This window comes from Callospermophilus lateralis, chromosome 20, assembly GCF_048772815.1.
Source record: "Callospermophilus lateralis isolate mCalLat2 chromosome 20, mCalLat2.hap1, whole genome shotgun sequence".
Lineage (NCBI taxonomy): Eukaryota > Metazoa > Chordata > Mammalia > Rodentia > Sciuridae > Callospermophilus > Callospermophilus lateralis.
This window is the reverse complement of record NC_135324.1, coordinates 2,330,754-2,402,842: the sequence shown is the minus strand read 5'-3', so window position 1 is coordinate 2,402,842 and position 72,089 is coordinate 2,330,754. Positions and strand designations below refer to the sequence as shown.

General features: G+C 43.0%; 3 protein-coding genes and 1 pseudogene across 3 annotated transcripts; 2 read left to right on the top strand and 2 right to left on the bottom strand.

Moving 5' to 3' along the window:
* Nucleotides 1–7,868: 7,868 nt before the first annotated feature.
* Nucleotides 7,869–8,789, top strand: LOC143385703 (vomeronasal type-1 receptor 90-like). Its single transcript, XM_076841267.1, has one exon. It carries the CDS (start codon nt 7,869–7,871, stop codon nt 8,787–8,789), a length of 921 nt encoding a protein of 306 aa, XP_076697382.1.
* A 6,479-nt stretch (nt 8,790–15,268) lies between these two features.
* LOC143385702 (vomeronasal type-1 receptor 90-like) lies at nt 15,269–16,218 on the bottom strand (annotated as a pseudogene).
* Nucleotides 16,219–28,359: 12,141 nt separating this feature from the next.
* Nucleotides 28,360–29,343, top strand: LOC143385701 (vomeronasal type-1 receptor 90-like). Its single transcript, XM_076841266.1, has one exon. It carries the CDS (start codon nt 28,360–28,362, stop codon nt 29,341–29,343), a length of 984 nt encoding a protein of 327 aa, XP_076697381.1.
* A 16,802-nt stretch (nt 29,344–46,145) lies between these two features.
* LOC143385700 (putative vomeronasal receptor-like protein 4) lies at nt 46,146–47,096 on the bottom strand. Its single transcript, XM_076841264.1, has one exon. It carries the CDS (start codon nt 47,094–47,096, stop codon nt 46,146–46,148), a length of 951 nt encoding a protein of 316 aa, XP_076697379.1.
* Nucleotides 47,097–72,089: the final 24,993 nt, after the last annotated feature.

Sequence of the window (72,089 nt, the reverse complement as noted above, 5' to 3'; positions counted from 1 at the left end):
GTTGTGTACACCACCCTTTGCCGTGCTAATCATCAATGATACTGATGGCATAAATATCAATCATACAGAGATCTCTTGTGCAGTCAGTACATCCTTCTGTCTTACAAATTGTCTAACTCCTGCTATGAAAACTAAAAATTATATTTATCCTTAGAGTGTCCCCAGCCATCTGGCTTCCAGTGAACCTGTCCAGAGAGTGAAGGAGTCCATGGGACATGGACATGAAGAATCCTCAGAAGGAGATCCTGCACTGAACAAGGTTGCAATTAGCCTCCTCATTGCTTGGATTATCGCCCTGGTAGCTACCATTGCCACCAGAGCCACTGTCAACTGCTTTGCTCACTTTGAGTGTCCAGATGGCTCAGACCATGAACAAGGTGTCTACTACCATGGCAGATCCCCTTGCCATTTAAAATAACCTAAATAAACTGTCCTGAGCTGCTATTTTAGTGATTCAGCAAGAACTAGACCTCCACCAGGAACAACTAGATATTCTATTTATGTTGCATATCTCACTTGTGACCCTGAATCCCATAGCATTTGTGTCACCCAATATGCTGTGTCTGAAAATGTAACCTTACACTTCTCCCATTTTTCTCAGGATATTAAGGGGGCTTGGGATGCTGACTACGTTATGACCATGCATAACCTTACCACGGCAATTGTCAAAACCAATGAGATGAAGGTGTCTATCTTGACCACCTCCTCTTTCCTCCAGGGATTGACTGAACATTGGGAAAACCTGATAGCCAAATTAACTAAGCCGTATAATGCTACCACCCTGGCCCTACTGTTTATAATAGTGATAATATTTTCTTGCATTGTGTGACACTTATGTAATCCTGCGAAGGCCGGGGAACGGAAAACAGCAATGCTGGCTAAAATCCTTGCAGCACAGTCAGAGGGGGGAGATGTGGGGACAAGTGCATGGAGTACTGCATACATGGCATGTGAGTGGCAGGCCACTCCCCCATGCTACGCATGTGAGCGGCACAACCCTTACCCCGTAGGCACAGCCCTGGGTGTGAGGGCATATATTACAGCTTTGCACTTGCTCCATGGCCCAATCCTTGATTGGTCTCTGTAAGGACAGTTGGCCAGAAATTGTATTGGCTGCCTATAATCTGCTAAGCTACTGCCTGTATACACACACACACACACACACACACACACACACACACAAACATGGTAAGTGTGCAATAAAATCAGACCTACTTTCTGCTTGGTCTCTGGAGGTCTTGATTAGTGACTCTGCAGCCACACTCTCCTCTACACCATGTTCCGTGGACTTCCTCGGTGGACAAGAGAGCTCATGCATTCAAGGATGTTCCATCTGCTGCTATGACTGCAGCTCACAGCCTCCAGCTCTGTCTCTGTTTTTCTATTTCCTTTCAAGTGCACTTTTGTGTGATGCCACAGCTTGGATCCTGAGATCTTCAGTATGGAAGTCCTGGTGCGCATGAGCAGTAACGTCAAAAACTCAGGTGACCCACGTGAGAATGGAGTGGGGAAGAGGGTGCCTATCAGACATTGTAGACAGAGGACCTTCAGAGCCACAGGAGGCACGAGGAGACTCTGCCCAGAATTCAGGCATCATGACATGTGGAATGGGTATGGGCTAATTTGAACTTTGGATGGAAGTGAGAGAACTTGGTGTTTCCACATGATTGGGACAGACTATTTTTTTTTTTTTGTCAAAGGAACTTGGAGGAAATTTTGAGGACACCTCTCTCCCCAGATGGCTGTTATCCAGAACAGAATCCAATCAAGGGACAAGTAGAACAATCCACCGGGGACTCCATCATCCTGGGCTCCCCAGGGGGATCTGTCATCTAACTATAGACACTAAAATGACAGGCTGCAGAGAGATGAGCTCATCACACCCTTTCCTTAAAAGTGTGCAGGTTATTCTCAGGGCACCAAGTGGCCGGCATCCATCCAGCCAACCTGTTCTCTGTTTCCCTGGATGTAGGCTGTGAGTACACGGGCTTCTGGGAGGAGGGAGGAAGGGGCAAACTGGGTCTCCTAGTGAGGGTTTTGGTAGCTTTAGAAGAGCCATCCAGCATTAACCACAGTGCTCAACCAGACAAGAGTGCTCTGTAAAGTGCAATGAAGGAAATCTTCCTAGGATGTGTCATTCTTTAGTTTTGAGACTTAGAAAATCACGCCTTGTTTTCCTTAAGAAATTTCCACTCTTTCAGGTTCCCATTTAATTTTCTCTGGACAGTTGCATATGCTATCTGTGCCGTCTCCTGTTTTCTATGTTATTTAGTCCTATACAAATAATTAGAGAAGTAATCATGTTCCCTATCTCCTCTTTATTAAGCATGCTCAGCCTGGCTTCTCTCATCTTCCTGAAAAAAAATGGAATGCTTCTTGATATGCATCTTTCTAAATTTTCAGGAATTAAAATGTAATTTTACATAAACCTGAAAGTAACAGGGGTGACCTTATGTTACCACAACCATGTGTTGTAATTTCTCATGAAATCTTCCTTGTCCTACATTAAATCTCACAAATTAAAAATGAATGGTGCCTCTCCCGATTAGGTGTTCTGCTCAGTAGCCAATTCTGAGTGAGAGGGCAGTGGTCCTGTGTCCCCTTCACATGAAAAGACAAGTGACCCTGATAGTGGTTTCCTTTTCCTTGCCCCCCAAAGATCTGGGAATATAATTTTCAATAGTTGAGCAGGAAGAACATATGGTCCATTCATCTGGTCTCTTTTTATTATTCGTTTTAAAATCCTCCTTCCCATTTCCCTCATAAAGGTTGTGTCTGATAGGCATTTTGTTAGGGAGAATATTTGGAAAAGTTGATCCTCCTTCTGTTCAGGTGTCTGGGCTCACGTTTATTTTTTAAGTTCATATTTGCATGCAAATACAGTGACAGAACAAATGTGAACCTATCTCCTCCTCTTCTTCTTTAAGCAAATTGAACTCGATTCCTGTCATTATTGACCTCATCAGGGAAACAGATCTTCCTGCAGGTATGTTTGGGTTTCCCAGTAGGGACAGCTTAGTGTCTGTGATGAAGCTCCTTTGGAGTTTCTTGTTGCTGTTAGAAAAGTAATTTTTTTTTAATACTGAACCTGAAGACAAATTTCAAACTATTGTTATTGTGTAGTCGCAGCTGGGAACCCTGAGCTTTCCTGAAATCTTTCCAATGTATGGAAACAATGGGTGACCGTCAACCAGATTTTATGGGAATAGCCATCACTCGTTTACCCAAATATTCTACAGGCTTTTCTCCTTCATATTCCTGTAGCTTGCACATTTCACAGTGGCTTTTCACACAGCATAGCACCTGGCTGGGTGTGATTGTGCCCTCCCTGATGTGCAAGCTGTTTCTCCCTAGTGTTCTTTATAGTTTCCCAGCTAGAACTGTGATGCAAAGTACAGCTTCCTGCCCAATTTCCCCTCAGTCCCAAAGTGACATGAAGTAGGACCAGCCCCCCTCCCAGAACTCAATTGTTCATCTTTAGTTAACATAGAGTAGGTGATGTGAGTGGGGGGGGGCTTAAGTACATGGAAAAGACAAAACAAATTATGTCCCTCTTTTGCTGTTGTTGTTGTTGTTGTTATTATTATTATTATCATTATTTTGGTACCAAGGTTTGAACCCAGGGGTGCTTAACCACTGAGCCACATCCCTAGTCTTTTTAACATTTTATTTAGAGACAGGGTCTTTCTATAAGTCTTAGGTCCTCACTAAGTTGCTGAGGTTAGTCTCAAAAATGCAATTCTCTTGCCTCAGACTCCCACGCTGTGGGGATTACAGATGTGCACCACCATGCCCAACCCATGTTACTTTCCCTATGACTTATGTCCCCCTCTGTGGATTGTCCAGTATTTTTTTTTTTAGAATAGTTGGCTTTCTCATTTAAAAAAAATGTTTTTGCTTCAAACAGTAGGTTTCCAAGGACCATCACCGAGTTAAGTGCCTTAGTTGAGGAGGCCCCTTGAACACATTGCAGGGGGTAGGAAGTTCTCATCTTGTCCCTGAGCCTCTAGACTTTTCTGTGCTGAATGGAAAGACTCATGGCTGGGAGAGGACATGCCTGGTGATTTATTTTAGCTTGTTTTATGAAGGGCTCCTGATCGCCAGAATGCTTTATAATATAAAGGAGATATTAACACAGACATAGCTATATACTGACCTTTAGAACACTTACATATCTTATAATATTTAAGTGAATAAGGCCTATGTGTCTGATGCATATGATATACGAATACATCAGTATGTGATCTAAACTTTGGACAGAAGCTGGGCACAGTTGTGCATGACTATAATTCCAGGGGCAATGTTGAGGCAGAAGCAGAATTTCAAAGCCAGCCTCAGCAGTCTAGGAAGGCCCTAAGCATCTTAGCACAACTCTGTATGTAAATTTTAAAAAGAGGTGGAGTGGACTGTAAATGTTGGTCAGTGATCAGGTTCCCCTAGGTACAAAACCTGGAATCAAAAAAAAAAAAATATGAACACATCTGGATAACTCTAGAAATACGTGATGTCTCCTTCTTTTGCACAGTTAGTTTTTGCAGTTAGTGTGTTCATGTACTCTCATATGCACTGGAGAAAGGAGGTTTCTTTTTCTTGCTACTATGCTGGAATTTCACTTTCAGAAAAAATAAGAATTTCTGGTCATTTTAAAGCAACAATAAACTGAGGTTATAATTTATGCATGGTACTGGAAATTCATGGCTTCTTCTCATCCCTGCTTTCTTCAAAATGTCTAACTTTGCACGAATAGATTTTTAAGTATCACTGAAAATAATTTTATCTAATTCTCAGATGTACAGGTGATTAAAATGTCACTATAAATTTTATAATGGTAGGTGTTTGAGTGGCCCCATGTTTTCAAATCAATTAAACATAATGAAGTAAAGTCTCCATTTTCCAGAAATGGCATAAAAGAATGCAACTTCAGCACTATCATTTTAAATTTTTTATTTTAGAATGTTGTAAATAAATGATTATATATGTGTAGATATAGACAGGTAGATAGACAGACAGATAGATAGAACCCTAGGAACTCTGAGCTTTACTTAAATCTTTTCAATTCACAGAAACAATGTTTAATATATATATTGTAGAGACATTCTGTAAATCTTCACCAGTACATATATTACCTTAAAATAAAAAGGTATATGAGAAGAGATGTGCATCAGTTTTATGTATAAGGACATCATAGAATAACAGGGCCATGTGCCTGTGTTCATCTGTGATCCATGAAACATCTAACAGATGTGCCCTTATGTAAAATACTTCTAGTGTCTTTCCCAAGCTTGTTTTTGGAGCAGACCAAATATGCAAATGAGTGAAAAAATAAAATTGTCATTTTGCCTGTTCACCCCATTTCTGAAAAAATGAACTTTTTACCCTAATTTTTTTTATAGAATTTTCCTTTCTGTGAAATACTGCATGTCCTCACGCATATAGGGAGTGTAAACATGTTGCCCAAATAGAAGTGCAGCTTAGCAGAATCTGGGAAGGGGCGGGGTAAGGAGGATTCAGAGGAGGGGTGAGGGGTACCTGGGCACAGCTGCAGGGCTGGGGTCAGCAGGTCTCATGCCTATAGCTCAATGTGGCCACCAGAGTCTACATCAGGTGATTACATGTAACCAAATAAGAGTTTTGAGACTTTGCACACTTAGAAATTATACAGTTTGAGAAAATCAAGATGTTAATTCCCCTGTAAAGTGTACAGCAAGCAATGTAAACATGTATTGAACTCTAATACAAGACTCTCTAAGTCCAGATATTATGTCAGCTAAAGGTTAAAATAATAAATAAATAGATCTGCATTTCAGTGTTTAATGGAAACCTGTACATTACACTCTGAATTCTCACGTGGCACCAAAAATGTTCACACATCTTTAAGGTGTCCGCTTTCTTTAGCACTTTTGGTTTTTGTACCAGGGATTGAACCCAGGGCTTTTTACCAATGAGGTACATTCCTAGCCCAATTTTAATTTATTATTTTGAGACAGGGTCTCACCAATTTGCAATCTGGCCTTGACCATGACATCCTCCTGTCTCTGCCTCCTGAGTAGCTGGGATTTCCTTAGTGTCTTTTACATCCATAGTCTCATGAACTAATTTAGCTTTAAGATTTTTGTATTCAGGTGTTATTTTGGTTCAGTATGTGAAAACACAAATTAATCTCATTTATTACTTACAGGAGATGCTTGGGTTAAAGTAAATATATATGTTTTCCAGGAAAATATACTGCCAGTAAGCCATTATAAAATTCTCTAGAATCAGAGACGGAGATGCAGTTCAGTAGTAGAAAATGTATCTGGTATGTGTGAGGCATCAAAATAATAAACTCAAGTATCAATTTTACATGTGGACACCTTGAGTCGGGAGAAATGCCATCTCATTCTTGAAGGATGATGGAAAACTTGGACTCCAAAGAGACTCCTATTTCAAAGTTAGGTTGGATACTTACACTGTAATAAATTCCTCAAGTGGAGTGAATGTGTATCTATTTTAATTGTGGTTCTGTTTACCACAATGATTCTACATATTTAAGGGTTTTTTTTACTGTGGTTGTTTTGTTTTGATTTGGTACTGGGGCTTGAACTCAGGGACACTGAACAAGCAAGTCCCATCCCCAGCTCTATTTTGTGTTTTATTTATAGACAGGGTCTCACTGAGTTGCTAAGTGCATCACAGTTGCTGAGTCTGGCACTGAGCTTGCGATCCTGTAGACTCAGCCTCCCAACCTGCTGGATTACAGGAGTGTGCCATCATGCCTGGCTACACATATTTAAGTAGAAAAATATTGAAATGTATTTCTGCTAGTATTTGATAGTGGATTTGGATCACATAGGTCAAATTTTGATTTGATAGCAAAAATAATTTACACAGGTAGCTGTGTAGAGGAATCAAATCATCCTAAAATCCACTCAGTTTACTCTGAACAGAGATTCCCAACAGATTGTAATTCTGGTAATTTTTTAGCCGCTCTGAGTTGGTGAGAGAGATGATCAACTATTAGGAGATTTCTATGAATGAGGATCTGCAGAAGTCTAAAAAATTGAACAATTCCACAGAGATCCTACTGCACAGCAAGCCTTCCCTGAATGGAAAACGTGCTCCATCCTGTTTCATGCACGGTATCTCATGTACAGACATGATGAGGATTTGTTCAGCTTATAGATGAGACGAGTCCAGAGTCCAGATTCATGGGCTCCTAAAAATTGAATACTTACCCTTACATGAAAGATGATATGGGTATATTCAAGCCATCTGACTTCAGAGGTTGCAATACTTAGCATTTTCTCTGTGAATATATGAACAAAAAATGCATGTGTTCATGAACAAACCAGAATAAAGGTAACAGGAAGCTAACGTAAATATGCATGGCCTAAGACATTGAGAATCTTTGCTTAGGAGGATTGTCTTCTAATTAAACCTCTATAATTTCAATTGACCCAAAAGTACATAGTCCTTACAACAGGAAAGACACATACTTCACCCTTGCAGTCAGCTATCACCAAGAAAGATTCAAGGTTGTGTCAGGGAAAGATTTTCTATAACATTGGAACTTGTGAATGAGAAATATATGACAGATGTGATCATTTTTAATGCTCAGGAAATCCTCTTGTACTTTGCATGAAATGTAATCCAGCCATGATTGGGAAATGATGGGAAAAGAGAGAGAAAAGAATGGTTTCCAGGGTGTGTCAGCAAAACTTCAGTTAGACAGGACAGGGGGCATTGGGATAGGCCAACAAATTTTCCTCCTGGCAACAGCGTTGGCTGAGAGGGTTGAAATTTAATATTTGTGATAATGCATTTTCTTACTTTTCTCCCTAAGACATGTACTTCATTATTCCTTACCCCAAAGGATGATAAAAAACCACATGGTGCATGGCGTTATTAACCTAAGAAGCACCTTTTACTCTCAAGTGGGAATTGGGATCTTGGCCAACATCATCCTCTTTCTGTTCCATGTCATCAAGTTTCTGTGTGACAAGAGGCTCAAGGACACCGACTGGATCATTGGTCTCTTGGCCCTGACCCACCTCCTGATGCTGCTCACCATGGGGTTCTTAGCTGCAGACACTTTTACATCTCAGGCAGGGCTTTGGGGTGATGTCACATGTAAATCAATTGCCTTCTTGTACAGGTTGATGAGGGGCCTGTCCATTTCTGCCACCTGCCTGCTGAGTGTCCTGCAGGCCACCACCCTCAGCCCCAGGAGCTCCTGCTTGGAAAAGTTCAAGCCTAAGTCCCCACAGGACAGCCTGAGGTCCCTTCTCTTCCTGTGGGTCTTCTATATGTCCTTCAGTGCCCACTTCTCCATCTCTGCTGTTGTCAACTCCACTGGGACCTCACAGGGCCTTATATTGCTCAGTGACTCCTGCACTATCTTACCCATGAGCTACGTCCTCAGGAATTTGTTCACCGTCCTGGGTGCCTTACGGGATGTCTTCCTCATAGGGCTCATGGCCCTCTCCAGTGGGTACATGGTGACCCTCTTGCATAGGCATAAGAGGCAGTGCCAGCACCTTCACGGCACCAGCCTGTCTCCAAAAGCCTCCCCAGAACAGAGGGCCACCAGGGCCATCCTGCTGCTCATGGGATGTTTTGTGCTCATGTACTGTTTGGACTGCATCGTCTCCTCCTCAAGAACCATGTGGAACAATGACCCTGTGTGCTTTTCTGTCCAGATCATAGTGTCCAATGGCTATGCCACCATCAGTCCTTTGGTTTTCATCTGCACGGCAAGACACAGCGTTACCTTTTTGAAATGTTTGTGGGGGAAAAACAGTCAATGTTGAATCGTTACATGATGAGTCAGTTCTCGACCTGAGCCACCACACCGCCGTGCATCAACGCATCATGGCATAGTGAGTTTGCTCTCCATGTTGGATGAGTGCATAAAGTAGTTTTTAAAATGATTACATTGAAGCCTGAAAATGAGAAAAACAGGACAGATTATTGTCCATATGGCTCCAACAAATCTAATAACTTTATATTTCTGATTGATGTGTAAAAGGAACCCTAGGTAGTAATTATCACTTTTTTTTTTAATCAGTCCATACATTTATAGGTATGTGATAGATGGGAGCAGATTTAATAAATCAAGAGTCTCAGGGCTGGGGATGTGGCTCAAGTGGTAGTGCACTCGCCTGGCCTGCGTGCGGCCCGGGTTCGATTCTCAGCACCACGTACAAACAAAGATGTTGTGTCCGCCGATAACTAAAAAATAAATATTAAAAAAAATTCTCTCTCTCTCTCTCTCTCTCTCTCCTCTCTCACTCTCTCTTTAAAAAAAAAGAGTCTCAGAAATCTACTTTATGCCTATAGATTGTAAACATCCCTTATTATAAACTGCCATCTCATCTATCAATTGAACTTTTATGAATATAACAAAAAAAACGGATATAGGGACATCAACTGTTATTTAAACACCATTGCTCAGGATACCATATTTATAATAGTCAATGATAGAGACAGTCTGATATTTCCAAGTGTATAAATGTGTGAAGATATAATCTGGATATATCATGGAGTTCCAGTCAACATTAAACAGGAGAAGGATTCTGATGCATAGGAAACCACAGATGAGTCTTGAATTTATTATGTCAAGAGGGTACATGGCGACCCCCTTGCATAGGCATCAGAGTCAACACTGTATACATCTACACACAACGGGTGGAATCTTCAGTAGTACAATATGCAAAGAGCATATATTGCATTAAGTCCTAAACATAGCATAAAATAGGAAGGTGATGCTGATGTATAAGAAGGTGATGCTGATGTATAAGAAACCACAGATGAATCTTGAAATCATTCAGTCAAGTTACCGTCACTCACAAAGGAATAAATAAATTTAAAAAACGTGGTGTAAATCTACCTGTAAAAGATGGAAATTTGGGTTGCATAATTTATATAGACAGAATGTAATATGGCGTTTTCCAGCAGTTGAGGAAGGTGTGCCCTGGGGAATTTTTATTTAATGAATCCAGATGTAAGGAGGATGAAGCACACAAGTCACACAGGGAGAACTTCCTGCATGGGTTATCTTTCCAGGATTGTTCTAATTTTTAAAATGCAGATCCTCATTTATGTCAGTGGGTAGAATTCTTAGGATTGTTTTAATATCTGATCACCTTCTGTCACTAACTCAGAGAGCTGAAAAAAATTACCAGAATAGTACGGTACATTGGAAATCTCTGGAGAAAATTGATGGAGCTTATGACTATTTGAATTTTTCTGTATAGTTACATATATTATATATTTTGATTATCATGTCAGAATCTGGTCTATTCACACAACTGCTATTATAAAATATTAGAAAGAACACATTTTTGCAGTGTTTTCTATTTGTATTTGTGAAATTCTCACAATAAACCAATCCATAAATTAAAATAGATCCAGGTACACTCCATTATAAGGATTTCATTAAAGGATAAGAATCCAGAATAATCTTGAAATATGAGTCTTCTTGGAGTACAGATTTTCTTCCATCTTTCAAGAAAGAAGTGGCATTTCTCCAAACTCAAAGAGGTTTAGATATAAAATTGATCCTCAAGTTTTTATTTTGCAATTCTGGATCTCAAGCCCAGGACCCCATACATGCTAGGTAATTCTCTATTACTGAGCTACATCCATAGCCCCTGTTTCAGAAAAATGTGTAATACCTTACTGTCAGAATATTTTTCTGGAAAACCTGCATTGACTTTCATGCAAGCCTCTCATATATATACTAGTTAAGATTTAATTTGTTTTTGTACATACTGAATCAGAATATCATCTAAAAAGCAAAGTCTTAAAGCTAAATGAGCTCATGGGCATATAGGCGTGAAAGAAAAGATGCTAGGAAATTCCCAGTGACTCAGGAGGCTGATTCAAGAAGACCACAATTTTGAGGCCAGTCTCATAAACTAACATGACCCTAAGTAACTTAGAGAAACTCTGTCTCAAAATGTTAATAAAAGAGCTGAGGACATAGCTCAGTCACATAGTGCCCCTGGGTTAATCCCACGTATGAAAAAGAAAAAAATTGCTAAGGAAATCTGACATGTGAAAGATTTGAGAATATAGGGTAAAACTTTTAAGAATTCAGAACTCAAGTAGATATTTGCTTAAAAGTTTAAATGCAGATTTTTTTTAAAAAAAAATTTAACCTTTAATTGAAGTAACATCTTGACTTGTATCTGGAGTACACTATTATAAATCTATACATGTTTAAATTGTTTTATGATCACATTATGGTAATTAACCTGTTTATTTTCACAAATTGTATCATTTCTAAGTAATAAGGAGGCTCACAACTCTTCCCCTCTACTGAGTTGTTTTTATACATAAAAATGTCATACATCCTTTTGCATATACTTGTTTGAATTACTAATTCAAATGATGCTTTAAAGAATAATGTTGTATCTGTGCATTTATAGCCAACATACAAACATTTATTTATAACATTTTAACGTGAAAATGTACAATGATTGTTGTGAAATTGCTTTCTCTTATGCCATATTTGGAAAGTGGAGAGTTTGCTTTCATTACATTTAATTCATTTTAAAAGTTGAGGTACCAACATTCAGCCTTGTAAAACTCTTACAGCACGAGCTACAATAACCTGTAAATCTGTGCATCAGATGGAATTATATTCATGTTACTTCAAATAATACAGTCATGGAAATATAAAATTTTTGGATAAAGCAGGGATGAGAAGAAGACATGAATTTTTCAACGCTATTCAGAAATTAAGACCTCGGTTCATTGTTGCTTTAAAATGATTGGTAAGTACTGAAAGAATGAACAAGGCTCATTATTGGAGAAAATGCCCATTTATTGAGGAACAGCTCTGCATATTTACAGAGCCAGGGGGTGGTTTGACAGTTATGACAGTTTAATGATTGAAGGCTTTGACAGTTGGTAGGGGTGCTTTCTGATTGGTGAATAAGCATCATGTGAGTCAGCATGGCTAGTCTGATTGGTGGGTAAGGACCATGTGAGTCAGCAGGGCTAGTCTGAGTGGTGTGTAAGGATCATGTGAGCCAGCATGGCTAGTCTGATTGGTGGGTAAGGACCATGTGAGTCAGCATGGCTAGTCTGATTGGTTGGTAAGGATCATGTGAACCAGCAGGTCTAGTCTGATTGGTGGGTAAGGATCATGTGAGCCAGCAGGTCTAGTCTGATTGGTGGGTAAGGACCATGTGAGTCAGCATGGCTAGTCTGATTGGTAAGGATCATGTGAACCAGCAGGTCTGGTCTGATTGGTGGGTAAGGATCATGTGAGTCAGCATGGCTAGTCTGATTGGTAAGGATCATGTGAACCAGCAGGTCTGGTCTGATTGGTGGGTAAGGATCATGTGAACCAGCAGGTCTGGTCTGATTGGTGGGTAAGGATCATGTGAGCCAGCAGGGCTCACCATTGGACTGCTCTTCTCTGGGGATGGGGAAGTTAGTCTTTGGAGCAGGGGCCACTCCCAACAAGTCCTATTTTTATGAAGGTAAAATTCTACAATAGCAGCAAAAAAAATGAGTCACCTTTCTCCAGAGCATAAACAAGAGTGAGAGGACATTTGTAAATACAAAACCTAACTGTGTAGAACGGGCGAGGTCACACACGTCTGGTGTTATCCAGCTGGGTCCAACATTTGTTGGTGGAGGATGTGTACCCAGGGGTGTGTGTCCACGGAACCACATTCTAAGTCACCCCCACCTCTTTTTTAAATTAAGAGACAGGATCGTGCTAAGCTGCTTAGGTCCCTGCTGCTTTGCTGAGGCCGGCTTTGAAATCAGGATCCTCCTGCCTCAGCCTCCCATGCTGCTGGGATTTCAGGCATGCACCACCATACCCAGCTTCTCTCCAAAATTCCTATCATACACTAATGTATCCGTACAAAAAACCCATGAAATACATGCAACTTACTCACTGAACTATTACATGTAATTATTTTAAAGATAGGTATGTAGCTATGTCTGGGTTAATATCTCATTTTTATTAGAAAGCATTCTGGTGAATAGGAGCCTTGAAGAAAATCGAGCTAAAAAAAATTGTCAGGCATGTCACCTCCCAGCCATGACCCTGCCACTCACATTTGTCTACCAAAAAGGAGTCTAGAGCCTCAGGGACAAGATGAAAATCTCCCTTCCCTCACTGCAGAGTGATCAAGGGGCCTCCTTAACTATGGCTCTTAGCCCTGCAATGGTACTTGGAAAATATGCAGTTTCAAAAGCAAAAACTATCACATTTTATAAAATAGAGAAAGCAAACATTCTCAAAAATACTGGACCTTCCACAGAGAGTGACATAAATCATAGGAAAACTAACCTGTGCTGGGCATGGGGGTGTGTACTTGTGATTTCAGCCTTTGGGAGGCTGAGGCTAGAGGATCATAACTGCAAAGCCAGCCTCAGCAACTTAGTGAGGCCTCAAAATTCTTAGCAAGACCTTGTCTCTGAATAAAATACAAAAAAAGGGCTGAGGATGTGTTTCAGTGGCTAAGCACCCAGGGTTCAATCCCTGGTACCAAAAATAATAAGACTTTGCTGTGTCCTTGTCATGTAGTTAAAGCTCACCAGGGCTCCCGTCACCTTCTGTATCCTAAGGTAAAAATGGAAGAAAGAGATCCTGAAGGTGAGATTGGCCCTGCTGTATGAATCTTTGTTCTTAGAATAAATTAGGCAGCAAGCTCTACTTTGTGGCACAGTTCTAGCTGGGGAACTCTGAAGAGCACTAGATGGAGCTTGCACCTCAGGAAGGGCACAACCACCACCCACCAGGTGCCCTGCTATGTTCACAGGCTCTGGGAGATCTACAAGCTCCAGGAATATGGAGGATTAGAAACCTGGAGAAAGTTGGGTGAAGAAGTAGCAGCTATTCCTGAAAAACCTTGCTGACAATCATCCATTGTTTCTGTAAATTGGAAGGTTTTAAGTCCAGCTCAGGGTTCACACTTCTGGCCAGACCCTAAGAATATTTGAAGATCTGTTTTCAGAAGCTGTAGAAGATAAATTATGCTTCTAACAACAAGAAACTGCAAAGGAGCTTCATCAAAAAGCTGTCAGGACTGGGAAATGCAAACATGCCTGCAGGAGGATCTGTTTCCCTGATGAGCTCAATAAAGACATGAGTCAAGTCCAATTTGCTTAAAGGTGAAGAACATAACATGGTGCACATTTTTTTCTCTGTGACTGCATTTGCATGAAAAGATGTCATTAAAAAAATAAGCATGAGCCTACAGACCTGAATGGGATGAGGCTCAACTTCTCTAAATAGTCTTCCTAACAAAATGCCTTTCAGACCATTCATTATTAGGGAAATGGGAAGGAGAATTCTTAAATGACTAATAAAAAGAGACCAGATGAATGGACACCTATGTTCCTCCAGCCCACCTGTTGGAACTTGTATTTCCATGTCTTTGGCAGCAAACCACCAGGCTCACTTGTCCTTTGGTTTGAAGGTGACCCAGGACCAGTGACCTCTCACTTGGTATTTGCATGCAGGCAAACTACAGATGGCACATTATGGGTGGCACCATGCATTTGGAGCCTGTGAAATTAAATGTGGGACGAGAAAGATTTCATGAGAAGTTCGACAGATGCTTGGGGTGTGGGGAGGTGACCCCCTTTATCCATCCGTGTGTTGGTTGGCACCTGGGCTTAGGGACTCTTAGCTGTTTTCAATAGTGATATGAAAAACACAGTCGTGCAGAACCACTCTGGTGCAGATTTTATTTCCTCTGGATGTGGGCTATTTGGATCCTTTGGTGGATCTATTGATGTTTCTTGAGAAGCCTCCAAACTGATCTTTATTATTATAGCACTAATTTCCCTTCCCACAATAAATGAGCTTTTCCCCTCCACATCCTCACCAGCATTTAATTTTGCCTTTTTGTGACTAACTCACTATTCAACTGGGGACCAGGAAACAATGATTTGCATTTCCCCGATTAATAATTTGAACATTTAAAAACTACTTGCTGGCTCTCCTGATCCTGCCCCCCTGGGTCCATCGATTGGAAGAATTACTATTGCTAAGAATCCAACTCCCAAGAAGACCGGGGGACTCCTGTCCCAAAGGCTGTCAACTTGGGTTTTGACACCATGTAAAAATAAAGTCCAGATATTGTGTCCACCTAAAACTAAAAAACTAAATATTTTTTTTTTTAAAAATTTAAAAATAAAATGAAATAAAAAACCCCACTTCCTGTACTCCTTCAACACAGAGAGCACATGCACCAACCACTCCATCGTTCATTGGGACAAAGCTGGGCGGTGGCTCAGGCAGGGGACTGAACAATCATGCAACGATTAAGCATTGACGATTCTTCTGCCACAAGCCTTTCAAAAGGGTGACACTTTGTTTTTTGGTGCAGATGAAAGCCAAAGGACTGACGGTGGCATAGCCGTTGGCCACCGTCATCTGGATACAGTGACAAACAGGGTCGTTTCTCCACATGGTTCTTAAGGAGGAGATGACGCAGTCCAAACAGTACATGAGCACGAAGAAACCCAGGAGCAGCAGGATGGTCCTAGTGGCCCTCTGTTCTGGGGAGGCTTTTGGAGACAGGTTGGTGCCATGAAGGTGCTGGCACTGCCTCTTATGCCTGCACAGGAGGGCCACCATGTACCCACTAGAGAGGGCCATGAGCCCTATAAGGATGACATCCCAAAATGCACCCAGGATGGTGAATAAATGCCTGAGGAAGTGGCTCCTGTGGGTCATACTGCAGGAGTCACTGAGGAACATTAGATTGGGTGACATCCCGTTGGAGTCATCGACCACAGGGACGGAGAAGTGGGCGCTGAAGGACATATAGAAGACCCACAGGAACATAAGGGACCTCAGGCTGTCCTGTGGGGACTTAGGCTTGAACTTTGCCAAAGGGGAGCTTCTGGGGCTGAGGGTGGTGGCCTGCAGGATGCTCAGCAGGCAGGTGGCAGAAATGGACAGGCCCCTCATCAACCTGTACCAGTTGGTGACTGATTTGCATCTGATGTCACCCTCAAAGCCCCTGTCGAGGTGACAAAGTGTCCACAACTAGGAACCCCATGGTGAGCAGCACCAGGAGGTGAGTCAGGGCCAAGAGACCCATGATCCAGTCCGTGTTCTTGAGCCTCTTTGTCACAGAGGAACTTGTTGACATGGAACAGAAAGAGGAGGGTTTTGGCCCCAATCCCAATTCCCACTTCAGAGTAAAAGGGGCCTCTTAGGTTAGCAACGCCATTTAGCTCAGGGTGTATTCCCATCTTTGGGGGCAAGGCTCATGGAGTACATGCCTTAGTAGAAAAGGAGGAAATTCATTATTGTAAGTATTAAAATTCATCCATCTCAGCCAATACTGTTGCTATGAGGAAAATTTCTGGATTCCCAATATCCCTTTCTCCTTCCAATATGCAAATTTCCATGGCAGCCTCTGGAATCTACACCTCCTCTCTCTTTTCCCTTCATTGCCCAACCATGCCTGGATTCTATTTGATGCAAATTACAAAACTTTCCTTTAGACGTTTAAAAAATGACCATATATCCTAGAAATTGTTCCCTGGGACGACCTTGAGTTTTTTAAGGGGATATCTTACTGCAAGGGAGATTTCTTGTTCTCTTTCTATCCATCCTCATCCAGGAACATGGCACATACAATAAACTGTACAATGTTTGGTAAATTAACCTCCAAAGCAAAGAGAGTCAGTCTCTTGGGCGACCCAGATTCACGTTAGCTTTCTGTTGCCTTCATTCTGGTTGGTTTAGGAACACAGGTGATTTTTCTTAACACATTTTTCCTGAAAATATGAAGAATTGCACACTCTGAAGTCAGATGGCTTGCAAGAGTCAATAAGATCTGCCATTTAAAGGGTGAGTATCTGACCTTGAGAAGCCCAGGAGCCTGAGCTCCTGTCACATGTAAACTTCAGCTAGACTCATCATGTGATTCCTGGAGATTGCGTGGCTGCAACAGGGTGAAACACGTGTGCAAATCTAGGAGGGCTTCCTGCCACCAGTGGTCCCTGTGGAATGGCTCTGCTTTTCACAATGGACCCTCATCCATGTCACTTGATAGACTTCACAGAGTTCTCTTAATATCGGATCCCCTCTATCACCCATTCAGAGAGGCTGAAAAATTGCCAGAATATTTGAGTCTGTTGGCCATCTCGGTCCAGAGACAGGTGATGGAATTTTAGATCTATTTGAATCCCCCTCTACAGCTGCATAATTTTTAATATTTTTCTTATCAGAAGTTGGCCCATGGGAGCCAAGTTCAGTTATTAAATATTAAGCAAGAACAGCCTTGGATTTTTTTCTAGTTCAATAGGTGGAATCTCTGTGGTCCACAGAACCATAATTCAAACAATTTCAGGTTTATGCATTTTAAGGTATTCATTAAGGGTAAGGATCCAACCTAACTTTTGAAGTCTGGGTCTTCTCAGGGTCCAGGGTTTCCTCCTTACTTCCAAAGAGCACGGGCATTTCTCAGGACTCAAGAGGCCCATGTATAAAATTGATCCTGAATTTTTTTCTTGCAATGCTGATCAAGCCCAGGACCCCACACATGCTAGGTAAGTTCTCTACCACTGAGCCCCACCCCACCCCACCCCATGTTCTAGAACATTTTGTATTGAATTACTGGCAGAGCATTTTCCTGGACAACCTATGTATGTCCTTTCATCCAAGCTTCTCCCATAGGTAATGACTAAGATGTAATGTGTTTTTACGTTTGGGACCACAATATCCCCTGAAAAACAAGTCTTAAGTTTAAAGCAGCTCATGAGCTTATACCTGTGAATGGTAGATACTAAGGAATCCCCACCAGCTCGCGAGGCTCGGACAGAAGGGTCCCGAATTCAAGGCCAGACTCAGCAACTCAATGAGTCCCTATGCAACTGAGCAAGAACCTGCCTCTCAATAAAATATAAGAAGGGCTGAGAATGTCGATCAGAGTTTAAGCATCTCTAGGCTCAATCCCTGATATTAAAATAATAATAATAATAATAAAATAATAATAATAATAATAATAGTTTCAAAGGAGCATACCTTGGTTTCTCATGGCCCTGGAGTTAACCCTCCCCACATGGCCTTCTGGATACTAAGGTAAAGAGGGACAATTGAGATCGGGGAGGGGTACTGGTCATGCTTTATTTGGTTTGGGGACTGAGGGGAAATTGGGCAGCAAAGTCTAATTTGTGACACACTTCTATCTTGGAAATTATGGAGAGCACTAGGGAGAAACAGTTTGTACATCAGGAAGGGCACGGACATCACCCACCAGGTGACCTGCTGTGGACAGAGCCCCTGAGAAATACACAAGCTTCATGGATGTGGAGCAGAAAAACCCAGAGAAGACTTGGGTATATGAATGAGAACCACTCCTGAAAAACCTGCCTGAAAATAATCCATTGGTTCTGTACATTGGGAGGATTTGAGGACAGGTCCGAGTTCCCAAAGGCAGTAAGACACTAACAATATTTTTCAAGTCTGCCTTGAGCAACCTAAGAAGAAAACTTACTTTTCTAACATCCAGAAACTCCAAAGGAGCTTCATCACGACCCTGAACCGTCATTACTGAGAGACCCACACTTACCTTGAACTCAGGACCCTTCTGTCCGAGCCTCTTTGGATAAAGGAGCAATAAACTTTCCTCTTAGAACTGCCTGCATAGTGTCCCAGAGAGGTGGATATGTTATATGTTATACCCCTAAGGATTTTTTAATTCATTTCTGATTTCTTCTGATATCCATTGATCCGTAGTATGTTATTTAGTCACTATGTGTGAGAGTAATTTCAATTTTTATTTTATTGTTGATCTCTCTTTTTTTTTTTAAACTTTAGTGGTTTTTTTTTGAGAGAGAGAGAGAGAGAGAATTTTTTTTTAATATTTATTTTTCAGTTTTTGGCAGACACAACATCTTTGTCTGTATGTGGTGCTGAGGATTGAACCTGGGCCGCATGCATGCCAGGCGAGCGCGCTACTGCTTGAGCCACATCCCCAGCCCTGATTGCTCTTTTTTTAAAAAATATTTATTTATTTTTAGGTGTAGATGGACACAACACAGTGCCTTTATATTTATGTGGTGCTGAGGATCAAACCCGGGTCCCGCCAGTGCTAGGCGAGCGCTCTATCGCTTAGCCAAAATCCCAGCCCCAATTGTTGATTTCTTGTAAAAAAATGTTTATTTTTTAGTAGTAGCTGGACACAATACATTTATTTGTTTATATGTGGTGCTGAGGATCGAACCCAGGGCCTCACACATGCTAGGCAAGTGTTCTACAGCTGAGCCCCAGCCCCAGCCCTTTATTGTTGATTTCCAAATTTATTCCACTGGGATCTGATAGAATGCAAGGTATTATCCTTATGGTTTGGTGTTTACTAAGAGTTGCTTTGTGGCCTAAGATACGGTCCCTTTTAGAGAAGTGTCTGTGTGCTGCTGGGAAGAAAGTGCATTCCATCATTGACGCATGAAATGCTCTGTGTGTCAGTGAAGTCCAAGAGTCTGGTTGAATCATGTAGTTCTATACTTTCTTTGCTGAGTTGTTGTTTGGCGGATCTGTGCATCAGGAGAGCGGTGTGTGAAAGGGATCCTGTATTATACTGTTGTGACAGATATCATTGTTGAAGTGGAGAAGGGTTTGTTTGATGTATGCAGATGCTCCATTGTTTGGGGCATAGATGTTCAATATTTATGTTATGTTGAGTCTAATTTTTCTCAGCCATCTGAAAATGTCCTTCTGTGTCCCTTCTGATGAACTTTGGCTTGAAGACCATTTTATCTGATAGGAGGATGGACCCCCCCCCTGCTTACTTACCTAGGAGACTCATGTAAGTGATGATTTTAGCTCATTTATATTCAAATTATCCTTGAGACATGATTTGCATTTCCAGTCATTTTGGTTTCTTCTTTGTTTTTAATTTGAGTTGGTTTCTCCCTTGATTTGTCTCTTCATTTAGTATAGCTCTTCCCTTATATTTTTCATTTCTTGACTTATATTTTTCATTTTCTTCTTCATGAAATATTTTATCAAGTATATTCTATTCAACAGGCTTTCTTGTTGTGAATTCTTTTCAACTTTGTTTATTATGAAAGGTTTTTATCTCATTGTCAATTCTGAGGTTTTATTTTTTGGGGTATATAGTATTCTTGGCTTGCATTCATTTTCTTTCAGAGTATGTATTATTCCAAGAAATCCTAGCTTTCAGATTCTTGGTTGAAAAAAATCAGTGGAGATCCAGATAGGTTTCCCTCCAAGTGTGTCCCATTATTTTCTCTGAAAAGCCTTTAAAATTCTATCCTTATTTTTATATTAGGCATTTTCATAATAATGCACCTTGGTGTGGGTCTGTTGTAATTTTGTATATTTGGGGTTCTGCACATCTCTTGTATTTGATTTTCTTTTTTAATTTATTTTGTTTATTCATTTTCATATGGTGCTGAGGATCAAACCCAGTGCCTCGCAGGTGCAACGCAAGTGCTCTATCAGTGAGCCAAAACCCCAGCCCCTCTTGTATTTGATTTTCCATTTCATTCTTTAGGTTTGGGGAAATGTTCTGATATTATTTCATTGAAAAACCGTGGATTGTTTTGGTTTGTATCTCCAGGCCTTCATCTATCCCAATCCATCCTGATTTGGGTCTTTTCATATTATCACTTATTTCTTGGAAGTTCTGTTCATGTCTCTTAACATCTTTTCTCCTTCAATTTCTTTCTTTTTAAAAAATATTTATTCTTAAGTTTTAGGAGGACACAATATCTTTATTTTACATTTATGTGGTGCTGAGGATCGCACCCAGTGCCTCACACATGCTAGGGGAGTGCTGTACCACTGAGCCACAACCCCAGCCCCCTCTCCTTCAATATCAGGATTATACATTTTGTCTTCTTTTCCTGAAACTCTGTCTTCCAAGAGATCCAGTCTGCTGGTGATGCTTTCCCATGGATTTTCAAGTTGGCTCACTGATTCCTTCATTTTGTGGATTTTGGACTGATTCTTCTTCAGGATGTCTACCTCCTGATTAAAGGGATCGTTCACTTTTTGTATTTTCTCTGATTTTATTTCTTACATCACATTTTATCTTACCATGAACCTTTCTGAGTTCCATCTCTGACCCTTTGTCCACATGGTATCCATGGAGTCTCTTGCTAAAGTATTCTGTGATGTTGGGGATGGTTTATTCCTTTGCAGGTTCATACTGTTTGGTGGAAGCCATCAGATTCCTACCTAATGAGCTCACAGTGCCTCTGTGCTCCAGGACCTCACAGACTCGGGGAGGGTATCCCTGCGATGGCACCAAAGTATACAGACAATATACCACAGTGGGCTAGGTACACAGTTCCTAGGTGATATCTACAGTGTCCGTTGTTGTAATGTCCAGGAAACAGGTTGAGCCATCTTCATCAGTTAAAAAAAAGTAAAATAATCCTGAATTAGGTGTGGCCTAGATAAAGACTAGAAATGAGGAGAGAGGAAACAAGGGTGCATATGTATAGGACTTCTTGAGTCACTTAGTACACAAATAATATACAAAAAAAGAAAAAGCAAAATAAAAAAATCAAAACAAAATATCAACAGCAAAATAACAGGTGAGAAATCTTGGTGAAATGTTCATGAATTAAGGAGACCTTTCCACCGAGGTGGATAAGATAATCAGTGAGCATGGGATTGTCCCTTCTTGGGTGATGGACATATTTGGGCTGGGGGCTGTGGCTGGGTGGTGACACAGCTGGCTGCGTCCAGTGGGCCTGGCTGGCCTGGGCTTGTGGATCAGGGCTGGTTGATGGGCCTTGCTGGCCATTGATGAAGCAGGGGACTAAGCAGGGCTGGGCAGACCAGGTAGCAAAGTGGTGGCCAGGCAACATGGGTGATGGGCTGGTGGCGAATCTCTAAGCCTAGTAGGAAGATCAGTGGTCTAGGTAGGGGACCCGGGTGTTTGTTAGGGGACTTGAATATGGGTAGCCAAGGGGCTTGGTTGTGTGCTGGACTGATGCTAGATCTGGTGTTCACCATGGACCTGGGGAACTGGTGGGTGATGGACCAGGTGGGACAAGCAAGTGCTAGTGGCCTGTTTGGTATCAGAAACTGGGCAGCTGCTAGACCTGTGGGTTCTAAGGTCCCAGGGAGGTTGGAGGGCTCTGGGGACTGGGTAGGTGCTGGGACCCAGCAGGCCTGAGTGGGCCCATGGAACCCAGATGGTGCTGCCTGGCAGTCTCTGGGGCACCTTGGTCTGACTGCTATAGCTGGCCTTGTTATTCTTTGTGAGCCGTAGGACTCACAGGGTTGGGGAGAGTTGGGGGTCTCTCTAGTGTCTCCAACTTGTGTCCTTCTGGACAAAATGCTCTCAGTTTCTGATTTTCCATGGTTTGTTAGGCTAGTTAAGCCTTTGCTAGGCTCACATAGGTTTATGTGGACCTTTCTCTGGATTCACAAGACTAGGTTTCTGGTCCCCGTTGGTTCCTCCGTGGTCAGTCACAGTATGGGTCCTAGGTTGGCTGACCAAGGGTGACTGATAAACTCAGGTGACTTCTTTCTAGATCCGTTTATGGAGTGGATGAGTCTTTGATTCTCCAGGGCAAACTGACCCCCCACTCACGAGTTTTCTCTCTCCGCCTTGGGGAGAAGCTGTATCCTGCTGCTCCAGTTCTGGGCCGCTGAGCTCAGGGACAGGCTGCCTCACTCGAATCTGCAATCTTGTCCTCTGATCCACCTTATTTATTTTTTTGAAGTACCAACTTTTCCCTGTTTCCCTGGGTCAATTTCTTCTTATTTTTACGCAGCACCTGGAGCACCCCGGGGTCGTCCTGCATGCTAGGCACGTGCTGGGCCACAGAGTCCATCCCCGGCCCCTGCTGCCCAAGACTTGCAGCATTTCTCCTGGGAAAACACCTGGCAGGTCCTAAACCTGCATTGTGCTGACATAATTTGGTGACATTAAAACCTTGGTATCACATGGCGGGTTGAGGAAAAAACACCATTTGCTGTCTGCTGTGTTGGACAGATTTGCCTCTGGGGTCCTGTCCTGGGTAGAAGTTTCTGGATCCTTTTTTGTGGGTGCCACTGAATGTGTCTTCCCGTTTGTTGTTCAGTCTGTCCTATTAGCAACCACCCCCCAAAAATGTGCCATCTCCCTGGTTAAAGAACATGAGGAAAGCCCTGGGTGGGGGACCCACTATGTCACGGTCTGGGTGAGCCCCACTCTGTGGACACCTGGGTTCTGGATGGCATTCTTCATGAAGGCCATAAAGTCAATGTTCTGTATATAGTTTTCTAGATATCTAAATTGTCTTAAGCATTTAATTTTCCTTTTCAAAAGCTTCTTTGAATAGACAGAACGATGTGCCACTTTACGGTTCCTTCCTAATCCACCTCATAAAATAGAGAACATGGAGAGTTGTTCATCCTGTCTCATGTCACTGCTTTCAAAGTATGTCCAGAGAGCCCCCTGGTCCCATCAGGGTGGCCCAAGAAGGTTCATTACTCTTTCTTCTTGCCCTGGATGGAGAGTCTCCTTCCTCACTCACAGAATGAGAAGATTTCTGATTCTCAGAGGAGATGTGTGTCCCCTCTCAGGAACCTGTGGCCATCCAACAGGAGAGGCTGTACCTTGAAATGCACTTAGTGACACTAGCTATTCCTGGAGAATGAAAACAAATCGACTTTATTAAGCATGTTGTTTTGCTTCCTTTGACCACGGCCAACATGGACGCTTGAGTGTCTTTCTTAACTTGAAACAGAAGTGCAAACCTGAAGCCGGGTTTGCAAATCCTAGGAGACACAGTACCCCAAACCACATGGTCACGGTGAGAGTGGACCCGGGACAATGGTCTCCCATTTTAGGGAGAGGACCCTCGGAGCCCTGGGGAACCCACAGGAGGTGCCAGTAACCACTGTCCCCAGAATAGAAGCGTTGCAATATGTGAAGTGTGTTTGCACTAATTTGAACATAGGTTAAAAAAAAGGAGGGATTGGGTGTGGTCTGTGGGATTGGGAGCCTTCAGAGCCTCACGCAGGTGTGTCCAGGGAGTTGAAAGAAAACTTTTGAGGTAAACTGTCCCCAGGTTGCTGCTGTACATCAGAGACTAAAGTAAGAGTCAGGTGACATGTTCCCCTGGGGGAAGCCACGGTTCTGGGATCTCCAGTGGGATCTTGTCACCTTCTTGCAGAAGCTAAAATTAAAGCCCCACAGAGAGGTGAGTTAAAGACGTCCTTGGCTTAAAAAGGGTGCGGGATCCGCTCAGGTCCCCTGACTCCCCGTGCGACCTGCCCAGGTAAGTGCCTCTCTCTTCCTGAGACGCAGCCCCAGTGTGTGAGGGAGCTTCTGTGACTGTGATGAAGAATCAAAACAGCCAAACTGCATGCTAGGTCCTTTGGTAGCTCTGAGTTATGTGTCCACACTCCAGAGCTCAGGGGATCCTTCTCTCTAGATTTGCAAAAGGGAAATTTTCTTTGTAAAACTGTTTTGTTTTCTCTGGGTGGTGCTGGGGATTGAACCCAGGACCTTGTGCATGCCAGGCAAGCACCCTACCAACTGAGCCATGTCCCCAGCTCCTCTTTGTAATAGATTTAGCTCTTTCATTTGGTGACTCGTGACCATTTGTTAATTTTTAAATTAAAAAAAAAAAACAACTTATCTCAAGTAAACCATCTTAAGTTCCCATCTGTTTCTATAGTGAGTTGAATTTATGGCTCTGCGAGTCCTCAGATTACGTATTATTGAGTTGTCTTGTTCTTTTCTGTTGCCACCTCGCGAGTTCCTAGTAATCTTCACCAAGCAAGAGATAAGTCCTATCCCAAGAATTTTATTTCACATCCTTGATTTTCCTTCTCTTGTCTCCATGAATCAATTCAAAATATTTTTTCTCAGGGTTTGCTTCTCTGACCTGAGATCCTGCAAAAGAATCATACACACTGAAATGCTTTTCAATTATTCGGAAGGCACTCTTGTTTCTTCACACCGCATAATTATGAAGAGAGTTCAAACTCACATTTCTAGCAAACGTCTAATAGCGCTTTCTTTTTATACAGAGGTGTTTTGTCTCAGTTTTGATCTCCCCCAAAATAATCCAGTGGTGCTATGGCTAAGGGGTGGGCGGGGGGTCTCAAGCTGGATCAGAGACCAGGGGCTTCGATTGCTTAATTTTACAACCAAAGTGGTGAGAGTAGTGACCGTGTCTCTTCCTGGTGTCCAAAGGTCCCATGGTGTCCTCTCTGCAAAGAGAAAGGGGATGTTCGTGGAGAGGTGACAGTGAACTTGATCGGTGTGATGACAAGAAATGACATCTGCCCTTTCATGTACCCAATGTCCATCACGAAGTGAGGTTCCAGATCACAGTATTTACACGACCATGTCCATGGTGCGCCTGAGAAAGCAGCTATGTCCGCCTCCCTCCCTCCAGCCGATGTCTCTCCACACCCAGGACCCAGAAGCCCAAGGTGCTGTGGGTCTGCTTTCCTCAACCGCTGACTGGGGTGCACCAACTTCGGGACTGTCCCCTAGTCTCTGGCTTCTGGTTGATGGCATGTATCTGTGTGTTGTCCACGACTTGGACAGGGGCAGAATGTGAGATATTGAAGTGATGGCTCCTTGGTCAGGGCAGGAAAGGGTGTCTCCACTGCGTTACAGTTCCCTGGAAAGGACCCCACACCCTCAGCTCTAAGGACCCTGGGGATAAGTTTTTAAGAAAGAGATTTCCATTCTCATTTGTTCTCCACTTAGGTTTCTCCTGTAATCTGCCCACTTAGACTGGGACCTCCTTCATTGGGACCTGTCCCTGAACTTCTTTTCTACATTATCTTCTTTGGACTTAGGTGATCGTATTCAGAACCTCCAGTTTGAGGAGAGCTTCTTTCCACCAGGGTTTAAGTCATGACCTGGGGCTTGGCCCATCAGGGCTGCCAGGAGCTGCTGCAGCACCTCTCTCCCCAGAGATCTGAGGAGGGGTCCTGGGATCATCCTGGTGACGGACAGCCTTCTGTCTGCACCCTGATCTGCTGGTCGGACTTGTCCTGGCAGGTGTGAGTGGGGTGAGGCACAGCTGGGAGGGGACAGGCTCAGAGGATTCCTTTTAACTTGTTTTTATGACACATCCACAGTTTCAGGATGTTTTCCAATAAAACGGATGAATCAGCACAGAAGTAGCAACATTGCATTCTTTATAAAACATCTACCTGTGAACCATGGAGGGCGCTGTGGCTCTCACTGATACACCCGTCGTGTGACCCGCACAGTGTACACAGGGCCAGATGCTTCTCTGCCTGCTGTGTCCTGGGGCTGCAGGGAGCTAATGCCTGGGACAGGGGACCCATGGCAGCATCCGACTCTGCCACTTCCCATAATCAGCACTTTACTAAAATGATCAGGTTTTCCAGCTGCAACCAGGAAATTTCTCCTATAGAAAAAAAGAGTCATTTTTCAGTTGTTTTCAGGCAATGCTCCCCGGAAAACCCAGTTCTCTACGTGTGTCTGCAAGTCCACGGCCCCTCCTGGCTCCATCCCTTCCTCCCATGACGATGCACGCAGGCTGGTCACCCCCCTGGCAGGGCTGAAACCAGAGTCCTGTGCCCTCCGTCCACAGATAACTCAGACGGACTCCTCCTCCAGTTTTCCCGTGCTGTGCATTTTATTTTCTCAATTCAAAAAGAAACCTGCATTGCACAACCCAACAGAAGAGACTCAGAGTTATTTTATTTCCCATTATTTGTAAAGGCACCCTCACATGGTACATGTCAAGTTTGTGCTGTTGTAAAGGACTTTGGGGGTCAAAGTCTTCATGTCTGTCTCATCACTTACTGCCAGGGTGCACCCAGGAATAGACAGCATCTACTCACAGCTGCCCAAGAGACAGAGAGAAGCCACGGGGGACTGTGCCTATTAATGACAACCTGTGCCTCTTGGAATGTGGAGACCCCTAGACCCTATATTAGCATTTCTCTTTTGTTTTCTTGAGCACCCCAAGGGAGGGAATCTTCTTTTGCTGAAGGTGTGAATGGAGGATAGAGAGTTCTTACTTCACTTAAATCATTTAGAAGAGGTCGAATTTTTCTAAGGGGACGAATGAATTTCCATTTTAGACAACCACACTTCCTCAAAGACTTCAAAGCCCTGATTGAACCAGGCTGGAGACACTTGAATTGCCTGGGCTCCTTGTCATTTCTGTGCATTCTTTGGTAACGGATGTGGTCCCACTGCGATTTTTTTCTAGGTAGAGGTGAAAAATAATTTATTCTCTTACCCGCTTGTTTGTCGGATGACCAAAATGTGGGGCTAGGTGGCGAGTCTTAGGGTCAATGTGACATACATCACAGCTCTACAGCAGAATTAAAACTGAAATAAAGAAACTTCATTCATTTTAGAGGGAGGTATTCCATGAGGGGTGTCGCCATCCAATTGTCTAGTCCAAGTTTTCCTCTCTCTCTTCTGGGGAAAAATATCAGTGCTTACTTATAGAAGACAGGAAAGCTTGCTCACTATGTGAACTCCTTTCTCAGGGTGAGGTGGGATGATTCCTGTCTCTTTAATGAAATCCCCCAAAGTACTTAAATTTTACTGGTGTGGTGGTGCCGGCCTGTAATCCCAGGGGTTTGGGGAGCTGAGCTGATGCAGGAGGGTGGCAGGTTCAAGACCAGCTTCATCAACTTAGTGAGATCCTATGCAACTTAGAGACACCCTGTGTCAAAATAAAAATAAAAAGGGTTGGGGGTGTGGTTCATGTTGGGTTCCATGTCTGGTTAAAACAAAACAAAACAAAACAAAACAAAACAAAAAACCCCACACACTAAATTTTTTCCATGTGCCAAAGAATGGACAGAAAATAAATTTTGGAAGAAGATCCTGCTAATCACTGATGGTTCTGCTCACTGAGATGTGATTTTTTCTGGCACAATCAAATATATGTTAAAATATTATAAGTGGTTAAGCAAACCTGGGTTCAATATCCAGTACCAAAAAATTACATATTAATCAACAAATGCAAGAAGTCAGATTTCAGAGCCAACCTCTTGATATCTGGTCTGTAAGCTGGTGACCAACAACCCAGAATAGAGGACACTGGAGGGACAGAGCTGTATACGAGGCTGTCCCCTGAAGAGTTCTCTGTGGATGTCCCTGTAATCTGTCGCACTGGAGTCCCCTTCAAATGCCACATACCCAGCTTTGGGTCAGCTCGCTGCACGTGCCCAGGCAGATCCATGGTGGCCCTGGCCATGAAAGCCCAGAGACCCAGGGGACATGCTGTGCCTGAGCGCTGAGAGGTCTGGGGAGGGGGTGCCAAGGGACCCCCATGTTGTGAAGCGGGCAGTCTTGGGGGTCGGGATGTTGAAGCTGGTGATGATGGTGAGGAGGAGTTGATTGACCTTCCTTTTATTCTAAGGCATTGACCATCTGCTTCTTCTCCCCAGGAAAAAAGATGACCCAGAGCAGCACACTTGACATTTTTCTTGCTGTAAGAAATGCCTTTTGTTTCCAAATTGTCATCGGGATCACAGCCAACGTCTTCCTGCTCCTCTTCCACGTCCTCACGTTCCTTCTCCAGCGCAGGACCAGGCCCACGGACGTGGCCATCGCTCACCTGGCCCTGATTCACCTGCTGATGCTCATAATCAGGGCGCACCTGGACCTAGGCATTTTGGGGGTCCACGACTTTTGGAACGACTTCACATGTAAAGCCGTCATCTACCTGTACAGGCTGATGAGGAGCCTGTCGGTCAGCACCACCTGCCTGCTGAGTGTCCTGCAGGCCACCACCCTCAGCCCCAGAAGCTCCTATCTGGCCAAGTCCAAGCACACGTCCCCACAGTGCAGTGCGTGGACCTTGGTCACTCTCTGGGTGTTCAACGTGTTCTTCAATGTCCGCGTCTTGGTCTCCATGGGAGGCCCCTCCAATGACACAGCAGCTTTCCGGTTTGTCTCTGAGTCCTGCATTGTCGCCCCCACGGGTCACCACTTCAGGACCTTCTTCTCTCTGATGGGAATACTCCGGGACATCTTCCTTATGGGGCTCATGGCCCTCTCCAGTGGGTACATGGTGGCCCTCCTGTGCAGGCATAAGAGGCAGTGCCAGCACCTCCACAGCACCAGCCTGTCCCCAAGAGCCTCCCCGGAACTGAGGGCCACCAGGACCATCCTGCTGCTCATGGGACTCTTTGTGCTCATGTACTTTGTGGACTGTGTGTTCTCCTCCTCTTCGGGACAGATGCACAGGGAGGATCCCACTCGCCTGTGGGTCCAGATGCTGGGGGGCAATGGCTACGCCACCCTCAGTGCCTTGATACTCATCTGTGCTGATCCACAGACAGTCCGGTTCTTCCAGTGCACATTAGAAAAGGAGAGGAAGTCTTTATGCCGGGCTGGGCGACCCGTCATTTTGTCATCCCACATCATTTATTTCTAAATGTCCACAAACGTTTTTATGTTGAAAATAAAAAAAAAATCCAGAATGACGCTGATGGAGGTGTCACCTGAACATTTGCTCTTTGTGAAGATGCTAAATCAACCGGGGGGACAATTGTCATCCCAGCAACATGGGAGGCTGAGGTGGGAGGATCACAAGTTCAAGGCCAGCCTCAGCACCTAATCCAGACGGTAAGCAACGTAACAAGACCCTGCCTGAAAATAAAATATGGAAACAGCTGGGTTGTGACTCAGTCTTTAAGTGCCTCTGGGTTAAATTCCTAGTACCAAAAAGAAATGCTGGATCTCAAATGGGCTGTTTTGTTACTGTGCCTGCCCAAGGCAGATACCTTGCACTGTCCAAGTAACACTGCAGATTCTGTCATCAAACTCATACCTGTATTCTCCATGTATTTTTTTCAAGTGCATTTTGCATTTTAAGTTTGGTCAATATTCTTTTATTTTCATCTGAATGATAAACCCATCGTGAGGGTAGAAAAGGGAACAGTAGCCAATCAGGAGTCAGGGGGCAAGAGACAGCTCAGTTTTCTTGGAAACAGACAGACTAATCCATACCCGGGTTCCTCTTCTGTTTGCTCTGTGGCCTTGAACTAGTGGCCTCTTTCGGCCTCAGTTTTAGAGATAGCATCTCTTTGGGGGCAATGATGTGGATGACAACTAACAGTAGTGTTCACTTTGTCGGCATGTACCCCGACATTGGAAGGGTGCAGAGGAGATTAGCCTGGCCCTGCACAAGGATTCAAATTTATAAAGCATGCCACAATAAAAAAAATCACAGTAACAGGTACTATCTGTGAGCATGCACATCTTATGTATATATTCGCCATTAATGACCATAGTCATGTTGAGAGGACAGGGTCTCACTGAGTTGCTTCGGGCTTTGTTAAAAGGCTGGGGCTGGCTTTGAACTCATGATCCTCCTGCCTCAGCCTCCCATACCGCTGGGATTACAGGTGTTGGCCACCACGCCCGCCAATGACCTTTAGTTTAAGTGGCACACAGGAGTCACAGCAAAGGCTGCAGAGAACCCGGAGCTAAAATACCAACCCCAGTCCTGCACCCTTCTATCTCTAAAGCACAGCGGGATGGCAGGTTTTAACCGGTGGTGATGTGGCCTTAACTCAGGAAGTCCGGCTGCTGGATTGAATCCAAGGTCAATGTAAAAGCGGTTCAGTGGCAGCATTTGTCACCCCTTGGAGGACAGCCCAAGACACCACCTTCCTCCACCTAGCACGTGAAGACTCCAGCTGCATTTCTGGGGGTGCTGTGGGGACCTCCTGGGGTCACTGGTCCCCAAGAATCAAGGAGGCTGCCATTCCTCCTGACTCTCAAAATGTCCACTCTGACCAGAGGAAGAATGTCCGACATGGGGGCCTCCCTCCATCTTGCAAGTTACCGACCCTGTGCCAGAAGATACTCAGATATTGTTTTCTGCTTCTCGGGGGGAAATCTTACTCTGTTGCAGAGGCTGGTCTTGAATCCCTGAGCTCCAGGGATCCTCCTGCCTCAGCCTCCTGAGTAGCAGAACCCACAGCTGGACCTGCTGGGCCCAGCTCAAACATTGCAGCAGATTCAAAGTTGTGCTGAGCCTACGGTATTGCCTGCCCCTCCAGCAGTGTCTTCTGACCTCACACCATGGGCTGTGCCCCTGCACCCCTGGGGCACTGGTGAGTTCCATCCTGGGCTGGGGATCTAGCTCAGCTGGTAGGGTGCTTGCTTTGCAGGCACAAGGCCCTGGGTTCAATCCCCAGCAACACACACACACACAGCTGTTTCCTTTTTAGCAATTGGGATAGCCATTCTGGTGATTAGGGGCCCTTGGTAAGGTCCTTCCATCTCAGTTGAAGCTTGTCTTCCTTACAGGTCTTGATTAAATCCACGATGCCATGCTGTATGGGATGGGTCGTGAACTCCAGGGGAGGCGTCATAATGAACGCACCAGCAAACAGACAGACAATCTAGAAACATCCACAGATCAAGTCTGCCCACGCAGGAGCTCAAAAAGGTTGTAGGTGTCAAATGCACTCAGAACAGATGGTGACTCTGAGGGAACTTTTTGTGACGTCCATCGGGCACGCCCATAGGAAAGCCCTTCCTTCTCCATCTCCCAGGGCCACTTAATGTTGGATGGACTGACACAAATGCACATCTCAAGTCACAGAAAAGAACTGTCATCTGATCCCGTGAATGCCCACGTCTGGCTGTGTGTGGTTGCACTCTCCTGCCAGGTGTCTGAGACCGAGTTGGACCATTTTCCTATCTACTCTGAGATTTGTGGGATATCACTCTTGGGAACCTGGGAGAACCCTCTTGGCCTCCTTTAGCTGTTTCTCAACGAGTTGGGCCATGTGACAGGATGGGTCAGAGTCTTGCTGAACAACTGTTGCTTCTCTTGATGTATCCAACAATATTTCCCTGTCCACTCAGTGACACTCCTCTGTGCAGAATGTGCTCTGGCTGAATTCCTGTTTTCTGAGGTCCTTTCAATTCCTCTGAACACGCTTTTGGGTGCCTCACACCAGTGTTTAGGGACCTGAGAGGGGCACCATATTTCTCTGGATCCTGGCTGACCTCAGAGAGCCGGGACCGAAATACTGGCTACTTTTTCCTTGACCCTTTTACTTCCTTAACTTTAATTTCCAGGATTTGATTTTATACATCAAGCAAGTCACTTTCTCCAGTCTTGAAGATGGAGTACTGGGTTTTCACTTCAGTTCATATCATTTTATACTGACCCCTTCAACTTAATTGGGATCATTGTTAATACTGGAAGTGGGTTCTATCTTCTATCTGAAGGTTATGGTCTCGACTGAACTCAGGTGTTCTTTTAGATGCAGTGTTTCTGCAAAAAACACCAAATGGGCAACAGCTACAAAGTTTTACAAATAAAATACAAAATGAAATTAAGAAGAGTAAAACCATGTTCACTTTGTATAGTAGCTATGAACCAAAAAAATGCATTTTATCCAAATTTTTTACTTAGTTCCATATTATATCCCTGGTTCTTTTTTCACATGATAGGAATCTTTACAATAAAAATGTATCTTGGGAATGTAACATTAATTGTGCTTCATTCTGGCTTACTTTGGAGGCATCCTGACTTGGTGCAAGGTGAGAGGCAGAGCATTATCTCAGGGGAGGTGGGGTCCATGGCAAATTTTAGGTAAAATGCTCTATTTCTGCAGGTGGTCTTTGCCTTAAAATATCTTAAATGGCAGCCTTAAGCCAGTTTCCCCTTGAAGGAGCCTGCCTGACCCGCACATTGGAGAAACAAATCCCTGATGATTTTGCAGGATCTGGTGTACTCTCCTCTGAGCCCATCAATGTCCACCAGGTGAAGAGGATTTTCCAGTGATCTTGAGGTCCAGACCATTGCATGGCCATTTCACACTAAGTACCCACGGGTGTGTGTGCACGTGCTTATTTGGCGTTTGCTGGCATCAGGATCCCCAGGAGAAGGCCTTGTTCACATCCACAGGGCTCCTCCCTCACCAGTTCAGATGCAGCCCACCTGGGGTGTTACCTGAGCACGTGTATTTCTAACAGTGTCCAGGAGATGGTGAGGGCCTTCCTTGGAGCCCATGGGAGGCAGGAGTGAGGTCGAGGGGTTCTCTGGCCACCTGACTCTGGAACCCCAGGCAAGGGCTTTGCTCTATGTGACTGCCACACTCCCAGCTGGTGGGATGAGAAGTTTGGACACGTCTAAAGCCTCGTCCCAGGGAAAGAGTCAGCCCTGAGTCCCGTTATGCCATAAGGAGTCTAGACCCTGGTGCCTCCTGTGTGAAACCTCACGTGCACCCAGGAAGCCCCTGGGGGACCACAGCTGCAGGCTTCACTGCTGCTTTGGGGATGCAAACTGGCTGCAGAAGACAGGCAGGCTCCCACCAGCCTCATCTCCCCTCTCTACCAGGTGACCCTGAGCAGGGGACTTCTCTCTAACTTCATTCTGGTGTGGAAGGTCACTGAGAAGTCACTTAGAAGCGCTGTTGTTCCTCTGTCAGGCTTAGCCAGCGGAGGTGGGCGGAGCCCAAGTGTTGGGCCTGGGCGGAGCACTGAGGCCAACCCTTAGGAGCAGCGGTCAGGGCGGGGCCTAGGGAGGGAGTGGAACCCGAGGAATGGGCGGAGCTAGGGGAGGAGCTGAGTGGAAAGCATGGAGCCTGGCGAATGGGCGGTGCTGGGGGCGGGGCCAAGCGGAGCGAGGGGAGCCTATTGAATGGGCGGAGCTGGAGGGGCGGAGCCAAGCGGGACGAAGTGAAGCCCAGCGAATGGGTGGAGCTGGGGGCGGAGCCGAGCGGGGCCGAGTGGAGCCCCACCCCTAAGAGGAGCGGGGGGCGGGGCTAGCGAAACCTCGCGGGAGGCGAACCCCGCCCCCGGCTCCCAGGTGGGCGCAGCACGAGGACCAGAAGCTGAGGGCGGGGCGGGCGCGTCCTTAAGAGGGAAGGAGTCTGACAGGTCGTGGGTCGGGAAATCCCGTCAGAGGTCGCTGTGGAGCCAGCGGGGAGCCTGCATTGGGCTCCCGAGCCCCGAGTTGTGACCCCAGAGTCCGCTCCGCCGGCCGCAGTTCCCCCCTCACACGGGACGCCGCGGAGGGAGGCCGAGGACCCGCTGCGCAGCCTCCTTCGTCCCTCCTCACGGACGCGGGGGCCTCTCCGCGTGTCCAGGTGGGTTGGGGTCCGGGGGTCCCTGGGAGGGTCGTGGGCAGGTCGCCTTGGAGACTGCTTTCTGGGCGCGACCGTGGTCCCGGCGTGTCGCGGAGACCCTCCTGGTGCCTGCGGTGTAGACGGCGTGACCTGGAGGCCGAGAGGGTGGCGGGTGGCGCGGCTGTCACCGCTGGTCCTGGGGCGGCCCCCGCGGTCCCCCGCACTGACCCGGGCGGGGAGTCCTGGCCCTGGGCAGAGGGAGAAGCGCGGACGGGGAGCGGCCTCGACCCGCCAGGGCGACCTTGGGGACTCGCTGCAGCAGGATGCGTGGGACACCGCCTGTCAGGCTGGACAGAGGGCAGTCCGGCCCTGGGGTCTGTAATGGACGGTTTGGCGGTGGCTGGACGGGGACCAGGGATGACAGCGACGTCGTGAAGTCGCACAGGTAACATGTAACACGGTGGCATGACCAGGTGACAGGGGGACAAACGTGGTTGGACCTGGTATGTTTATTTACAATTACGTACATGTTCTCTACACGTCTGTGTCATATTCACGAGGTTGTGTGAAAATACATACAAACACATGTTGATAACTTTGTCTGAAAAAAGAAGCGAGAACTTGTGACAGAGAGGTGTGGGGGAGGGGCCCAAAGACCAGGGACACTCCCTGCATCTTCATCTGGAGCCAGCTGGGGGGTGGCTGACCCCCCCCCATCCTGGAAAATACTGCCATGAGGCTGAGGGTGACCTGGGGTGAGCACGGAGAGGCACAGGGAGCCTTGCTGTGTGCCCGGGACCCACCTCCATGGAGTGACGTGGAGAAGAGGCAAGTCTATGAAGGAGGCAGGGAGCAAGGGCATCCGGGAAGGGCTACGGAAAACTGGGAGATGGAACGACTGGGACTTCTGGGAAAGGCCCGGCCTCTTGTCCTGAGCCCACTCAGAAGTGAACTAGAGGGTGACAAGGACGGAGCGTTAGATTTGGTACCATGGAGGTGTCTGAGGGTCTCAGTGGCCCCCTGTCCGCAGGTGGTGGGAACTGAAGACAAATGAGGCGTTTGGGAGGAAGCTGGCCCAGGAAGGGCAGCAGCTGGAGCTGGTTTTCTGATTGGAGATGGTGAGACGTGGGGATGCCCAGGAAGGTGCTAACACGGGAGGTCTCTGACCTGAAGTGCATTATTCTGTTTTTAGTTAAAGCTTTGCCCCAGGGTTTCATAAACTGACTTCCAGACCACGCACGTATAATCAAATCAAGCCTTTATTGAAGCACAGCGGTGGCGCTGACCAGAACATAAAGCTGTGTCCCTGATCAGCCCCGGACAATTGCAAGGACGCTCCTTATAATCCTGAAAACCGCAAAAGGGATGTTCGAGGGTCTAGCCAATGCAAGCAAGCCAGGTCACAGAAGCGGGAGAGTGCAGTCAAGCGGAGGGAAGCCTAACCAATCAGTTAGCCCAGTCACCCCAGTTACAGAAATGGAGCCCCGTTACCCTGGTTACAGAAACAATGTCCCATTAGGTAGTTCTGTGTGCTTAAGGTTTCTATAGCAAAAGGAAAAGAACATCTTGCCCCTTGTAATTGGCCTGGTGGTTTTACAAATGGAGTCACATTTGCTTCTACTATCACATTAGTAGGTTTGATGTTAATCTTGCACATCATTGGGCCTCAGTTTCTTTCCCATCCTTCTATGTCTAAGGGACCACACTGGGCTCCCAAGCCCATAAGTCGGACCTCACCTACATTCTTGTGTATATGGTTTAGGAGGGTTTTTAATAGGCAGGATCCTACAGGAATCCCAATCAGAAGGACTAGGGACCCAACCATGGCTGAAATGATGGTAGTTAACCAAGGGGACGTTGAGAGTAGGTTTTGGAACCAGTTGCCTGAAGTCTCTTGTGCTTTCTTTCTTTAACCTGTTTCTCACTAGCACCAAACTGTCCTTTATTATCCCAGGATGGTTTGCATAGAAACAAGTTTCTCCTAGGGCCATACAAAGTCCTCCTTGTTTTAGAAAGAGACCATCTAGACCTCATCTGTTTTGTAAGACTATTTCTGTCAGAGTGTCTAGGGACACCTCTAGTTTGGAGATTGACCTTTCTAGTTCTCCTAAATCTCTATCTATCTGAGGCTGAGGGACTTCACATTCTTAGAGCCTGTGGTCAGAGCTGTCTTCCTAAAGCAGTAGATCCAGCTATATTCCCAAACCAGCCAGGAGGGGAGCTCCAATGGGGCAGCCCATCTGGGTTGATAAATCAGTGGGCCCTGGCCTTCTAGCAAGTCCAGGTGTTCCTTTCCTTTTTAAACTCCATCAAAATAGTAGCTTCAATAGTTCAGAGTTATTGACAGTTTGGAGATTTAGGCAAGGAGTTCAAAGTGGGACCCGGGAAGCACAATTTTTGGCAAACGGGGAGTTGTTCCACTTATAAGTTGGGCTGTGGAAGCAAGTGTCTCTTTCTGGGAGGTCACCCAGGGTGGTCTTGGGAGTAGTTTTCCAGTTCCATCTTCCTGAGCCAGACATAGTGGTGGACATCTATATTGACAATAATTTTTCCCCTAATGTTAGGGTCCTCCTCCTGCTGTAAGGGAAAAGGGCGATGACCATTCTTGGTGCTTTGAGCTGAGAAGGGGTGATGTGCAGTGGGCAAGCAGTTTGGAATCCCCTTTTTAGAAACTGAGTGGGTCAAGGAGTCCATGGTAGAAATCTGGTTCAGGAAGAAGAGGATGTAAATTCACCTGGGGTGGGCACCTCTATGAGAGAGACAAAAAGACATGAGTATTGAAAAAAGATTAATACAAAATAGCAGTTGTAGCATCTGGAACCTGTCCATGAATATCATGAAAATGACAGAAATTAGTAATTATTCACCAGGAGGCAGAAGACCTGAGAAATTGTCCCCATACCAAGGCCTAACAAAGCCTAATGAGGCCCTTTTTTAGGGAACATAAATCTTTAACGTTGTCAGAATTATCAGGAATGTAGACACAACATTTAGTTAAATTAGTTAATGTCATCTGATTTTTGTATAAATAACCTTTTTGGCATGACCTCTGTGTTCCATAAAGATCCCTTTGTTACTTGGGGCCAGATAATTATATTAATAAACATTGCCTTCGTCTACCTGTGCAGGAGGTTACGAAGATCTGTAAGCCTTAAACTGACTAAAAACTTTGGGCAGTGTTTATTGATAGTTACCAGGTATTTTTGCCTAAGAATCTCTCTTCTGTTGACTCCAGTCAGGGCTGATAACACTAGTGTACATCTTAAGTGACATTAAAATAACTATTATTTCTTTTTAAATGCCTGGGAATGGCTGTGCTTTGGTTTTTAACTGGTTTTGCTAGGTGTTGAAGACCAACCTGGTCCAACTGACCTTGTTCCTGTCTATTGGTAAGAGTCAGCTGAGTTTCCTTGGAGGACACTCTTGGGGAACTTGTGAGCAGCATTTTAGCTCTGCTAGTGTCATCTATGTTAGGATGGGTCAAGGTCTTGCTGACCATGTGGCTTCCCTTGGAAGCATCAGGCATGTCCCCCTTTTTAATGACCCTCCTCTTTTGCAGCATGCACACTGATTGGCATTCTGCTCTCCAGGGTCTCATTAATCTCCCTTATTGGCAGGTCAGGTGGCCCGGAGTTGTAAAGCTTTCCCCCTGTCCTGGGTTCAGGCTGACTCAGAGGGCAAGAGCCAAATATTGGTTTTTTTTGTTTTTTTGTTTTTTTGTTTTTTTGTTTTTTTTTGGCCCCTTTATTTTAACCTAATTATTTAAGCCTTGGCTTTAAACATCCAGCAAGTCAGTCTTTTCAGTCTTAAACTAAGAATACTGGGCTTTAACGTTAATGTTTATAACTTTACAGTTAATATATTTTTTGTTATTTAAGTTGTACATAATACAATACCTTTATCTTATCCATTGACTTATGTGATGCTGAGGTTGGAATCCAGTGCCTCCCACATGCAGGGCAAGCATCCTACTGCTGAGCCATGACCCCAGCCCCTGTTAATTTTGTCCCTTTTAATTCTGATCTGTCTACAGATGATGGCTTAATATCTCAAATTAACTTGGGCTGTGTGTTCATGAAGTATTACCTCTGTACAGCCTTAACAGGCAGCAGTTATTGTTGGTTGCAGAGCAGGCTGAACAAATGTGAGCTTTGCTTGTTTGTCTGAAGCTGAACACTGGACCCCCACCTGTCTGGTGCAATAGAAATCCACATATGGCCCCTGCCCTGTCTGCCTGAAGGCAGAAGATGACACCTTAGCAACTATTGTGTGACACAATCACTGTTCGTCACCAAGGCAGCTTGCAGACCCAGAGAGCCCATTAGATTTGGGCTGTAAAAACTCTCTCTTGCCAGGTCCTCCTCTCTTGCTCTTTCTTGCATGCACACGCTCTTCCTGTTAATCAGGCACTGCCACAATAAAGGTCTCTTGGTTGCTGAGTGTCCTGGTCACTTTCCTTTCAGTTGTAATGAAAATACACAGTGACATTAACAATAGTAAGATCATATTTAGTTTGTATATAATTTTGAACCTTGGCTGAGTTATAACTTATATTTCCTATTTGAGATCACAGTCATCTTTATGATAAATCGAATTTTTTTTGAACATTAAATCAACTGAAATCTGGCCTATCTGAAAGTCATTCTGACGAGTTATAGGTGGGAGGCTGAGCCTTATCTCGGGTAAGGTGGGGCTCTTCAAAATTGTAGGCAAAGTGTTGTAGTTCTGAAGCTGATCTTGGTCTCTCTTTTTAGATATCATTTTATAAAGTTTACATATATTGTTTCCCAAGTCTGTATGAACATCAGCTAGCACAATATGATATATCTGAAACATTAATTAAGGGAAGGTTAAGCACGCTTTTCTGTGGAAAAGTGGCACAAATGTTTTATAATATTAACCTCCAAACAGACCCTGCTTTCATTATCTTTTAAGATACCTTTAAATTTCTATATCTTGGTGTAAAAGATAATATCTTGGTGTAAAAGGTAACATAAGATTTGGTTACAAAACATAAAATATCCTTATAAGTTTAAATTACCATTACAGACATTTTTAGTTTGAAGAACACCAGCTTGATAAAAATGTTCCTTGAAACCTTTTACCTTAAATACTTTTATACCTGAAAGATATGAACACATTTAATCTGTAGAGAAGAGTAATGTACCACTTTTATTGATGTTTTTATATTAACCAAGGTTAGCTTTTATAGGAAAATCTAGACTCTGTAATGTAGGACAATACTTTAAAATAACAGTTGCTGTTTAGCCACAGATGTACAAAGCTTAATTTTTCCAAGATTACTTGCTCTAGGGGATAAAAGTTAACAGACACAATGTAATTTATATTTTTAGAAATTTTTGTCATTTGAACATATAAATATATCAGGACATTAATATTTGTCCTTATGGAACAAACTTGAATAGTTTGTGTTACATATGTAACCAGCTTAGTTACATATAAACTTTTTAATTTTTATCTCTTATTTGTAGATCTTTATATTATTTAATTAGACCCTTTTGTTGTTTACTTAGATGTGTTATAATCATACTTTACCACATAAATTGAGCTGAGAAGGGGTGATGTGGAAACATTTTTTTACTAAATATTTTTATATTTAGAACATTTTATCATTTTTAATTCACTGATCCTTCTTTTAGTTTGTACCTTGAAATAACCCTTATAAATTTCTGAATTTAGATAAATTAATCCACTTGAATAAGATGAAATATTTTTGTTATTTACAGTACTTTAATTGAAATGCAGTTAACCTCTTGACTCCTTATATGTAGAATTATACCTGTTGGGACTTTTAATTTATAGGAACCTTGTTTTTATAGTAACTTTGTTTTTATGAAAACACAAAATAATTTTTATTTTTTTAATTTACCAATTTATGAAAGCACCAACATTGTTTAAGTATTTTCCTTTATGGAATTTAAGGAGTTAACAGTACTTGATATTATATTAACAGCATTTTAACTTTGTAAACCAATTAGATGTCTCTAACAAACACATCCAGGATTAATTTCACATACATTTAGATGTGATTTACGAATCTTTTTTTTTAAAAAAAGGTATCAGACAAGTGCACTGAATAGCATTAGTAATCTTTTTTTCTGTTAAATAAAAATCCTAGAGACAATGGATGTCAGACACTTTATAGATATTAACATTTTAACAGCTGTTTAATCATTTAGAAACAAAACTGTGCATCAGTAACTTTAAAGACATTCGTACTTTTATTTATTTTTTCCAATTTAAATTGAACCTTTAAAATCATATTAACCAAAGGTATTTGGATCCATTTTTAAAAATTTTTAATTTATGAGCTCATGTGTCAATTTTTTTTGTACCAAATATATACATCGGTGCACCCACACAAAGCAAACAAACAAAAGCTTCGTAGCTTATTTTTTAAAACCTAATAGATTGAGAGTTAACCCTTGTAAGTTGGCCTTAGAATGAACCAGAGTGTAATCAGAAAAAAACACACTAACCTAGGCGTATTGGATCAATTTGATGAATTTAACAAATATAGAATTTTAAGTTTTTCTGACCTTTTCTACTGGGGATTAAACCCAGGGCACTTAATCACTGAGCCACATTCCCAGGTCTTCTTATTTATTTATTTTTTCATTTAGAGACAAGGCCTCACTGAGTAGCTTAGGGCCTTGCTAACTTGCTGAGGCTGGCCTCCAACTTGTGATCCTCCCCACGTAGCCTCCTGAACCACTGGGACTCTAGGTGTGTGCCACTGTGCCAAACTCCTTTAGGGGTTTTTACCAGGGTTTTGTTAGAGTTCCAGGGATGATTTCTGTATTGAGACACTGTGCACTTCTCAGGTGATGTGCAGGTCACTTCTCTCATTGTCAGCTGGATCCTTTTCTCTGTTCTTGCTTGACTTGCTGAGTAGAAGCTCTTGGTTTGATGAAGTTTCACTTGCCTGTTTATGATTCTGTCCTGTGTCATAGTGTAATAGCTAAGGGACCATTTCCTAAAGCAATGTTGTCAAACTTTTCTCTTGAGTTTTCTTTCTATATTTTACTCACCAAGTTATTCTTATCTTTCATTTTAGATAGAAACATAATAACTTGACCTGCTAATCAGTACAGCGTGATATTTCGATCCATGCCACACTCTGTAGGGATCCAACTGGAATCAAGATGATACGCATCACTTTAGAAGGATGGGGAGGGGTGGGTACATAGGGCCCCAGGATTTTCCTCTAGGAATTTTACAAATTCAAGTCTCACCATTCACTTTTTTCCTTTGAGTTGATCTTTTGTGTGTTATGGTGTGAGATAAGGCTTTGATTTCTCTCTTCTGCGTGTGGATATCAAGTATCCTCAGCACCATTTGTTAAAGCACCATTTGAGCACTATCCGTTCTCAGCTGTCCATTATGGGCCCACTGGTCAAAGTTGAGCATGCAGCAAGCCCTTGGGGCTCACCCTGGCACTGGTCTGTACATTGCCTACTGTTTTAGCACCACAGTGTTTTAATTCCTATAGGTTTGTAATTCTTGGATTCTATTTTTTATTTGTTTTTTTTTTCCTGCATTGGTTACAGTGAGTTACAGTTGACAGTAAAACGCATTGACACATCATATATAAATGGAGTATAACTCCACATCCTTCTTGCTGGTGGAAATACACCAGTCATGTGATCATATGTGCATGTGGGGTAATAATGTCTGACTGGTTCCACTGTCCTTCCCCCCTCCCACCCCCTCCCTCCACTCCCCTCTCTACTCCAAACCACCTCCATCCCCCCTAGTGCCTCCCTTGTGAATTAGAATCTGCGTATGGGAGGACGTTTGCTCATATATTGGTTGATGGGTTGTGTTTTTTTCCTTTGTGATGTCTGTTCAGTTCCTTTGCCCATTTACTGATTGGCTTTTTTTTTGGTGTTAAGGTTTTTTGAATTCTTTATAGATTGAGATCAATGCTCTGAGGTGCATGTGTTAAACAGTTTCTCCCATTCTGTAGATTCTCTCTCTCCATATGACTGATTGCTTCATTTGCTGAGAGGAAGTTCTTCCTTTGAATTCATCTCATTTATTGATTCTTGATTTTGGGGTTTTTTTTTTTTTTTTTTTTTTTTTTGTGTGTGTGTGTGTGTGTGTGTGCGCGCGCGCTTTAGGGGTCTTGTTAAGGAAGTCTGCTCCTAAGCTGACACGGTGGAGATTTGGGGCTAATTTCTTCTTCCATTGGGTTCAGGTCTCTGCTGTAGTGCCAAAGTCCTTGATTCACTTTGGGTTGAGTTTGGTGCAAGGTGAGAGGGAGAGGTTTCATTGCATCTTGCTGCAGATGGATTTCCTGTTTTCCCAGCACCATTTGTCGAAGAGGCTCTTTGCTCCAATGTGTGTTTCTGGTGCCTTTGTCTAGTGTGAGAGAACTGTGTGTATGTGGGTTTCTCTGTTTTCTATCCTGTTTGTTGGTCTGTCTTCGTGCTACAACCGTGCCATTTTTGTTACTGTAGCGCTGTGGTGTGATTCAGGGACGGGTATTTTGATGCGTCCCTTGACCCCGTTATTGCTAAGGATTGCTTTTGCTGTTCGGGGCCTCTTATTTTGCCAAATGAATTTCATGACATCTTTTTCTATTTCTATGCAGAACATCATTGGTGTCTTAATAGGAATTGCATTCAACCTGTACCGTGCTTTTGGCAGTAGGGCCATTGTGACGAGATTTACCCTGTCCACCCAAGTACGTGGGAGATGGCTCCGTCTTCAAAGGCCTCCTCAGTTTCTCTCCTTCCTGTTCTGATGTTGGACTGTGGAGGTCTCTCACCTCTTTGGTTGGATTAATTTGCAAATATTGTATTTTTCTTTCTGAGGCTATTGTGATTGGGGTAGTTTTCCCAATTTCTCTTTCAGAGGATTCATCAGAGACATGTGGGAACACATTTGATTTATGGGTCTTGATTTTATATCATGCCATTTTTCTGAATTCACTTATGAGTTCTAGAGATTTTGGGTGGAATTTTTTGATATTCCAGATATAGAATCATGTTGTCAGCAAATAGTGATAGTTTGACTTCTTCTTTTACTATTTGTATCCCTTTCATTTCCTTCTCTCTAACTGCTCTGGCTAGCAGTTAGATGTGGAATTGAAATGGTGAAAGGGGACATCCCCGTCTGGATCTAGGTTTTAGAGGGAATGCTTTCAATTTTCTCCATCTGGAATGGTACTGGCCATGGGTTTGACATAGATGGCTCTAACAGAGTCGAGGTATGTGCCTGCTATCCCTAGTTTTCCTAATGTTTTGAGCATGAATTTTGTTAAATGCTTTTTCTGCATCTATCAAGATAATCATACGACTCTTCAGGTTCATTTATATGATAAATTATGTTTATTGATTTCCAGGTGTTAAACCAACCTTACATCCCTGGGAGAAACACCACTTGATCATGGTGCACTACCTTTTAAACATGTTTTTGTATGCTATATACCAGAATTTTTTTAAAAAAATATTTTTCTTTAGTTGTACATGGACACAATGACTTTATTTTTATTTATTTTCTCTGTGGTGCTGAGGATCAAACTCAGTGCCTCACACATGGCAGGCGAGTGAGTGCTCTACCACTGAAATACAGCCCCTGCCCCTATTTGCCAGAATTTTATTGAGAATTTTTGCATCTGTGTTCATCAGGGATACTGGTGGGAAATTTTCTTTCCTTGTATCTTTGTCTGGTTTTGGTATCGGGGTGATACTAGCTTCATAGAATTAGTTTGAAAGGGTTCCTCCTTTTCTATTTCATAAAATAATTTGAGAAATTTGGTGTTACTTCTGCTTTGAAGGTCTTGTAGACCATGGCTGACAATCTCAATTGACCTGGGCTTTTCTTACCTGTAGGCTTTTGATGGCATCTTGCATTTTATTACTTTAAACGGATGGGCTTAAACCATGTATGTCCTCCCTATTCAGTTTGGGGAGGTCACACGTCTCTAGTAATTGGTCAATGTCTTCATGATTTTGCATATTATTGGAGTATAAACTTTTAAAACAGTTTCTCATTACCTTCTGTATTTCACTAGTGTCCACCATGATATTTTTTTGCATCATGAATTTTAGCAATTTGAATTTTCTCCCTCATTCTCTTTGTGGTAATGGTTTCTCAATTTTATTTTATTTTTCAAAGAACCAACTTTTTGTTTTGTCAATTTTTTTTGTTTTTAAATTGATTTTCTTACAATTCCATAATGATGTGTGGTGTCTGCCGTATTTCCTTAGGTGTCGTTGGCATCTGCCTTTTGTTGAATTGTCTTTTAATATCTTTTATTCATTTAAAAATAATCTTATTCAGGTGAAACTGATAAGAATAAACCACACGTATGTAATGAACAGCCTGTTAGGTCTGCCACATACATACACCCACGGAACCATCCCCACAATAAGGACATGAAGACTAATTCAGTCTCGAAGGTTCCTGGAGCCCCTTGATGATTCCTTCCTTTCCCCCCTCCTCTGTCCAGAAATGACCCTGGACTGGAGTTGATTTTCAAAGACTGGTCAGTCCATCAGAGCCCTGGTCTGCATGGTGGGTGACCCTGGGACAATCAGTTTGGTTTCCAGCCTTTGTTTGTTTTCCATAAAGTCAGGATTCCTCCTATAGGACCCAAGACCACTGGGAAAAATTAGGATCAATGTTTAGGAAGAAGCTAGAGCCACACCTGCCTCAGCAGAGTAGGTTCTCAGTTCCTGGAAGCCGGTGTTCCTAACAACTCTGAGTCGGGTCCAGAGTACGGTTGGGGTCTGCAGCGCCACAGTGCCTTCCTGTCACCAGAGTTTATACCCGCTGTCGTTGAGCAGAATCCTAGCATTTTAAGGTTTTTTTTGGGGGGGTTGTTTTTAAATGAGATTCATTTCTCCTGATAGTGTCCATTTGAAAATCGGATCTAGTGATATTTGAAATGGCGCAATGTTATTACAACCTTTCCTTGTTGCACAGCTTTTAATAACCACCAAAGGAAACCAGGTGTCCTCAGGCAGACGGTCACTCTCCTGCCCTCTCAGGCCCTGGTCACCAACTTCTGCTCTGTGACTCTGGGGTTTCCATATTCTGCATACTTCCTAAGAGTGGAGTATACATATATCTGTGATTTAAAAAAATTTATTGATTTTTTTTTTTTTAAATACATGACAGTGGAATGCATTACAATTCTCATTACACATATACAGCACAATTTTTCACATACAGAAAAAGTATGTTGACACCAATTTGTGTCTTCATACGTGGATTTTGGATGGTGATGTCCATCACATCCCACCATCCTTGCTAAGCCCCTGTCCCCTCCCCTCCCACCCCTCTGCCCTATCTAGAGTCTGTCTAATCCTCCCGTACTCCCCCTCCCTACCCCACTATGAGTCAGCCTCCTTATATCAGAGAAAACATTCGGCATCTGTTTTTTTTTTTTTTTTTTTTTTTTGCAATTGGCTAACTTCACTTAGCATTATTTTCTATATACACAATGGAATTTTACTCAGCAATCTGTGATGTTTTGTTTTTTTTTTTTTAGCTGAATACTTTTGGGATTTATCCATATTGTTGCATCTATCATTTCTCTTTCTGTCAGAGTGATATTCTATAAGTTATATATGCACACACACACACATATACACATACATACATATGCTAGCATGTTTGTGTATATGGATATATAATGTGCCTGTTCATACACACATCCCCAGCCCCACTGCATTTGTTTATCCATTTTTTCTTTTTTTTCTTTTTCCTGTGGTTGCTGTGGATTGAACCCATGGCCTGGACTATGCTAGACAATATCTATTCTTTTCTTGATGGACTTTTGGGGTTATGGCACCGCCTGGTTGATAGCCATGTTGTAGTCTTCTTTTTAAAAGAGTCTATTTTCAGACAGAATAAGGGACAACGTGGTTCTAATAGAACTTCTTTAAAAGAAGTTTTCATAAAACAAGAAGAAAATAAGATGAGACTGTAAAAGTCCGTGGATGTACCTAAAGACACCGATGCAGATATCAAGTAAAACCATAACAAGGTCATTTGTAGTCACATAGGTAACCTTACCAGACAGAGAATCAGGTGCACTTGCTGAAATCATTTCAGAAAGAAGTTTGTGTGGATAGAGGGATTTGTAAGCGAGAGTGGAGGAGCTGCTTTAGATGCATTGTCTTGTCAGTATCTGAGCTTTGTTCCTCCACTGGGCTCCTACGATGTTCAGGATCTGTGTGTCCACCCTGAGCAGCACCAGGGGACTGAGCGTGCCATAGCCGCTGGCCACCGTGTTGTGGATGCTCCCGAGCATGGGGTCATTTCTCCTCATCCTGCTGATGAGCAGGGAGAGCGCAGAGTCTGCACAGTACAGGGCGGCGAAGCAGCCGAGCAGCTGCAGGATGCTGTGAGTGGCCCTGTGCTCGGGGGAGGTCTGGGGGGACATCCTGGAGCCGTGGAGGGACAGGCAGCGCTGCTGATGTCTGTGCAGGAGGGTGACCATGTACCCACTGGACACGGCCATGAGGCCCACGAAGAAGATGTCTCTGAGCGTTACCAGGAGGAGAAAAATGCCCCTATACCTTGGCAGGAAGGAGCAGTGGCTGTTGACAAAGAGAAGACCAGGCTGTGTGGCATTGGGGGTGGCCACCGTGCAGAGAAGCTGGTCACTGGTAATGGCCATGGTGAAGACCCACAGGAACAGACATGCCCCCAGGATGGGGTTTGCAGATTTGACTTTGAAGTTGGCCAGCGAGGAGCCACTGGGGCTGATGGTGAGGGCCTGGAGCACACTCAGGACACAGGTGGTGCCCAGGGACAGTCCCCTCATGGCCTTGTGCAGGAAGACCAGCACTTTGCATTTGACATCACCCGGAATGTCCTGCACTTCCCAGATGTCTGTGGATACCAAAAGGGCCACAGTGAGGAGCAGGACGATGTGTGTCAGAGACAGGTGGGCCATGGGGAGGGCGATGGGCCTGGGCTTGTGGCCCCCGAGGAGGGCGGCCAGGTGGAGGCAGAGCAGACAGGTGTTGGCCGAGATCCCGACCCCAGCCTGCAGGTAGAAGGCACTTCTCGTGGCCCTGAGTCTGGAATCTCGGTCCATCTTCATGGGCATGTTGAAGCCAATGACGAGTTTCTGCAGAGAGAACCAGAAGTGTTTGACAGCAGCAGAATTTTGTCATCATGTCACATTTTACAGTCACTAGAATCATCATGTACTAAAAAAATTCTTTGGAAGTAGGATAGCCTCTTATTTCCATTATTATTTTAAATTCAAGGGATGGCGTGTGGCTCGGGGGCAGAATGCTGGTCCAGCCCACAGGAAAGCTGGTCCACCCCAACCCGGACCAAGGAGAATAGTCAATTAAAAAGTAACTAATTTTAGCTTGTGCACCACTCCTTCTTCAGATCAATGATTTTGTAGAAGCCCCTCACCGCAGAGAGGTGGTTATGCCTTCCCCTCTGTCTGGTGGACCTACTGCGTTTTCCTTTGGATTATAAATTCCATCACTTCCTTTGAATCCCTCCCTTCCCAGTTCCTAAGATGTGGTCCTGTGTGTCCTGGGAGCGGTGTCTGTGAAACACGGCTGCTACGGAGACATTGCCCAGGGAAAGCTGTAGACTCCCAGGTTGGAGTTGGAAACTGGATACTCTAGGAGGACAGCCTCACCTGCTCATCCCACTGTTTCCTTACACAAGTGCAGAATTGGGAGGAACTATGTACTTATGTGTCCTGCCCCTCCATAGCTTCCTCTAAGCCAGTCACCATCACTTACCCTCAGGGTCAGCCATGTAGCCCCATGTGAGTAATTTCAACTCGGTTTGCATCCTGAGTCAGAGAGGGGAAAGGTGGCATTTGTGCCCTGGCCCTCTTGGTGTGAGCCAAATTGGTGAGAGTCAATCCCGTGACAGGTGAAGCCAGCGTCCTTCTGTTGGCGTTGGGTTGATTCCCACCCAAGGTGTGTGTGTGTGTGTGTGTGTTTTGTGAAGTAGGATCAGGAGATGTGGAAACGGGAGTAGTGCTGTCACTCACCCCTTGCTGACATTAGCTGGAAATCCAGCCCAGGGTCATTTGTAGAAAGCAACAAAGGGGACTTTTTTGAGGAAGAGAACTGGTGCTGGACCCAGGGGTGCCTTACCACTGAGCTACATCCCCAACCCCCAACCCTTTTTATTTATTTTTAAATATGGGGACAGTTTCTCACTGAGGATATTAGGACCTCACTAGGTTTTTGAGGCTGGTCTTGAACTTGGCATCCTCCTGCCTGAGACTCTCAAGTTCCTGGATCTCTGGTCACATGTTTGCCTGGCACAAGGAGAGTTTAGCCAACAGTTTACCTGTTTGCTTGCCTCTCCTCGGATGAAAGAAGAGGTCTCACACACACGCTTTGTAAATGCAATAAAACTTTCAATTTCAAGGGTAACTAAGTATTTCAAAACTAAGCTCCAGGCACTGGTAACAGGACCAATAAAATTCACCCATCACATTCTAGTTGGCCTATCTGTCCCCAAGGAGGAAAAGGGAGTGTCTGCAATGAGCAAGGTGAAGTCCAGCTGCACGTCTTCCATTTGAATTGTTCCTGTTTGGAAGATGCTGCAACATTCCTGAGCTCAGAAACCTCTAGATGCATATTCACTCAGACCCCAAAGGACACCTGAGTGCTGGGAGCAGACCCCCGGGCCATTGAGTGTCCTTCAGGGAATCTGCCCTGTTTTCCCAAGCTGCTGTCACCCTGGTTCCAATGCCTGCATCCAGACGTTTGAGAACAAGATGGGAAAGATCTCCACTATTATGGTCTAATTGCCATTCATCTTTCTATAAAATCACATGAATTCCTGGAGGTTATACTCAATTTACCTTGATCTACGTGAAAACTTAAATTCTGTGATCTTTCAGTGACTGGATGGAAACTGTACTTGGACTACATTTTTAGGAAGATCATTTTCATTTCCAAACATCATTGATCAAGATAAGCATGACAAGAACGCCAAGAAAGCTTTAGAAAATGAAATGTGTCTCATGGAAGACAAAATAAGTTTGCTATAGATCATTCTAAGCTCCTCTTCTTTGCTACAGAAACTTCAGTGAGATTACAGCAAAGGTCTGATTTATTTCCAGAGGCACCAGTAAATCTAATAGAAGCAGAACATGTCTTACTCTTTCAGAAATCACTACATACGCAAAAATTCTTGTCTGAAATTCTCTGTGCTGACTCATGGATTGGGCATTAGTAAAGAATAAAGCTGGGAGAGGGCAAGGCTTCTAGAAATTTTTAGGAATCGAGGAACAATGTGTGTGAACATAGAAGGACATGAACTATAGACAGATTAGGGGCCTGTGGTTCTCTATAATAATATTACTTTGCCTAGTTATGTATTTTCTAATTTTACCACAAATTTGTATTTATTCTAGTATTTTGAATGTATTTTTTTAGTTATAGATGGTATTTTTATGTGGTGCTAGGACTGAGCCCAGTGCCTCACATGTGCCAGGCGAGTGCCCTGTCCCTGAGCCCCTGCCCCTGAGCCCTACCCCTGGCCCCTGCCCCTGAGCCCCAGCCCTTTCTTCTAGTATTTTTAAATATCCTTTCATCCCTGGTATAATTTTTTTAAATTCAATGAATCTATATGAAAGAATTGCCTTTTCTGGAAAACTCTGGGTTTAAATCCTGCCCTTTCTCCATGGTTTGCATTAGTAAAGACTCTAAAGCTAAACATCAGCTATCGAACCTGTGAGCTTCAGAAACACAACAGGTGTCAAGGAACAGCATTTCCAATATGAGGAGATCTTAACTGTCACCAGATGAATGTCCCTGGGCTCTGTGTACTAACACTACTACAGAGAGATCAGCTGTGAAAACATTGTATATTTTATTTGGTAACAAATTAAAATTTATTTTACTACTTGTCTATCTCTGTGCACCCTTAGGGTTTCCTTTTCTAATTTTGTGAAGTATTTTAATTGGTAACAAACTGTTAAATCACACCTCTTTTTACTTTTTGGGGTATTATTTTTACTGATTCTTTTTAGTTATTTATAACATTAGGATACAGTTTGACAGAATCTCCAGAGCATGAAATACAGTTTGTTCTAATTCAGTCCCTGCACTCCCCTCTCACCTCCCTTCCCTTAACTCTATGGATCCCTCTGCAGTTCATTTATACTTTTTGTAAATATGTATTTTTTTAGTTGTAGGTGGACATGTCCCTTTAAGGTGCTGAGGATGGAACCCGTGTCTCACCCGTGCTAGGTGAGTGCTCTGCCCCTGAGCCCCAGCCCCAGCCCTCTTGTCTTTTTTGAGGACATTTTCAAAAGGCATTAACATTGTCTAAGTTTAAAAATAACAAGTATGTGATAGTGAAGAAGAAATAATTAATCATTCACCTGTAGTGAACTTGGGTACATTTAAAACAACTAAATTTTTTCAACTTTTTGTAAGTTTCTATTACGACTAATATTACATAGGCTTTTTAGTTTGCATGTCTGAGCTTATGAGCCAAAATGATAGGTTTTTAAACACTTTATGTCCTAGAGATTATTGTAGAGCTAGATTTATCAATCTCCTGAATTATAATTCCTTGTGCACATTTATATTAATTTACACATGAACAATAATACTGGTAATATTGTAAATCATACTAATGCTGTTAAATAAAACTGATGCCATAACATTTCAAGTAAATAGCAATTCTATAAGTACCTGAGTTGCAGTTATAATGTGGCGAGAGTCGTACTCTGCGGCACCTCCCTGCCTCCCCTGCCTCTTGTGCATTCAGACGTGGAGCTGACCCTCCAGGAGGAGGTTATATGGGACCCAGGGCCTGAGCTCACCCCTCAGTGGACTGGTGACCTTGGTGTTCTGGTGAGGCCTGACAGGACCTGTCTGGCAGTAGGCAGGGACGGTGTCCCCAAAGGCAAGGCCAATTACTCTCCTGTCCTCAGACAATGGTAAACAAGAAGGGTCTGGAGGGAAACTCCTTGAGTGCATCTGTCATCATCCAAGGTCAGAGGAGCCTGGGTTCCTTTCTCAGTTCCATTCATAACGAGCCAACCTAGGGCCTCTCACATTGAGGCACAGAGTGAGTGTGGCTTGGGATAAAGTATCAACCTATGTGATGTGACCTGTGGATGGGAACACACGGAGGAAGTGTATCTCGGGGCTGCTGACTGACAGCAGCTCAGAGCAGTGACACCCACTCCCAATGCGTATGCTTCCCAACACCTGGATCTCCACGTTGGTCCTGAGAGGAAATTGTGGAGAGTAAACTGGCCCACGCCAAAAAGAGCCCACTGACTGCTGTATGCCCCTGGGCACCAACCCATCAGTCTTGGAACCCTTGGATCCTTCTTCCTTCCCTTTCTTGCCTGCCTCCCTCCTCCTCCCTCCCTCCCTCCCTCCCACTCCCTCCTTCCCCTCTATATCTATCTATCTATCTATCTATCTATCTATCTATCTATCTATCTATCTACCTATCTATCTCACATTTTCTTTATTCATCTGTTGAAGCCCATCTAGGTTGGTTTTATAGCTTAGCTATTGTGACTAGAGCTTCTATAAATATGAATGTGGCTGTGTCACTAAAGTATGGTGACTTGAAGTCCTGTAGGTATATACCAAAGCATGGTGTAAGTGGCTCAAATGGTGCTTCCATTCTCCTTTTTCTAAAGAATCTCCATACTGCCTTCCATACTGGCCGCACCAATTTGCACTCCCCCCAGCAGTGTGTGAATGAATCTCTTTCTGCACATCCTCCTCGACATTTATTGTTACTTAGATTCTTGATAATTACCACACTGAATGGAGTGACATGAAATCTCAGTGTGGTTTTAGTTTTTCTTTTTTTTGGTGGGGGCGGGTATTGCGGATTGAACTGGGAGGCACTTGACCACTGAGCCACATCCCCAGCCTTATTTTATGTTTTATTTAGATATAGAGTCTCACTAAGCTGCTTAGATCCTCACTGTTGCTGAGGCTGGCTTTGAACTCACATCCTCCTGCCTTGGCCTCCGGAACCTCTTGGATCACAGGCGTGCACACTGCACTCGGCCTAAGTGTGGTCTTAATTTACATTTCTCTGATTTCTAGATGTTGAACCTTTTCTCATATATTTGTTGACTATTCCTTTTATTTTTCTGGGAAGTGCATGTTCAGTTCCTTTGCCCATTTATTGATTGGGGTTGTTTTTGGTGTTAAGTTTTTGAGTTCTTGGTATATCCTGGAAATTGATGCTCTATCTAAAAGATCAGGTGCCAAGATTTTCGCCCATTCTGTAGGCTCTCCATGTCCGTGATTGTTTCTTTTCCTTTGAAGAAGCTTTTTAGTTGTATGTCATCCCACTTATAGGTTCTGGACTGATTTCCTTGAACTTTAGGAGTCTTGTTGAGGAAGTTGGTTTCTAAGGTGAGATGATTGAGAGCTAGGCCTACATTTCCTTCTAGTAGGAGCAGGGTCTCTGGTCTGTTGCCCACCTTCTTGATCCATGTTGAGTTTGGTTTTTGTGCCAGGTGAGACTTAGGGGTTCAGTTTCATTTGCTACAGATGACTTTCTATTTTTCCTAAAACCATTTGCTGAAGAGGCTATATTTTCTCCAATGTATGTTTGTGGCGTCTCTGTCTAGTATAACTGCACTTCCATGGGTTTGTTTCTGTGCCTTCTAACCTGTTCCTTGGTCTGCATGTCTGCTTTTGGGCCAATACCATGCTGTCTTGGTTACCATAGCTCTGTAGTATGATTCAAGGACCAAATCATGACGTCTCTTGTGTCCTTGCTAATGATTGCTTTTTGATGTTCTATGTTTCCAAAGGAGTTTACGATAGCTTTTTATTCTATTAAGCATGGGAATTGTAAGGCATTGTAAGCAATCTGTAGAGAGCTTCTGGTAGGTATGACATTATTAATTCTGTCTATGGAAGAACTTGGTATTTCTCTCTAGCTTCTGAGGTCTTCCATTTCTTTCCTTAGGATTCTCTAGTATTTATTGTAGAGATCTTTCACCTCTTTTGTCCGACTGATTCCCAAGTATTTTAGTTCTGAGGAGTATATATATATATATATATATATATATATATATATATATATATATGTGTGTGTGTGTGTGTGTGTGTGTGTGTGTGTGTGTGTGTATAAGTAAAATTTGGACACAATACCTTTATTTTTTATTTATGTATTTTTATGTGGTCTGAGGATCAAACCCAGCACCTTGTTCTTGCAAGGGAACTGCTCTACCCTGAGCCCCAGGCCCAGCCTTTTTGAGGCTGTTGTGAATGGGGTAGTTTTCTGTCTCCTTCAGCTGACTCCTCATTGGTGTAAAGGAGCACAGTCAGTTTATGGTGTTGGTTTTATATCCTGCTACTTTGCTGAATTTATCAATGAGTTCTAGAAGTATAGTTTTTGGGGTCTTCTAAAGATAGAATATGTCAACAGCAAATAGGGATATTTTCAGTTGTTATTTGTATTCTTTGACTTCTTCCTTTTATCTGAATTCCCTGGCTAGGATTTTAAAGGGACCATGTTGACTAGAGGTGGTGAAAGGGGGCTTCCCTGTCTTGTTCCTACTGGGGAGGGACTGATTTCAGTTTTATCCATTGAGAATGACGTTGGCTTGGGGTGTAGCATACATACCTTTCCCCATGTTGAATTTTATTCCTGCTATCCTGATTTTTTTCTAGTGATTGGAGCAGGAATGGATGCTGTGTCTTGTCAAATGGTTTTTCTGCACGTATTGAAAGAACGATGGGTTTTGTCTTTAAGTCTGTCCATGGGATGAATCATATTCACTCATTTCCAGATGCTGAACTAACCTGCCACCCCTGGGATGAACCCCATTTGATCATGGTTCATTATCATTTTAAGGTTTTTGTATGCGACAGGCCAGTCGTTTTAACTTTATTTGTTTTAGTTAATTGTACAGGCACTTTGACACATTGTACACAGACAGAGCACAGCTTCTTCCTCTGACTGAACATGGTTCAGAGTCACACCAGTGGTGTGGCCATCCACGTATATAGGGTGACAATGTCCATCTCATTCCACTGTCCTTCCCATCCCAAGGCCCCCTCCTTCAGTCCCTTCTGTGTAATCCACAATCCCTCCATTCTCTGCCTCCCCTTATGGATCAGCATCTGCTTATCAGAGAAGACATTTGGATGTGCCAGTATTGTATTAAAACTTTTGGAATCGACTGCCATTTCATTTACTCAGGGATGCTGCCCTTTCTGGCCTCCTGGGGTCAGTTGCTGAGTGAGCCTACTGGGCTGAGCGCCCAGCCATAGGCCTAGTCAAGTGTCGAGCCTCAAGCTGAGTGGAGGCTGAGCAGCAGTGGGCTGAGTCAGGAGCACCCTTGCACCCACCTCTTAAATTCCTGTCTGCTGTTGCTGGGCCCTGGAGCCCCTGCAAGCCACCAGACTGCATGGTAGGACAGAGGTGGGTCTGACTTTCTCTGGGCTTGCTGGGCTCAGTGGAGTCCTCCCTAGTCTCAGATAAAATCACGTGATTCCCCGCAGACCCCAGGATCTGACTCCCCAGCTGCCTTCAGGCAGGTGCGCATTAATCCCTGATGGCACCTGGCTCACCTCCTGGCCGGTGCTTGGTAAGCTCAGGGCATCTTCCCTGGGCCCGTTTACTGAGCCCCACAGCCCCCCATATTGGCCAGGCTAGGCGGCCTTCAGTCTTGGGTTTCTTGCGCTAAGCCTGTTTCTAGAAGTTCTCTGCTTTTTCTGGCCTGTGTGGTATTCCTACTCCTCCTGCAAACAACTTTATCTCTTTTTTTTCCTTTTTCCTCATTTTATGCACTCAAAGTTTCTATTTTTCTTGGGCTCTTTGTCCTCTATTGAGTACTAGTTCAATCCATTTCTCATCTACCTTGGGGGGGGAAGCAGGATTCCCGCTGCTGGAGTCCCAAGCAGGTGAGCTCCGAGAAACCCTGCTTCACTGAACCCGCCACCTTGCATCTCCCTGTGTACGTTGTTGGGACTGGGGCTGAACTTCGAGGCGCTTAACTACTGAGGCCGCTCCCCAGTGATCTTTATTTACTTTTTATTTTGAGCCAGGGCCTCTCTAATGTGCTTAGGGCCTCACTAAGTTGCTGAGGACGGCCTCAAACTCAGAATCCTCCTTCCTCAGCCTCTTGAGCTGCTGGCATTAAAGGTGCCACCCTGCAGCCCCTCAGCTGGGCCATTCTTTTAGAGCCACCCCACATCATCTTCTCCTCAAGCCTGGAACACATTTTCCTCCATAGTCCCCTCTACAGATGTCCATCTCCCCCTTTTCCTGGAATCCCCAGCAACCTTAATGTTTCCATGGTCGACTGTTTCCCCATTTTATTGGAGTCATACAGTTGGAGCCAAAGCAATGTGACATTTTACACCAGCTGTTTCCCTTGCGGTGCGTTTATGTGCCCACATGTTTATCAGCTTATCTCTTTTGATTGCTGTGGTTAATCCGGCCCTTGTCCCCCAAGAACTGAGGTGGAGGCCCCCAAGGGGAAATGCCGTGGGGATGGGCTGCCCCATCCTCCTCAGTTGCAGCTCACTAGGAGGCTATGGCCACCCAGGTTGGTGGGCAGCTCATGGCTGAGGAGCCCACCCTGACACCTGCCTGTCCCCCATGATGTCTCTGTCCTCAGTGACGAGAGCTCCAGTAACTTCCAAGACGTGTCCCCACAACCCAGATCCCCTGAGCCGCCTGGCAACGTTTTTTGGCAACACATTGCCGTTTACTGCCCATTGGACCTGAACAGACAGGAGGTCAGGGCTGGCCCTGTGGTGATGGCCATTCATTCTCGTGGTCTTGTGCCGCAGTCTCTGGCTGGGCACAAATCACGAGTCTCCACACAGCTTGTAGATTCAAACAGCAATTCTTTATTCCCGAACTCACACCGGCCGTCTACAAACACGCTCTGGGGGAATCCACGTTCTCTGCCCAAATCCACTCTCTGCCCAAATCCACTACTCCTGGGCTTCTGTCTCCCAAATATACTGTCTGACCCTAAGAACTCAAGAGGAACTCAGCAGCAGGATACACCCTATTCTAAAGGGGGAACACCCTAATCTCCTATTATGCTAAACCGCCCTATTCTAAAGGGGGAACACCCTAAACGCGGATCCTCCCTGGTCCTTGAGCAAGGTCACCTTACATGCAATGTCCTGCAAAATGTCCTATTTCCATGAGTCCTTCCACTAAAGAAACAAGGGGGTACGCTGGCAAGGGAATTGTCATACCTACTTGGCTGATGGCTCCCAGCATCTCCCCCCTTCTGATTAATTAAACAACAAGTAATGTGGCTTAAGAACCGTGCCTGGTAGGTTGTCCAGTTCAACATATGGCTCTTACCCGTCATTGGAAAACTGACCTTTAGGCAACTGACCTTTAGGCGTCAGCCTCCTGTCTTAGGTTGATACCACTGCAATTGGATCATACCCGTCGCTGACTACCGGTCCAGCATATAGCCATTGGCCCCCAAATTTAGACCATCACTAGCAGAAGGGAGGAGGATACAGAAATGCCACGACACCAAGCCAATTGACAGTTCCTTTGGAAAAATTGCATCATTGGTGACACCATCAGCAAAGATCACTGGTGACACCATCAGCAAATATATGCCAGCATTACCACAATTTGCTGCACTAAACGTAGTTACATAGTCCAGGCAAGTTCTGCAAGCGGTTCAAAGTGGAGGAATCTATCAATATGTCCGTCTCCTCCCAAAGTAAGTTGACTCCTTGATTGAGCATACTTGTTGAGTTATATTCATTGGGATGAAGATAGGAATTCTGGCAATGATGCTAAAAGACATTATCCTGAAAAGAATTATTAAATATAATGAAAAGGAAAGGTGAAAGTAAACAAACAGATCTGTTAACCTCCTTAAAAAACAATCCTTAACAGCTGTTTACCTGATTTAAATTAGTAAACAAGCAGATCTGTTAACCACCTTTAAAAACAATCCTTAACAGCTGTTTATCTAATTTAAATTAACCCATTTAAATCACGTGAATAAAAAAAATGATAATTTGGATCCATTTTTTATGAGCGCTCCTCATATATGAAATACGGACATACGCACACAGACATACAACACAAAACACAAATGTGCAAACAAACGTACAACACATAAGATAATAATAAAGGCCTTGTATCTTTACCTAGGTGAAATCTCCATTGCAATGTTTAAAAACTCCACAGTCAAAAAAATAAAACTGATCAGAAAAACATTAACCCAGGTTTGTATAAGCTAAAAAAAATAAAAAATAGAGCCTTATGATATGGAAAAATGCAATAATAAAATAGATATTGAAAAAAGCATCCTGGATAATCACAGTCGCAGATGTAAGAATGGCCAAGCTGGAGTTCTGGATATCAGCTGTTATGGATTTGAGTCAAATCATCTTCTTTTCAATCTGTAGAAATCGTTTTGGTTAGTCTTTCTGGAATCCAAATCGGCTGCTGTTCTCCCTGTGGAAACACGCAAACAGAGCCCCGACTCCAGACAATCACTGGGTCAGGACCTTTCCATTGTCCTGTTAGAATATCTTTCCAAAGTACTTTAGGCTTATGCACATTTTTTGGATACATATGCCTTTCCGCAGCACTAAGTCCTGATGAATCCAAATTTAAAAAGTTTAGAGTAAAAAGCGTTATTTTAAGTTTATCTTTGGGGGATATATATCCCTTTCCAATTCCCTCTTTTTGCTTTAATAAGTACATTTTAACAGTTTGATGAGCTCTTTCAACTATGCCTTGTCCCTGTGGATTGTATGGAATTCCTGTTATATGAGTAATACCAAATGATGAGCAAAATTGTTTAAAAGAGGTAGAGGTATAGCCAGGACCGTTATCAGTTTTTAACTGTTTAGGAATGCCCACAGTGGCAAAATTTTGTAAGCAATGAGCTATAACATCTTTAGTTTTTTCTCCGGCATGAAGGGAGCCCATCAAAAATCCGGAAGAAGTATCAACTGTAACATGTAAATATTTTAATTTTCCAAATTCTGGCAAGTGTGTGACGTCCATCTGCCAAATATGGTTAGGTGTCAGTCCTCTAGGATTGACTCCAAGGTTAACTTGTGGTAAAAAGGTCACACAATTTTGACATTGTTTTATTATATGTCTGGCTTGTTCCTTAGTTATTTTAAAACGCTTTTGTAAAGTATTAGCATTAACATGGAATTTTTTATGAAAATTCGTAGCTTCTTCTAGTGTAGAGAAAATATGTATGTCATGTGTAGTTTTATCTGCGAAATCATTGCCCAAACTAAGGGCTCCAGGCAATCCTGTATGTGCTCTAATATGTCCTATAAAGAATGGATCTTTTCTGTCCCAGATTAGACTTTGTATAGTGGAAAACAGAGAAAACAGTAGAAGGGGAAATCCTACCAGCATCTTCAAGGGATACTATAGCATTAACTACATACTGACTATCAGAAAATAAATTAAATACAGAATCTTTAAACATTAAAAAGGCTTGTAATACTGCATTAAGCTCTACCTTTTGAGCTGATTGTTTGGGTACTAAAAATGTAAAAGTTTGATCAGGGGTAACTACTGCTGCTGTACCATTATTTGACCCATCAGTGAATATATTTGGAGCATTCATGATAGGGGTTTTTCTTGTCATTTTTGGAAAAACTACAGGATGCTTAGACCAAAAAGACAACAAAGGATTAGATGGTAAGTGATTATCAAATGAAACATTAGATTTAGACATGATTATTGCCCAAGTATTTAACTCATTAGCTAACTCATCAATTTGATCCTTAGTATATGGAGTAATAATTTTATTGGGAGAAATTCCAAACACTCCCTTTGCTGCTTTTATTCCTTTGAGTATTAATTGTCCTACAGCCTCAGGATACCTAGTAAGAATAGTGTTAGGAGAATAAGATAAATGTATCCACAATAATGGACCTTCTTGCCAAAATACTCCTGTAGGAATATTTTTTGTTGGTAGTACAATAAATAATAAAGGCAAACTTATATCAATTCTATCCAAATGTATATTTTCCATATATTTCAATAATTTTCAATGCCTTTCTTGCTTTAGGAGTTAACATGCGAGGTGAGTTTGGATCTGATGGCCCTTTTAGAATATCAAATAAAGGTCCCAACTCTCCTGTTGGTATACCTAGATAAGGCCTTATCCAATTTATGTCTCCCAATAACTTTTGAAAGTCGTTAAGTGACTTGAGTTGATCTACTCGTATTTGAATTTTTGGTGGACGGATCATGGTTGAGGATAATAGAACTCCTAAATAATTAATTGGGAAATTTAATTGTACTTTATCTATTGCTATCTCTAGATTATAATTTTTTAATAAGTTTGTAAGTGTGGCATAACATTCCAGCAATATGTTTTTATGTGCCAATAATACATCATCCATATAGTGAAATATTTGTAGTTCAGGATTTTGATTTCTAAGTGGCTGGATTGCTTTGTTAACATATATTTGACACATAGTTGGACTGTTAGCCATCCCTTGAGGGAGTACTTTCCATTCATATCTCTGATCAGGACCTTCATGATTTAATGCAGGGATAGTAAATGCAAAACGTGGACTATCCTCGGGATGAATTGGAATTGAAAAAAATATCTTTAATATCTATGGCTAAAACATGCCAGGTTTTTGGCAAAGCAGACAATTGAGGAATCCCTGACTGAGCAGGTCCCATAATAACCATCTCATTATTAATGGCTCTTAAATCTTGCAATAATCTCCATTTACCAGATTTCTTTTTAATGACAAAAATGGGAGTATTATGGGGAGATATGGAAGGTTGTATATGTCCTTCCACTAATTGTTGTTTGACCAGATCATGGGCTACTTGTATCTTTTCTTTAGTCAGGGGCCACTGAGGAACCCACACTGGTCTTTCTGATTTCCAAGTAATTTTTATTGTCTCAGTGGCCCTTTCTGAAAATCCAAGCCATGTCTGTCTGTTCTTTGATCTATTTGAATTGGTGCTGCTATACCTTGTCCTTGTTTTCCTAATCTTTTTTCTTTCCTAAAACCTTGTCTAGCCCTAGTAGTAGGTGCATTAGGATTGATGTTATTTGTTAACGTCAAACCTAATTGATATAGGACATCTCGTCCCCATAAATTTATAGGAAGATGATCCAATACATATGGCTGTATAGTTCCCTCACATCCTTCAGGATCCTTCCAATCTAATACCATTGCACTTCTATGGGGATTAGTAGCCACTCCTAGGCCTCGAAGCGTTTGAGTGGCTTGTTGTAATGGCCAATGTTTTGGCCATTCCTGACTAGATATGATGCTAAGGTCTGCACCTGTGTCCAGTAGCCCATTAAAGTCGTGTCCTTGAATATTTAGTTTTAACATTGGGCGAGAATCTAAATTTAAAGACAACATAGCCCAATCTACACCTGTGGAGCCTAATCCCCTGGAACCTCTTTTTACACTATGACTAGGAAATTTATTATGTAGGCTGGGTATTATTAACAACTGTGCTATTCTATCTCCAGGTGAAATTACTGATATACCTCTTGGAGAACTAGCTATAATTTTTATTTCACCTACATAATCGGGGCCAATTACCCCAGTTCTTATCACAAGTCCTTTTAATGTAGATGAACTACGTCCCAATAATAAGCCTACTGTCCCTTGGGGAAGAGGTCCTTTTATTCCTGTGGGAATGATTTGAACTCCCATCTCTGGAGTTAGTACTGCTCTGGCAGAGGTGCAGATGTCCAACCCTGTGCTCCCTCGGGTTTGTCTGATGAGGGATTTAATGGACAATGTGTCCTGGGCACTACTTTGATGGTGTTGCTGGGTTCCTCCACTGCCCCGTATATTTGTGGTTGTGGGCCCCGGAGCATTGGGCCCCCTTGACCGTTTTTTGGCAATGGAGCCTGATGCCTTTCTCCATGATATCGTGGGTAAATACCTGGTCCTTGTCTGTTTTTTGATAAGGGAGTACCCTCTATGGTAGTTTGAGAACGGCATTCATTAGCCCAATGTCTCCCTCTACGGCATCGTGGGCAAATACCCGGTATTCTATTTCTTTGATACCTAGTTTTGTTAAATCCTCCTCCTATGGGGCAAGTCCTTTTAAAATGTCCTGTTTGTTCACAATCATAGCATGTTTTTGGCCTGGCATCTAAAGCCTGTTGTACTGCAGCTGCCAAGATTTGCCCTTGTTCATTAATATCTCTACATAATTTAATATATGTGTTTAAATCTTCATGTCTCCATGGTCTAATAACCTCTCTGCAGCAACGATTTGCTTGGTCATAAGCCAGTTGTTTTATTAATGGCATTGCTTGTTCTGTATCCCCAAATATTTTGGCAGCCGTTTGAATTAGCCTATCTACAAAGTCAGCATAAGGTTCATTAGCTCTCTGTATTACCTTAGATAGCTGACCTTGTAAATCTCCATGTCCTTGTAAAGTCTTCCATGCCCTAACTGCGTCTGCAGCAATTTGTGCATATATAGCAGGATCATATTCAATTTGTTGCTGCTGACCCTCATAAGGTCCTTTCCCTAGCAACATTTCTAGATTTCTTTGAGGGTAACCGGCTGCTGCATTTCGCCTAGCTGTCTCTGCGCAAAATTCCTCATTGGCAACCTTCCATAACAAATATTGTCCTCCATTTAGCACAGATTTACACATGCTAGCCCAATCTGCTGGCGTCATGTCCAAGTTAGTAATGGACTTGACCATGCTTACTGTGAAGGGAGCTTGGGGACCATAGGTTGTTACAGCCTCCTTTAACTGCTTCACTGTTTTAATATCTAAAGCACTGTGAATTTGCTGCCCTCCTGCCTGCTCAAGTACAGTGCATGCTAATCTTTGAGGTCCTGTCTCAGGATCCCAATTATCAACTACAGGGTTTGAGGGCCACTCAGCTGTCTCTATCGGTGGGGCTGTTGGTTGAATTAAACCCTCTTGTGATAAAACGGAGTTAGTAACAGCCTCCTGTTGTGGCCTTTTTCCTAACAACCCCTTTTTCTTTAAATTTTCTTCCTCTGTCTGACTAGCTCGAGAGACCTTCTCTTTTGCTTGATCTAAAATGTCTTTCTCCATGTTCTGAACCTCTAACAATTTACTTAACATCTTTTCAGTTTGTTTTAATCTACTATAAACATAATGCAACCCACTAAGATAACACAAAACAAAACCAAAACTGAATGAAACAAAAACGGAATAAAAAATTGTTGTATCAATTTTCTCTTCCTCAGGGCTGACAAACTTCAAGCCTTTAGTCAACCATTTTTTCCAGTTTGCCTGAGAAATTTCTAGGGATAGGCAGCTTGAAAGAAAAACAAAATAAATCAAAAGAAGAACACATTGTTTTTTGTAATGGTCACCCATTCTCTCGCCTTCCCTCAGGGGCCAGCAATTTCACTTACCCCCAAGCTTCAGGCGTTCCACGTACGGGCCACCAGATGCCGCAGTCTCTGGCTGGGCACAAATCACGAGTCTCCACACAGCTTGTAGATTCAAACAGCAATTCTTTATTCCCGAACTCACACCAGCCGTCTACAAACACGTTCTGGGGGAATCCACGTTCTCTGCCCAAATCCACTACTCCTGGGCTTCTGTCTCCCAAATATACTGTCTGACCCTAAGAACTCAAGAGGAACTCAGCAGCAGGATATGCCCTATTCTAAAGGGGGAACACCCTAATCTCCTATTATGCTAAACCGCCCTATTCTAAAGGGGGAACACCCTAATCTCCTATTATGCTAAACCGCCCTATTCTAAAGGGGGAACACCCTAAACGCGGATCCTCCCTGGTCCTTGAGCAAGGTCACCTTACATGCAATGTCCTGCAAAATGCCCTATTTCCATGAGTCCTTCCACTAAAGAAACATGGGGGTACGCTGGCAAGGGAATTGTCATACCTACTTGGCTGATGGCTCCCAGCAGTCTTGTTCGTTCTTTGTAGATACACACAACAGCAGGACGCAGGCTGATTCTGATCCTTGTGGTCCCACGTGTTGTGGAGTCTCCTGGTTGTGTTCATGATGAAAACAGGGAGGCTGGTCCCCTTCATTGTCCCCTCTACCCTGTCCCCTTCCCTCTGTCCATGTCCCTTCCCCCTCTCTCACCCAGGGGACCTCTGTCTCCCCATCCAGTAGCTCTTGCTGCTGACTTGCAACCTCAACAAGCCAGGACACGTGTCTCCTCCTAGCACAAAGTGACCCATGGCCCCCCCAAAACCAAAGAGATCAGGGAGCTTCAGACCAAGGGGGGTCCCCCAGGACTCATGGGGCCTTGCAGGCCAACAAGGACCCCAAGGGGAGGGGTAGCACCTTCCTGCATTCCTCTGGGGCTTCCAAGGGTTGCTAGAAGCTTCCCTCAGGTCTCTTCCTGTGGCGGCCAGAACTCTGGTGGGCCTCTTAGTCATGTCCAGAGCCCCAGGGGGAATTCTCCATCATCTGCAGCAAGTGATGTCACCAAGAAAGGAAGCAGACAGAGACCAGGGGTCAGTGTGGTGTAACTTAAGTTAATGAGATTTTTTTCTATTAAATACAAGCCACGTCATGGTGGAAGAGGGCAGGGAGCAAAACCCAGAGAGTGACAGAGAGCAAGGCGCAGAGTCCCCAAATCCCACCAGGGCTTGCTCCCAGTGACCTGCTGGGCCCATCTTCCCTCCATGACCCTCGGGATGGAGTAGCAGGCCCTTGCGTGAGCTGGGCAAGTGCTCGGCTCCCAGGTCCCCCCCTTACTGGTCCCCCACCCCCCAGCAGCTCCATCCTCGACCACACAGACATTTGGGGCTGATGGAGTTTAAAATCAGAGCTTTGCTATGGCTTTAGCCAAGGACACCAAAGAGGGAACCGAGCACTCCAAACCCAGGCCATCCCCACAGGATGCCCGAGGGGCTCTGCCGCCTGTTGGGGGGTTACAGGAAATGAGCAGAGTGGTCCCCGAGGGCCTGGGGGTGCATTGGGTAGCTCCCAGGGGCACATCTGTGGATGGGACTGTAGGAGAAGGGAGGCGCAAGCTGTTTCCAGATGTGACATACCATGAAATGTTGTCACTGACAGAGCCACAGGGAAAACTGAAAGAAACTACAGAAACTTTCTCCAACAGGAAGACGAGTTGTCACCAACACTCTCTTCAGCTTCCTGTGAGTTCATGGACCTACTTGGCTGTAGCACAGAGTTGGCTTCCCGGCAGCAGAGCCCCCAGCACCTGTGGCCACAGGTGGTGTCACCCCGTGGGACCAGGTGTCTGGGGGTTGACTTGTGGCTCATTTTTGCTGCTCATGTTGATAATAAAGTGCTGGAACCCACCTGGGCTAGTTGTCTCCTCCATGCCAGGGGGGCAGCCGCAGGTGTGATCACTTTGCAGCTTGGGGACCGATTGACAGTGGCTCATGGACAATGGCAGATAATTGTGACTATAATGAGGAGGTGATGCAATTGGTAGCAATGGTTTCATGCCCCTGCATTCCACTTACTGACGTCTCCAGTACTGTTCCATTCCCACTGGGAACCAGACTAGAAACGAGTTTGCATTATATGATGGGTGGGGACGACGTTGACCGTCTGGCCTTAGTGCTGTACCCATTCTCCTCCTTGTTAAAAAAAGTTTATTTCCTACATGACAATAGTGGAATGCATTACATTCATGATCATCCATTCACAGAGCAATCTTTCATAATTCTCTATATAAAGTATGTTCACACGAAATTATGCCATTATACATGAGCTCTTTTATTTTGCATTACAATTCTTAATACACCATAATACCACAATTTATCATATCTTTGTACATAAGGTATGTTGACACCAAATTCACATCTTCATACATGTATTTTGTATGATGATGAACATCACCTTCCACCATCCTTGCTATTCATCTTCTCCTTCCCTTTTCCTCTTACCCCTCTTCCCTATCTAGAGGTAATCTTCCTCCCATGCTCTCCCTCCCTACCCCACTTTGAGTCACCCCCCCCCTTATATCAGAGAAAATATTCGGCATTTGATTTTTTTTTGGAGATTGCCTAACTTTACTTAGCATAATCTTTAATGCCATCCATTTCCCTGCAGATGCCCTGATCTTATTCATTTTTAGTGCTGAGTAATATTCCATTTTGTATAAATGCCAGTTTTTTAATCCATTCGTTCACTGAAGGACATCTAGGTTGTCTCTACAGTTTAGCTATTGTGAATTGTGCTTCTATAAACATTGATGTGGCTGTGTCCCTGTAGTATGCTGTTTTGGGGTTCTTTGGGTATAGTCTGAGAAGAGGAATAGCTGGGTCCAATGGTGGTTCCATTCCCAGCTTTCCAAGGAATCTCCATACTGCTTTCCAAATTGGCTGCACTAATTTACAGTCCCACCAGCAGTGTATGAGTGTGCCTTTTACCCCGCATCCTCGCCAGCACTTGTTTGTCTTCATAATGGCTGCCACTGGAGTGAGGTGGTGTCTTAGAGTAGTTTTGACTTGCATTTCTCTGATTGCTAGAGATGATGAGCATTATTCATATATTTGTTGGTTGTGTATCCTTTTCTGAGAAGTGTATGTTCAGATCTTAGACCATTTGTTGATTGGGTTATTTGTTTTTTTGGTGCTTGGCTTTTTTGAGTCTTTATATACCCTAGAGATTAGAGCTCTATCTGAAGTGTGAGGGGTAAAAATTTGCTCTCAGAATGTGGACTCTGTGTTCACCTCACACATTGATTTCTTTGCTGAGAAAAAACTTTTTAGTTTGAATCCATCCCTTTTGTTGATTCCTGGTTTTAATTCTTGTGCTATAGGCATCTTATAAGGAAGTTGGGAGCTAGCCCCACATGATGGAGATTAGGGCCTACTTTTCCTTCTATTTGCTGCAGAGTCTCTGGTTTAATCCCTAGGTCCTTGATCCATTTTGAGTTAACTTTTTTTGCAGGATGAGAGATAGGGATTCAATTTCATTTTGTTGCATAGGATTTCCAGTTCTCCCAGCTCCATTTGTTGAAGATGCTATCCTTTCTCCAGTGTATGCTTTTGGCACCTTTGTCTAATATAAGGTAGTTGTAATTTGTGGGTTGGTCTCTGTGTCCTCTATTCTCTACCTTTGGTCTACCAGCCTGTTTTGGTGCCAGTACCATGCTGTTTCTCTGTGGTATAGATTAAGGTCTGGTATAGCCATGCCACCTGTTTCACTCTTCCTGCTGAGGATTGCTTTAGCTATTCTGGGTCTCTTATTTTTCCAGATGAATTTCATGATGGACTTTTCTATTTCTATGAGGAATGCCATTGGGATTTTGATCAGAATTGCATTAAATATGTGTAGTGCTTCTGGTAGTGTGGTCATTTTTAATAGTATTCGTTCTGCCTATCCATGAGCAAGGTAGACCTTTCCATCTTCTTTGATTTCTCTTTAGGGTTCTGTAGTTTTCGTTTAGATCTTTTACCTCTTTTGTTAAGTTGATTCCCAAAGTATCTTATTTTTTTTTTGAGGATATTGTGAATGGGGTAGTTTACCTCATATCCTTCTCAGAGGCTTTGTCACTGATATACAGAAATTCTTTTGATTTACTGGTGTTGATTTTATATCCTGCTACTTTGCTGAATTCACTTACTAGTTCTAGAAATTTTCTGGTGGAGTTTCTTGGGTCTCCTACGTATAGAATCATATCATCAGCAAATAGTGCTAGTTTAAGTTCCTCTTTTCCTATAGTTGTTCCTTTAATTTCTTTCATCTGTCTAATTTCCCTGGCCAGTGTTTAAGAACTATGTTGAATAGAAGTGTGAGAGAGGGCATCCCTGTCTTGTTCAGATTTTAGAGGGAATGCCTTCAGTTTTTCTCCATTTAGAAAGATGTTGGCCTGGGGCTTAGCATAGATAGCCTTTATGATGTTGAGATGTTCCTGTTATCCCTAGTTTTTCTAGACTTTTGAACATGAAGGGGTACTGTATTTTGTCAAATGCTTTTTCTGCATCTATCAAGATGATCATGTGATTCTGATCTTTAAGTCTATTGATGTGATGAATTACACTTATTGATTTCTGTATGTTGAACCAACCTTGCATCCTGGGGATGAATCCCACTTGATCATGGTGCACCATGGTTTTGATACGTTCTTGTATTTCACTTGCCAGAATTTTGTTGAGGATTTTTGCATCTAGGTTCATTACAGATATTGGTCTGAAGTTTCCTTCTTTGAGGTGTCTTTGCCTGGTTTTGGATTCAGGGTGATATGGCCTCATAGAATGAGTTTGGAAGTGCTCCCTCTTTTTCTACTTCCTGAATTAAATTGAAGAGCATTGGTATTGGTTCCTCTTTATAGGTCTTGTAGAACTCACTGTGTATCCCTCTGGTCCTGGGCTTTTCTTGGTTGGTTATCTTCTGATGGCTTCCTCTATTTCCTCACTTGATGTTGGCCTGTTGAAGTCGTGTGTGTCTTCCTGACTCAATCTGGGCAGGCCATATGACTTTAGGAATTTATCAATGCCGTCACTGTCCTCTATTTTATTAGAGAACAAGGTTTCAAGATGATTTCTAATTATCCTCTGTATTTCTCCAGTGTCTGCTGTGATATTGCCTTTTTCATCATGATGCTGGTAATTTGAGTTCTTGTCTTCTCTTCATTTGCATGGCTAAGGGTCTGTCAATTTTATTTATTTTTTCAAACAACCAACTTCTAGTTTTGTCAATTTTTCAATTGTTTCTTTTGTTTGTTTCATTTTCATTGATTTCAGCTCTGATTTTAATAATTTCTTGCCTTCTACTGCTTTTTCTGCTGATTTGCTCTGTTTTCTAGGGTTTTGAGATAGTGTGAGGTAATTTATTTGTTGGGTTTTTCTTAAGGAATGAACTCCATGCAATGAATTTTCCTCTTAGTACTGCTCTCATAGTGTCCCCGGGATTTTGATATGTTGTGTCTGTGTTCTCACTTACGTCTAGGAATTTTAAAATCTTCTCCTTGATGTCTTCTGCAATCCATTGTTCATTCAGTAGAATATTATTTAGTCTCCATCTTTTGGAGTAGCTTCTATTTTTATCATTGATTTCTATTTTCATTCCATTATGATCTGATAGAATGCAGGGTAGTATCTCTACTCCTTTTTATTTGCTAAGAGTTGCCCTGTGGCATAGTATATGGTCTATTTTAGAGAAGGATCCATGTGCTGCTGAGAAGAATGTGCATTCGCTTGTTGAAGGATGAAATATTCTATATATGTTAAATCTAAGATATTAATTGTCTTACTGAGTTCTATAGTTTCTCTGTAAGCTTTTGTTTGGAAGATCTATCCAGGGGTAAAAGAGATGTTTAAAGTCACCCAGAATCATTGTGTTGTGATCTATTTGACTCTTGAAATTGTGAAGAGTTTGTACGATGAACATAGATGCTCCATTGTTTAGGGGATGATATTTATAATTATTATCTCTTGTTGGTGTATGGTTCCCTTGAGGAGTATGAACTATTATTGTTTGTCCCTTCTGATTAATTTTCACTTGAAGTCCACATTACTTGATAAGGATGGAAACCTCTGCTTGCTTCCACAGTCTGAGTGGTATGTTTTTTAATATTTATTTTTTAGTTGTAGATGGACACAATACCTTTATTTATTTTTATGTGGTGCTGAGGATCAAACCCAGGGCCTGACACGTGCTAGGTGAGCGCTGTACCCCTGAGCCCCAGCCCGATTAATTTTTTTTTTACTGTTTATTTTTTAGTTGGACACAATACCTTTATTTTATTATTTTTATGTGGTGCTGAGAATCGAACCCAGGGCCTTGCACATGCTCGGCTAGTGCACTCCCGCTGAGCCACAACCCCAGCTCCCAAGTGATATGTTTTTTCCCAACCTGTCACCTTCACTCTGTGGATGTCTTTTCCTATGACATGAGTCTCTCGAAGGTAGCATATTGTTGGGTCTTTTTTTTTTTTTTTTTTTTTTTTTATCCAATCTGCCAGTCTGTCTTTTGATTGCTGAGTTTTAGAAATTAACATTCAGGGTTACTATTGAGACATGATTGGTATTGCCAGTTATTTTTGTCTATTTTTTGCATTTATCTTGACTTGGTTTCTCTTTGGTAGGTTTTTCCTTTAGTGTGATACCTCCCTCTTCTGACTTTCATTGTTGTTTTTCATTTTCTCCTCATGGAATATTTTGCCAAGGATGTTCTGTAGTGCAGGCTTTCTAGTTGTAATTTTTTTTAATATATCATGGAAGGTTTTTATTTTGTCTTAAAGATAACATATCAAAATCAAAATATAATTTGTAATCAAAATTTAGTTTTGCTGGATGATTCTTGGATGCCATCCATTTCTCTCAGAGCTTGGTATATCTTGTTGCAGGATCTTGTAGGTTTCAAGGTCTCCATTGAGAAACCAGAGATCCTAATTGGTTTCCCCCTATATGTAATCTGGTTCCTTTCTCTTGTAGCTTTTAAATTTCTCTTATTCTCTATGTTGGGCATTTTCATTATGATGTGCCTTGGTGTGGATCTGTTGCAATTTTGTACATTTGGCATTCTGTAGGCTTCTCTTATTTGATTTTCCAATTCATTCTTCATGTTGGGAAAATTTTCTGATATTATTTCAGTGAGTAGATTGTTCATTCCTTTGGTTTGGACCTCTATGCCTTCCTCTATCCCAATAATTTTTAAATTTGGACTTTTCATATTATCCCATAATTCATGAATCCTCTGCTCATGGTTTCTTACCATCTTCACTATGGTCAACTTTTTTTTTCAAGGTTGTATATTTTGCCTTCAATGTCTGAGGTCCTGTCTTCCAAAGTGATCTATTCAGTTGGAGATGCGTCCTATTGAGTTTTTAAATTGTTTTTATTTATTTTTCATTTTTTGGTTGACACAACATCTTTATTTATATGTTGTGCTGAGGATCGAACCCAGTGCTTTGTGCATGCCAGGCAAGCACGTTACCGCTTGAGCCACATCCCCAGCCCTCCTATTGAGTTTTTAATTTGGTTTACTGTTTCCTTCATTTCAAGGATTTGTGTTTGTTCTTTTCAGAATCTCTATCTCCTTATTAAAGGAATCTTTTGCTTTCTGTATTTGCTTATCTCTTTATCAAAATGATCTTTGATGCCTATATTTGCTCTCTTATATCATCCTTTAATTCACAGAAAATTATGTACCTCCTCCACTCCTTCTGTCATTTCTCCTGCTGTTCTGACCATGGGTTCTAAAAATGTAGCATCATTGTTTGGGGCACATTCTTGCTTGGTTTTTCATGTTGTTCATGGATCTTCCCTTCCAGCTCTGTGTTTTCAAGGTGTTACAATTTTTACCCTGTAGGCTTATAGTGTCCCCAAGGAGTTCCAATACCTTTCTTTTTTGTAAATTTATTTTTTTAATACACGGCAACAGTGGAATGCATTACAATCCTTATTACACATATAGAGCACAATTTCTCATATCTGTGTATATAAATTATGTTCACGCTAATTTATGCCATTAAACAAGTACTCCTTTTTTTGCATTACAATTCTTAATACACATATATACCACAATTTTTCATATCTCTATGAAAGGTATGTTGTCACCAAATTCAAATCTTCATACATGTATTTTGTATAATGATGTCTAGCATATTCCACCATCCTTGCTAATCGCCTTCCCCCTCCCTTTCCCTCCCCACCCCTCTTCCCTATCTAGAATTAATCTAATCCTCCCATGCTCTCCCTTTTCACCCCAATGTGAGTCACCCCCTTATATCAGAGAAAATATTCGGCCTTTGTTTTTTTGGGATTGGCTAATGTCACTTAGCATTATCTTTTCCAACGCCATCCATTTACCTGCAAATGCCATGATTTTATTCTTTTTTAGTGCTGAGTAATATTCTATTATATATAAATGCCAATTTTTTATCCATCCACTGAAGGATAGCAAGGTTGGCCCAGTTTAACTATTGATAATTGTGCTGCTATAAACATTGATGTGGCTGTGTCCCTGTAATATGCTGTTTTTAAGTCCTTTGGGTATAGTCCAAGAAAAGAAATAGGTGGGTCAAGTGGTGGTTCCACTCCCAACTTTCCAGGGAATCTCCATACTGCTTTCCAAATTAGCTGCACCAATTTGCAGTCCCACCAGCAGTGTATGAGTGTTCTGTTTTCCCCACATTCTTGCCAACACTTGTTGTTGTGTGTCTCCATAATTGCTGCCATTTTGACTGGAGTGAGATGAATCTTAGAGTAGTTTTGATTTGCATTTCTCTAATTGCTAGAATGATGGGAATTTTTTCATATTTGTTGATTGATTGCATGTTCTCTTCTGAGAAGTGTCTGTTCATGTCCTTGGCCCATTTGTTGACTGGGTTATTTATTTATTTATTTATTTATTTATTTTGGTGCTTAGCTTGGTGAGTTCTTTATATACCCTCAAGATTAGTGTTTGATCTGATGTGTGAGGGGTAAAGATTCACTCCTAGGATGTAGGCTTTCTGTTCACCTCACAAATTATTATTATTATTTTGCTGAGAAAAAACTTTTTGGTTTCTTATTAAGGAAGTTGGGGCCTAACCCCACATGATGAAGATTAGAGCCTACTTTTTATTCTGTTAGCTGCAGAGTCTCTGCTTTAATTCCTAGGTCCTTGATCCACTTTGAGTTTTGTGCATCTGAGTTTTATCTTATATTGTCTAATATAAGATAATTGTAGTTTTGTGGGTCAGTCTGTTTCCTCTATTCTGTACAATTGGTCTACCCTCCTTTTTTGGTTCTAGTAACATGCTGTTTTTTGTTTTGTTTTTGTTTTGTTTTTTTAACTATTGCTCTGTGGTATAGTTTAAGGTCTGGTATAGTGATGCCACCTGTTCTGCTCTTCCTGCTTAGAATTACTTTAGCTATTCTGGGTCTCTTATTTTTCCAGATGAATTTCATGATTGCTTTTTCTATTTCTATGAGCAATGTCATTGGGGTTTTTATTGGAATTACACTGAACCTGTATTTTGTTAGTATGGTAATTTTGATAATTTTAATTCTGCTTATCCAGGAGCAAGGTACATCTTTTCATCTTCTAAGGTCTTCTTTGATTTCTTGCTTTAGGGTTCTGTAGTTCTCATTGTATAGATCTTTCACCTCTTTTGTTAAGTTGATTCCCAAGTACTTTATCTATTTATTTTTTTGAGGATATTGTGAATGGGTAGTTTTCCTCATTTCCTTCTCAGAGGACT

Coding starts and splice junctions, on each gene's coding strand:
- LOC143385703 (XM_076841267.1), top strand. CDS start 7,869: ATGGTGCATGGCGTTATTAACCTAAGAAGCACCTTTTACTCTCAAGTG.
- LOC143385701 (XM_076841266.1), top strand. CDS start 28,360: ATGACCCAGAGCAGCACACTTGACATTTTTCTTGCTGTAAGAAATGCC.
- LOC143385700 (XM_076841264.1), bottom strand. CDS start 47,096: ATGCCCATGAAGATGGACCGAGATTCCAGACTCAGGGCCACGAGAAGT.